A 72,089-nucleotide genomic window follows, 5' to 3' on the forward strand; every position below is an offset into this window, starting at 1 on the left:
AAAACATCATTATTCAGTGTTATTCTTCAAAAATATAGTTTCACTGGGAATAGCAGTTTTATAGTGATTTTTCCCCCACCATTTTGAACATATTATTTCAAAGTCTTCGGGGTTCTATTTTCTTTTGAGAAGTCCTTTGCCAGTCTCATTATTACCCCATGTTCGGTCATCTACATTGTTTTCTTTGGCAGTTTGCTGTGCTCCTCTTCGTCTTTGTTTTTCTACAATTTTGCACAAGGCTTTTAGATGTATCTCTCCCCCAGTCGTATCTCTTTCCTGTATTGTGTTTTCTAATTTAGATGATTTGTGTTGTTCATCAATCTTGCAATATGTTTATGTGTAACACCTTCTACATTTCCCCTTGCTTACCCATTATCCTCTTCCCCATTCCTTCATTCTGGTTCCACAACTAGAACTTACTCCATTTTGGATGTTTCAGCAGTTTTCATGTTTTTTATCCCTTTTTAATCTGCTCATTTTTACTTAACTTTGAATTTTAGTTCAGCTAATCTCTCTTTATCTGTGCTTAGTATATTTATTGTGTATACAGTATTTACTCTTTATCTTTTCCTATTTGGAGCATTATGCAGTTTTTAACTTAAAATTTTAGGTTTTAATTTCTAGAAAATATATTTATTACTTCAAATAATACACCTGTTGGTGTTTGATATGTAATTTCTTCTGTTCCTTCAATTATGTTTTTATGTTACAGCTGATAATTCCAATACACGCAGCCTTTGTGAAACTCCTCTTCAGTTTGTTTGTTCTGCTGAATTTTGCTCATGCAAGCTGATTCCCTTCTACGTTTTATAAATTTTGATTTGGAACTCATGTTCCACAAAACCTTGCATAGGGACATTATGAGATATTCATTATTTTTTTATTTACTTCAGTGACATACAGGTTTCAGAATCCATGTAGCATCACTGTCTTCCATCAATGATCACTTTTTAATTTTTCATTGTTTCTTGTCTGATTTTTAATAGCTGAATGTGGTAAATCTGTTCAGCCAAGAGGTCCCAATCAGTCCAGCCTCCATGGACCCCAGTAGCCATTTGAGATTGGTCTAAGACTCCCTCCACACTTCAAGGGGTCTTCCTTGGTGGTGTCTCTCATTTAATCTCCCACTATTTAGTTTATTCACAGCCTTTAACTCTTAACTTTTATATGAGGTATTTACAGGCCATATGTTAGGTTACGAAGATTTAGCACGACCCATCTTGAGAAATAAGAGATCTTTAGCATTCTCACACATTTTCTGATTTTCTCGCTCTCCTTGATTTTGGGTCTTGGACATATTCCACATTTTTCATATGAAAGATATCTATTACCAGATGCAAGATATCCATTTACATTTTTGTAATTCAGAATTTTAAAATTCACTTTACTAGAATTTTTTTCTATAAATTTAACCTTCTATACTAATGAAAACTTAATTTCTCACCCCAATGCCATTGTTCCTTAGGGGTGCTACATTTAGCATTCCTTGTAGGGTCTTCCCAGGTCATAAATACCTTCTCAGGTCTTAGCATGTGTCCTTCCCTGGGCATGCACATGGCATTCTAAACTTGGTAGTATACATAGGCACTTTTAAATACCCTAATTTCCAAAGAAACTACTTCCCCAGATAAATTCATCTCTCAGGCTTTACGCAAATGCCTGTATGTACGTTTCAAATGTATTCTTTTGCTTCAGACAGTTCTAAGTTTTCGTTCACCTATCATATTTTTGGGCAATGCCCACCTCTTCTCAGTGAGGAATGAGTTCTGAGTTAGGCACATCAGAGATGAGCGCCTTGTATCAATCCTTTGGGTAGCCCCCAGGGAGCTTAGAATAGATGAACCCCAAAATTTGCAAATAATGTCTGCCCTTATCCCTCTAAAACCAGGTTCCCAGCTTCCACCCTGGGAATGTGGAGTGTTATCTTCAAGATCATTGGTGAGCCGGGAACGGAGCAGGGAAAGGATAAGTAAAAATACCAAAAAACTTCCCTACCATTTTCACATTACTTTTTATTGATTTGGTGTCCACTTCATTGCTGTAAACCTGTGACTGTTTTTTGTGATTCTGACAAGGTTGGTTCTGACAGTTTCTGCCTGTTTTTCAATGTTATTTTTCAGTGTTACTGTGGAAAAGCAAGAATTTGGAGCTTCCTGCTGCACCATTTTGTAGACCTAGACTGTTTGTGTTCAAATGCAGTGAAAACAAATTGTTTATTATTTGCCAAAATCAATTAAAAATATCAGGGTCAATGGGTTTTTTCTACCTGCTATAGCAATTTTCTCACCACTTTTTTAGGCTCCACTAATGGATCGCTCACTATTTTTCTAACAGTTTTTGTTCTGCTTTTCTAGCATCTTCCAATAATTTTTTTTTTTTGTCAGTTAGCATTTCCTGCATAACAAAAAAAAAATCTCAAAATTTAGTGGCTTAAAAGAAGCAGCATTTACTTAATCCCAATGCAGTAGGATGGCAGTTTGCACTGGATCCAGGTGAATAGTTCACCTCTTCACTCAGCTGGGCTCCCTCACGTGTTGGCAGGGAGCTGCTCCACAGGTTTACAATGGCCTCAACGGGGAGAGACTGCATCAGCCCTTCTACATTTCTTCGCATCTCACAGGCTTCCCTGGGTTTGATCACATGGTTGCTGTGTTCCAAGAGCACGAGTAGAAGCTGGAATGTCGCTTTCATTCTGGGCTTATAACTCATGTACTGGCATCTCTATTTCATTCTATCAATTAATGACTAGACTGGTTTTGAGGAATGGATAAACTCCCTCTTGAGTGGGATGCACAATTGGTAGCCAATGGAAATCTACCAGATCTGTGTGGACTTCCTTCTCTTCTCTTAGTTTCTCTCCTTTGGGTAACTACCATTACCTCATTTTTAATTTTAGTGATATTTTATTTTTTCTGTTGGTAAGCTGCATTGTACCTTCTTCACTCTACTTCTAGCTTTGTTTCTTCTAGGGACTTTTTTAAGTGGCCTGATTATAGAATTAGCCTTAATCTAACATTCTCATATCCTCAATATGTCACAAATTTTAACTAATCTAATAGGGCTGACTCTTAATAGATTCTACCTAAATTTAAAAATCTATACACCCTTAAAATACTGAAAACCACAATCACATTGATCATGCTTCTTTCTGTCAAAACTTCTTTTGCTCCATTGTTTTGAATACTGATCTCATCATTGCTTTCCAATATTTTCTCTTTACTTTTACACATATTAGCAAATTACCTTATTGTGTAACTGTGGGGTTGTTGGTTTAGTAATTGTCACTGAAATTATTTATGAAATTGTGTGTGTGTGTGTGTGTGTGTGTGCGTGCTCATGTGTCTGTGTGTCTGTGTGTGCAGGCGCACATTAGGCTGCTTTCATAAATAATGGACTGAAGTAATTGAATGTGATCACTAATTGTATCAACAGTTTTTGAAGCTTTGGCAACCGCATAAAATTACTATTTACAATGTTTTATACTCAAGATAATTTTTCAAACAATGCCATTTTCTGCAAATGGCAACTATATGGACACAGAAAATATTCACGAATGCCAGTGTATACACCAGGCTTTGTTGATGCCCACAGAGGTTTGAATAAAGCTTTTAGGAAAAAAAAAATGTTGAAGCTGTGTTATTAGCCACCCTTTTGTCCTTATCCACTGCAGTAATGTTAGAACACACTATTATTCTTTTTATCATTCGTAATGCAAATTAAAAAAAAATAAGGTCTGAGTACCAGTACTATACCTCAAATCCTACCAAAAAAGTAAATGTTAGAGTATTTTTATTTGGTTGAATTGCTTGTATGAATTCACATATTTTCATGACTCTAAATATTATAAGAATCTAAAGAGCAAAATACAAATAAAATAAATTGATAATTCTTTTTTTAAATTTATGAATTCATTTCTCATAAGTTTACCTAATTTAGTCAACATACAATGGAAATCCATATATAAGAATAAAGTTGGTCTTTAGGTTAAGAAGCATATATATGTGGGTTGTTAGAGTTTAGCTTTTTAAAAAATGGCAAATGTAAAACCTAATATAAAGCCCAATAATTACTTGAATTTTTCATTAAATAATTACGTTGAAAATAATGACAAGTAATATAGAAAACTGAAGTAACACAAGCCACACAATTTCAACTACCTAAAGTTAATAATGGTTAAAATTATGTCTCCCATTACATTGTTTACGTGATTGTGATAAACATGATATAAGCATGTACATAAATATTTTATCGGTTACATAATATTCATCCCATTAATGTTCTATATTTTTAGATAACATGTAATTACTAATGACATATATTTTATAGCAATTTTAAAGGGTAATATTATTATATCTGAGCTCTGATCAGCCGTATCTTTTCTGTTACACATGGCTTTCTCTGTTTGCTCCAAAAGATTACATTAAAATAAGTCTCTGTGTCAGTGAGAGAAAGACAAATACTATAGGATTTCACTCATACATGGAATTTAAGAAATTGAACAAATGAACAAAGGAAAAAAAGAGACAAACCAAAAAACAGACTCTTAGTTATACTCTGAAAACAGAGTGACCAGAAGGGAGGTGGGTGGGGGAGATGAATGAAATAGGTGATGGGGATTAAGAGTACGCTTACCTGGGCACCTGGGTGGCTCAGTCAGTTAAGTGTCTGCCTTTAATGATCCTGGGGTCTTGGGATCAAGTTCCTTGTCGGACTTCCTGCTCTGCAGGGAGCCTGCTTCTCTCTCTGCCTCTGCCTCTCTCTCTCTCATGAATAAATAAATAAAATCTAAAAAAAAAAAAAAAAAGAGCACACTTACCTGATGAGCACCGGGTAAAGTACAGAATTGCTGAAATCACTATATTGTGCACCTGAAACTAAGTTTACACTGTACGTCAACTATACTGGAATCAAAATAAAAATAAATAAAATAAATGTCTCTGTGGATACCTGACAAAGATTTACTTCTGAACGTTTTCCAAGAAAGAATTATAAAATAAAATGATTATGATTGATCTGTATAAAAAATAAAATTACTATTATTGATGCTTACCCTCTGAAGGAATATTATGTTTTCTGAGGGGAACAGTCGAAATCTGGGGGAAAAAAAGAAGTGTGCGAGGCAAATAAATTATAACTTACCAGTGTTTTCAGCTCTGTCCTAAAGAGAGGCCACCCAGACTAACTGATGACCTATTAGTTATATCTGACAGATGGCTTCATTGCCCTATGATAACTTGATCACTGAAGCCATCTTTGTTTTGATTCCATAGTCACTTCACTATAATTTTTTTTATTGCATGGTAATTAAAATTACTCAATAACCTTGTGTAATCCATATTTACGAGGTTAGATAATTGTTGATCACAGTCAAAGGTAGACATTTAACTGGAAATCACAAAGCACTAGGTAAGTTCATTACTACTGGAGTATCATTGCTTTTAGCCCCTCTCAAATGAAAAAAAGATATACATATGTATATTACCATGTATATACACATATTGATAAATATTTCTAAATATAACCATCTGTACCTATATTAAGCATGAGTTAATACTGATGTCTCAAAACTAATCCATTTAAACATAATAATACATACTTAAATATGCTCTTAACTTGGGACATAATTATTTTATCAATGTTTTGTGTTCTAAAACATTTTTGAAACTGCCTGGGGCAAACACTGGCTACTGCCTATCCAAATGGATTCTTCTTTTTATCTCCCTCCTGCACCCCCAGCTAAAAGACTACATCATTGCATTCTAATCTTAGCAGCTAAGTATGTCCAGGTGACTTGCAGCTAGTGGGGAAGGAAAATTTTGGGGTGGGACTTAGAGGAGACTTCTGAAAATTAAGACAGTCCTCTGGGACATCTCTTTCCTTTACCTTTCCCCCTTTCCTTCAGTTGCCTGGGATTCAGACTAGATGGCTGGATCACTAACAGCCATACTAGATCATGAGGTAATCATGAAGCTAGAAACCCATGTTAGACAGTAAAACAAAAAGAGAAGCCTGGAGTTTTGATAACTCAGAGCTGCTCTACTGTCCCTGGTCTGCCTACATCCAAACATCTTTTATGTGAGGAAAGAATAAACGGCTATTATTTGGCCTGTCTGTTTTGTTCAGCCAAACTAGATGCTAACTGATACAATTTGAAAGTCTTTTAGATATAGTGTTTTTTTCTTTTTCTTTTTCTTCTTCTTCTTTTTCAGAGAGTGGGAGGAGGTGCAGAGAGGGAGAGAATCCCAAGCAGGCTCCATGCCCAATGCTGAGCCTGAAACAGGGCTCAATCTCACAACCCTGAGATGGTGACCTGAGCTGAAATCAAGAGTTAGACACTTAACTGACTGAGCCACCAGGTGTCCCTAGATATAGTTTCTTAAGCAAACTAATTTTCATGACTGCTTATTTATTGTATGCCTCCTCATACTCCAAATAAAAGACTTCCTGGGGAAGGTCATTTAGAGTGAGTCCTAAAGAGGAGTAGTGAAGGGATGGATGTTAGGACCTGTGGGGAAAAGAGAAGAGAGAAGAGGAGAGAAGCCAGGAGAGGTGAGGAGAAGAAAGGGGAGGGGAGAGAAGGTGAAAAGAGGAGGGGAGGAGAAGAAGAAAGAAAGAAGAAAGGGAACATGAGGAGCTTAGAGTGATATCTAGCCCACAGAGATAGTATTATATCATCAAGGAGGTGAGTAAATAAAAGTATATCTTGGGACAAATGTAAAAAATGATTAGATAGCTCAAGCATTGTTGGGAAAGTCTTTTTCCTCTCTTTCCAAGAGTCTGATTACATGAGTGTTAAATCTTTTGTTATATTTGCACAGGTCCCTGAAGCCATGTTATATATAAATATATTTTTTCAGTCTATTTTCTCTGTTGTTTAGATTGTGTAATTTCTATTTTTCTATTTTACCATTCACAGAGTATTTCCTCCATGCAGCTGTTGAACTCATTGACTTGCTTTTACGTTAGTAATTGCAATTTTCTGTTCTAAAATTTCCATTTATTTTTTCTTTATATCTTCTATTTCTTTGTAGAAACTATTTTTCTTTTGTTGTAGGTGTGTTCTAGTTGCTCATTGTAACAATTTACTGAAAATTAAAGCAGTTGCTAACTGATTAAAGCAGTTGCTTTAATTTTTGTCAGATAATTTTAACTCCTCTGTCACATTTGTATTGATTTTTTTCATTGTTTTCCAGGATTATTGAGGTATACTTGACACATGACATTCTGTAAGTTCAAGGTGTACAACATGATGATTTGATAATATATATATTGCAAAATGCTTACCACAATGAGGTTAATTAACCCACCCATCACCTCACATAGATAACTTTTTTTTTTTTTTTTTTTGGTGGTGGTGAAAACTTTTCAGATTTACACTCTGCAATTTTCAATATACAACACTTTAACCACAGTCACAATGCTCTACATTGGATCCCCAGAAGTTATCTAATTTAAATGGGAAGTCTGTATCCTTTGACCATCTTCACCCATTTCCCCTACCTCCCTATCCCTGGCAACCAACAATAAATTTTGTTTCAATGAGGTCAGGTTTTTTAATAATCCAGATATAAGTGGCATCATATAGTATTTGTCTTTATCTGACTTACTTCACTTAGCCTAATGCTCTCAAATTTCATCCTTGTTGCCACAAATGGCAAGATTTCCTTGTTTATGGCTGAATAATATTCCATTGTGTGTGTGTGTGTATATACAATGTATACACACATACATCATATTTTCTTTATCCATCCATCCACAATGGATACTTAGGTTGTTTTCATGTCTTAGCTACTATAAATAATGCTGCAATGACCATGGGAGTGCAGATATCTCTTTAAGAGAGTGATTTCATTTTGCAAATACACCTAGAAGTGGGATTGCTGGAACAAAGCATAGTTCTATTTTTAATTCTTTGAAGAACCTCCATATTGTTCTCCATAGTGACTGTGCCAGCTTCATTCCCACCAACAGTGGACAAAGCCTTTCCTTTTCTCCACATTCTTACCACTACTTGTTATTTATTATTTTTGATAATAGCCATTGTAATGGATATGGGGTAGTATCTCATAGTGGTTCTAATTTATACTTCCCTGATAATTAGAGATGTTTGAACACATTTTCATGTACGTGTTAGCAACATGTATACATCTTTGGAACAATGTGTATCCAGGTCCTCTGGCCATTTTTAAAATTGGAACATTTGTTTAGTGCTATTAAGTTGTATGAGTTACTTATATATTTTAGATAATAATCCCTTATCAGATAGATGATTTGCAAATATTTTCTACCATCATATAGGTTGTTTTTCATTTCGTTGGTTTCCTTTGATGTGGTTCCAGTTGTTTATTTTTGCTTTTGTTGCCTGTGCTTTATATCATATCCAAAAAAATCACTGACGAGACAATGTCAAGAAGCTTTTTCCCTATGTTTTGTTTAGGAGTTTTATGGTTTCAGGTCCAACCTTTAAACTTCAATTCACTTTGAGATATATTTGTGAGTAGTGTAAGATAGGTGCTGTTTCATTCCTTCATATATGATCATGCAGTTTTGCAATATCATTTATGGAAAACACTATCTCTTCCCCATTTAATATGCATGATTCCCTTGTCAGATATTAGCTGATCATCTCCGTGTAGGTTTATTTCTCAATTCTCAATTCAGTTCCATTGATCTTTGTGTCAGTGGTTATGTTAGTGCTGTAATGTTTTGATCACTCTAGCTTTGTAGTAGAGTTTGAAATCAGAAAATGTGATACCTCCAGCTTTTTTTTCCTGTTTGTGTTGAACTTGTTTTGTTCATACATCTTTTTTTCCTAATTTCATTTAGTTGTCTGTGTGATTTTGTAGTTCACTGAACTTCTTTAAGAGGATTAATCTAAATTCTTAGGCTGACAATTCATAGATCTCCAATTCTTTTGACTCAGTTTTAGAGTTTTATTAGTTTCCTTTGGTGGTGTCATTTTTTACCTGATTTTTCATAATCCATGTGTACTTGTATTGCTATCTATGCATTGAGTTAAGCAGTCTCCTCTTCCAGACTTTACAAGTTCACTTTGGCAGGGAAAGACTTTCACTGGTCAGCTCATCTTGGGGTACAGGACAGGTCAGCTGATAGTATCTGTGGGCAGGTGAAGCTTGCTATTGGTATCTCTAGTTGGGCAAGACTAATACTTGTGCTCTAAAGTTGGGGGGGGGGGGTACCACAGGCTGGGCTCCACAGTTGGGAGAGGCTGCTGGCTGTGTTCCGTTCAGGGGGAGCCAGTAACTGGGCTCTGAAATACCTTCTGGTCAAGAAGAGTCACAGGTTGTATTTCCTGACAGGATGGTGCCACTCGTGGAATCTATCATTGGGCAGGCCTGTGGGCAGTAGTCTGCACTTGCTCCTGATTGGATGGAGTCTCAGGTTATGCTCCCCAACTAGATGGTGCTGCTAGCTGGACTCTGTTCAGTGGGGCCACTGATCAGGCTTTACAGTGGGACAGAGTCTCAGGTCTTGCTCTGAAATCAAGTGTGGTCACAGGCTATGCCCTGAAACTGGGAAAGGCTATAGGTTGGGCTTTGCAACTGAGTCAGCCATAGCTGTGCTATGCTGTTGGGTGTGGTTGTTGGCAGGGCTCTGGGATCAGGCCTGGCCCCCAGCTTTACCCTACAGCTGTGTGGGGCTGGAGACTGTGCTTCAAATTGGACTGGCTGGCTGTCCAAGTTCCCAGATCAGCTGGGGCCACAGGCTATGCGCCACAATTGGACAGGGTCCCTGGCTGGGCTCCCTGCCTAGGTGATGCCACAGGCTGGTCAGCAATCAGGTAGGGCCATATGCCCAGGTCTGCCACTGTGGGGGAGGGTTTGTTGGCTGCTTAGGGTCACTGTTTAGGTTCATATTTTACGTGGAGCCAGAGGCTCTATTCAACTGTGGGGCAAAGCTGTTTGCTTGGCTCCCTCCCTGCGTGGGCCACAGGATATGGTCTGAGGCTGTTGGGCATGTGTGGTCACACCTCTCAACAGGGGGGACTGAACATTATGCTCAGCATTTGGGCAGGACCATGAATTGCTCCCCTGCCCAAGCAGGCCATAGGATGTGGTCTATAGCTACTGGACTTCTGTCACCTCATTCTAACTTCACTTAATTATAACGTCACATGAAAACCAGTGTAGGGCATGGATTATCTTAACTAGGTAATAAGAGTATTGTGGTCCACATTTTTCAAATCATTGGACTACTGCTTCCTTGCATCCATCATGTCTCACGATCATACTGACCTGGATTATTTTCATGGCTTGACCAATTTAGGGGTCATGGAAAAACCAATGTTTTGGTTCTCCAAAGTACCAAATCCAAGACTTTGCTATGTATTATGTTAGGCAATGACTTGCATTATTTAAAAAAAAAAAAAAAAACAACTATAAAATATTTTCAAGAAACAAAGTCATTTGCCTCAAATACAGCAAAAACAAAATAAAACAAAACACCTATTTAAAAAGTTTTCAGTGGGGCACCTGGGTGGCTCAGTCAATTAAGAATCTGCCTTTGGCTCAGGTGATGATCCCAGCGTCCTGGGATCAAGCCCCATGTGGGGCTCCTTGCTCAGCGGGGAGCCTGCTTCTCCCTCTTCCTCTGCCTGTCACTCCCTCTGCTTGTGCTTGTGCTCTCTCTCTAATAAACAAATAAAAATGTTTAAAAAAAAAAAGGTTTCAAAACATTGAGCCATGAGCCAAAGCATTACCCATTTTAAATTTCTTGGCACCATGGTATCTGTGAACATAACTTGAAGTCCTCTGATTCCATCTCCACTATCTGACTTGGTCTCTGCATTCTTAACAACTTCACTCCTAGCAAGACTCATGGATGTGAATTCTACGGCACACTGCTTGCTTATAAGGTAGAGTTTCTATCTGATGCTAATTGGATCAACTTTCTAACTATTCAACACATAGACTCATTCCCTAGACAACTGCACGTTTAGGAGACAGCGACATTTATGGTTCACTAGAATTTTGCCAAATCACTCTCACTCTGAGACATGAAAACTGGCTACCTTATTTAAGATCAATTTTTTTTTAAAGCAACAGGTTGCATTTTGTTAATTTGCCTAGTATCAAGCATTGAACGTAACATTGATCAGATATCTAGTTTACATGGGAGCATTTTAAAATAATATGCTTTCTTACATGTATATTTTACCCAGAAACACATTTCTATTTCTTAAAAAAAAAAGAGGCTGCCAGATATGATTTACATTAGAATCCCACATACCTCATAGTCTCAGTAGTTCTAGAATATGCTATTAAAACATATCTTTAAGTTTAGCAAAGCATATCTTTTAAAATGTCAAACATTTGCTAAACTTAACTGAAAATGATTTAGTAGTCCTTGGGTACTGCTTGCTTTTGGATAAAAGTTGCCCTGAAAGAAGCCAATAATAGATAGTAATATCTGAAAATGGTTTCTACCTGGAAAGTTGAAAATGAGCTAAACAGCTTTATTTTTTCTTACCATAACCTCTAGGATTCAGGTGAAATGCAAGTTCTTTTTATTGAATTCTGCCAATTGACATAATCTATGAACAGAAAGGAGACTAGGTGCAAGTTAATACTTCAAAAGAATTGTTCAAAATGCATAACTTTCCTAAGGCAATGAGATAGGGCAAACTGATCTTCAAATAACTCTTATTCAAAAATTCTCTCCCTGGTAGAATCGTTGATTAACTTTGACATGTATCAACAAAGAAACATTATAGCTTATCTCTTCACATTGTAAAAACTTTTACAAATTGGTCTCCAATAAGGACAATACAAATACACAGAAAAAGTTTTACCCACCTAGCAATGTTTCTCCAAATGTTGACTGGCTTGAGTAATTTCACGAGTATCTTGAAAGGATCTTTCCTAGTTAGGAAATAAAATTAAAAATTAAAAAAAAAAAAAAAACTCAATGTGTAATCATTTGTTTTGTGAACATTTTTTCTCATATTGACTTCTAATGTGAGCTCAGGAATATAAACTTTAGATACCACAACATTACTTTGAGATAAGAAGTGAACATACAGAATGTTTAAGTTTATTTTCTATATCCTCAACATTAAAGAATCTATGATACGCAGATAATCATATATGATTAGAAACATTTTTTTTTTGTTAAATTTTGTTACGGTATTTCTCTATTTTCTGTGTGTGAAAACATATAGATGGGCAATAAGAAAACTTCTCAAGGAAAGATGTTACTGAAAGCTCTAATATCATATACATTCTTTATTTAAAAATAGAAAGGTAAGAAAGAAGGAATTATTTCCATTCTCTCTTCATTTTCTGTTATGAGACTCTTATTTGTATTGGTCTTCTGTAAAATGAAATAGAATATAAGAAACAATGGACTATTTTTGTATTATTTGATTCTGGTGCATGACCAAACTGATTATGCCACATCACTGTAGAATTCTATCCCACCTCAGGGAACAAAAACAACATGGCGGCTGTGATCTATACCTGGACGTTTATAAATTTAAAATTTAGCTCCTTTTAAGCTCATATGTCTTTATCTATGGTCAGTTTCTCTAACTCCTAATTTTTTTTTTTTTTAAAGATTTTATTTATTTATTCGACAGAGAGAGACAGCCAGCGAGAGAGGGAACACAAGCAGGGGGAGTGGGAGAGGAAGAAGCAGGCTCATAGCGGAAGAGCCTGATGTGGGACTCGATCCCGTAATGCCGGGATCACGCCCTGAGCCGAAGGCAGACGATTAACCGCTGTGCCACCCAGGCGCCCCTCTCTAACTCCTAATTTTGAATAGAGAAATATAATCTTGTAAGTACACTGGAATTTTAAGTACTGAATTTATATTCATTTTATTACAGAAAATATATGACATTGCATAAACAATTATGAACACTATAATGAATAAGAGTATAATGAAGTTGTTAGGTGTTGGAAAAATACTTAGACTCAGTTCTACATCCCAGTGGTAGTTAGATGATTCTGGGGGCATTGCTTACCTGACAGTTTACAGATAAACAAACACCTAACACCCAAACTTAGAAGACTGTTGGTGACTAAGTAATACAAGGCCCAAATGTGCTTAATCTACTGTCTGGCACAGAGTTAGCAATAAATGTATGTTAGCTCTTTTAATAGATTCTTATGATTGAATGTGGAAAAACAATTAAGTTAGTCTTCTGTACAACTTTAACTCCATTTTTTAAGCATCTCAGTAAGTGACATAATAATTATGGCTCATTAATTTTTAGATGTTTTGGTAAATTGTAAATTCGGTGACTTCTATAGAATGAAAAATATATGTTTTGCAAATCCTACAGAGAGATTAAGTATAGCAGAATTTAATAAGGGTCAATTATGTGAATACCGAATTATACTCTGTATTTAAATTAAATAGACCATAAAGTTTTCACCAGATAAGTGTAGTGACACCTTTTCAATTTTTTTATATGCTCCCTTTGAATTCACTACCACAAGTCAGATATTTTTGACAAGGACATTTCTTCCAGTTGCTCCACCTCATCTCTAAAATTTTTCTAAGGTTAACCATAGTTCTAGGAGTTTTAGGCTAAAATTTACAGGTTTTTTCATTATCGACTAAAATACTGAACTCCCTCTTATCTCACAAATGTTCTGTTTGATTTTGGCAAATTATTTAATTTCCCTCAGACTAAAACTTGGGCCTAGAGCAAGAAGCCCTTATTTGTTCCAGTTCTAAAATTCCAGGTTTTGCTCAATAGGAAGACTCTCTCTGTTTACATATTTAAATAGGTGTGACTGTGACAATTCCAAGACCAATCTTGGCTGCGAATGACACTAGTTGGAAGGGCCTAAACTCTTTTCTGACATTATGCGTATGAGATTAGGTAGGTCATAATTACACTATTTCCCTCTAAAGAATAAAAAGTATGCCTAACATTCTTGAGCCTGAAAAATGAAATTTACGTGTTTTCTGCCCTTTCAGTAAATGCAGATTAAAACACAACCTAGCATCACATTGTTATAGTGGTGATTTTTAAATCCTTCTTAATAATAATGATAATAGAACTCCTCCTTCACTCATCCTGGGCTGTGCATTATGCATGGTGCTTTACATATGCTAGCTCAGTTAATCCCATAGGCCACACTAAGTGCTTAGCATTTGCTGAGGCTTTAAAATAACTTAAGCACAGGAAAAGTTCTTTAGAGCATTTATTTCTGACAATTACCTAAGACGTGCTATGTAACTACTACCATACATATAGTTTCTTATCCTGGTGAACAAGAGAAATGCAATGTACATGTAACATGGAATTTAAAAATTTGGTACACACACCACAGAGCGTTAACAAACCTACTGAAGATAATACATCAGGTGATTTTTGACTCTGACAAGGAATTATACATTTTGATTAATAACAAAACAAAATTATTCAAAGGAAATAAAATAGTTTAAAATGATTAAACAAACATTCGGAACACCTTTTTTAATTGTTGACTTTTTTCTGATTTTTAAAACATCATGGACGTATTCCTTGCATATTGCCAAAATCATGAAATCTCAAATTCAAAAACACACTTAGAGACTCAGAAAAAGGAAGGAAATTAGTTTAACTATTAACGGCACTTATTCACAGATGGTTATTATTTATTTATTAGTAATTTGATTATTAGCATCTTTCAGTATATATATAATATATAATGAATAATATATAATGACATATATATACAATACATCATATATAAATATATTATGTTACAAATATATATATATACTGGAACAGACTTGATGATGCAAATTTCAATTTATATTTTCCAAATGTAAATTTCCACATGTAAATTTCAATTTATATTTTGCCAAATAGCCAACCAGTTGTCCCACTGCTGTAATGTTAAAAATATTTTGTGTTCCATGATCAGCTTTGCCATTTTTATTTAACAGAAAAATGGCATTTTTAAAAACTAAGTTCTGTTTATGAATTTTATATTCTTTTATCCAGTATCTTACAAAGAACAAAAATCAAAGCAACATCTGAGAAACAGAGAAACCGAAGAAAACCAAACTGCTCAATATTCCAATTCTGTAATTTTTCTGAAAATACTTTAGAATGCCTTACTTAAAGCCCAAATATTCTTCTTTGCTTGACAATTTTATCTTTGATTCAGTTTTACTAAACATCATTCCCAGACCATGCAAAACAGGCTACTGTCTACTTAGGTACATAAGGTCAATGATAGAGCTATTTTGAAATATCAGCACATCGCCAAAGATTTCCATTTTCCTCTGGGCAGGCCGACCCACTCTGTGACTTCCACTTCCGTGGACCTGAGAGCAAGGACTGTCTCCTTCTTCAGTCTATTTTGATAATATCTGTGCTCATGAAAAATTGATAAACAAAATAATTCCAGCTTTTTCTTTTAATTCATCTTATTGCATTTAAGCAATAAAGAAATGCAATTGGGATATTACTGAGGACTTTTTGTTTATACTGCAATTTTTATAAATTCCTATTTAATTCTTTTCAATAGTTTAATTTGCCCATTTTATTGCAGAAATCACAGTAAAAATAAATGAAAGTTTGTGAAACGGTATAATTTTTCTTTAATATTATATCTTCCAAATAGATTAGCAGAAATGAAATTACTGGAAGAAGAATATGAATGTATTAAAATGCATAATATGTATTACAATTTAGCTTCCAAATGAAAATGAACACATAATGCCATCAGAATTACGGACAGTCTTATAGACAAAACTGTACTAAGTTGTGGATTCGTGTTTCATTCGTTATTCATTTACAATTCACTACTGAGCACCTGCCGTAGGCCACTCACTGTTCTGAGTTCTCTTGTGTTACTTTAACGGGCTTTTCCTACCTGTAGGTGTGTAACATCCGGGTGCGACCTTTGTTTTTGAATTTTCTGCTCAGATTGGTTGCTCAGTTTCCTACTGAATAAGTTTTGATTGTGTGAGCGTTTTATTTACATTTCCTTCTGACTGAAAAGTCATAGTTTGTTCATTAATCACCACAAAAATATATAACACAAAACATGAAAAGTCTCTAGCAGTATCCAGAAAGATCTGCAGCAACAGCTTTACTCAGATGCTTTACAATATTTTAAAACGGGTTTCACATAATGAACATACATAGGTAAGTTAATGTATAAGGTTATGTCTACTAATATATATCTGAGCACTCACTGAGGAGTGGGCGCTGCTGTATGCTTGAATATCTCATTTCATCCTTACATCCCTGTGTGGTATATAGTTTTATTTTGTCCATAAGCTATTCTTTATTCTGATCTAACTGTATATGCTCAAAAAACATTCTCACTCTTTCTTCCGCCCCCATCCCACGGACTCTCATTTAGTTTTTCTCAGAAAAGTAGTCTGGATCTTTCTCATGTTCTTCCAATCCTTTGTCATTGTACTAGTTCTACCCACTACCTCTTTCAAGACCTTATTGTTAAACTTTCAAGAATCTTCTCCCACTCCCATTGTTAGCCTGACTCAAGAAAACCCAGCACTTGCATATCAAAAAACTTAGAATTTTAGAAGTATATTTACCCTGAGGAGCACCAAAAATTTGCTTTGGGAGCCAAATACTAGAATAGCATTTGTCAAATACCAAATAGACAGATTTCCCCCCTTTGAATTTCTGCTACAAGTTATCCTAGTTAAACTTGGGTAATCTGAATGACTTTGATTCTTTTTTTTTTTTTTAAGATTTTATTTATTTATTTGGGGAAGAGAGAGAGAGAGCACGAGCAGGAGGAGCAGCAGAGGGAGAGGGAGAAGCGGACTCCCCACTGAGCATGGAGCCCACTGTGGGACTCAAAGGCAAGGACGTGTAACTTACAACCACACCAGCTCCCTTACACAAAACAGAAATCATGGATGGGAAAGAAAAACTAAATTAAAAAATATTCAATATTGTCTCTCCTTATTAAAAGTAGATAATGGCAGTGTTTCTAATTAAGTGAAAACTGTAAAATAGGTGAGATGACCTAGCAATCCATGAGAACAAAGATCAAATTCAACCCTCTGCATTCAAAGACCCTTTGCACCTTCCAAAGTTGTCTGTGAGGTCAAACTTAATACACTGTGAGCGATCTTTTAGGAGTAATGGAAATGTTCTAAATTTTGATTGCATGATGGTTGTTTGACTCTTTACATTTACTAAAAATTGTAGAATATTACCCCAAAAAGAGGGAAAAATTAAGATATGTAAATTATCTTCATTAAATCTGTTAAAGTGCAACTTAAAAGAAATGTATCTCCATATCCCAGCTTCATCACTGACTCATGACTTGCATTTACACCAAACCCCAGGGATTTCTGCTTAGATTTTAGTTTCATTCTCCTGAGCATTCATTTCAGTTCTCATCCAGCCAGACATTTCCATTAGTCAAAAATTGTGGGTTGGTTGGCCTTTCTAGTAGATTGATCTCTCTTGAATTATGCATCAGAGAATTTTCTTAATATTGCTAGAATATCTATGGTGACCTTTACTATTTTCTAGAATGGATATAGGGTATTTTTATATTTTGCATTTTTTATTATTTTAATTTTTCCGGGGGGGATTGAATTCACAGATTCAGACTAGTGTTTTGATTTGTAATCCCAATATCTTTTTAATACATATCTTGCAAAGGTCTATGCAGTATCTGTCACTGCAGTTGGTACTTGTAGTAGCTGGCTGGGGCTGCTGTAACAAAGTTGAGGACTATTTGAGTAGATAAAGCAATAGAAATTTATTTCCTCACAGTGTTGGAGGCTAGGAGCCCAAGATCAAGGTGTCAGCAGGGTTGTTTTATCCTAAGGGTCTTGAGGGAAGGATCTACTGCAGACCTTTCTCCTTAGCTTATAGATAGTGGTCTTCTCCATTTGTCTTCATATTGTCTTCATTTTGTAGGTGTTTTTTGTCCAAATGTTCTCTTTTATAAGGTCACCGGTCATATTTAATTAGGACCCACCCTAATGACCTCATTTTAACTTAATTACTTCTTTAAGGATCCATTTCTAAATACAGTCATATTCTAAGGTACTAGGGATTAGGACTTCAACATATGAATTTCTTCAGAGACACACTTTAGCTCATAACAATACTTTCAACTTAAAAAAATATATATAATCAGTGATATTATATATCAAAAATATTAGGCTGGATTATAGATGGGCCAGCAAAATAGTGAGAAAACCTACTTAATGGGAAAGTTCTAGTTCAAACCAAAATAGACTATTTTGATTATCAGTAGATGCTCCTATACCAATATCATACTTTGCTTTTATATGATCATTTTGGTAAGGGTCTTCTTCATTTAGGTATATCTTCCAAAAGAAGTATTAAATTATAAGCATTTAGGGGCCTCTGGATGGCTCATTCATTAAGCGTCTGCCTTTGGCTCAGGTCATGATCCCAGGGTCCTGGAATCGAGCCCCTCACTGGGCTCCGTGCTCAGCAAGAAGCCTGCTTCTCCCTCTCCCTCTGCCCCTGCTTGTGTTCCCTCTCTCGCTGTGTCTCTCTCTGGCCAATAAATAAAATCTTTAAATATTAAAAAAATAATAAATAAATTAATTAATTATAAGCATTTAATATATAATATGAAAAAAACAAATGTGGATTTATATTTATTTTGGTGTGTTAAGACGTTTTGGAGATATGAGGGAAAATCATATGCCAGAGAGAGAAAATCATTTAAAAGGAACTAAATATTGCAATGTACATGTGATATGCCATAACTATTTTAAGTTTTAAATCTAATGCCATGATGTTTATTGACATTGCAAGGACCAACTGTGAAAAGAGCATCATCTTGTACTCAGCTTTTGTTCCTCATTGCAGGCTGCTGCCACTGCTGTCAGATTTTCTACCTGTAACTGAGATCTATGGTGTGTAGCTCTCACTGATACCTAAGGGCATTTCCAAAGTAACCATGGAAAACACAATCACCAAAAACAACTGGCATCTCAAATGCAGGAGACTACGTCTATTATAAGGACCTGTTCTAAGTACTTACATGCCCCCTTTGATGAGCAATTTCCTCTGGTGATTTTAAAATAGATATACAACAACTTTATCAGTAAAACTGAAGAAGATAATATCATTACAGAGAGATAAAGTTAGTGGTTTTACTACCATGTCAACATTTATCAATTCATCAGGAGGTCTCTAATGGGTTTTAGAAAAGAAGCACATTTTCACTTGGTCCCATTAATTTAATATGACCAGCAACATATACTGCAAAGATAAAATGCAAATGTTCAAAAAAGGAGAAATCTGATTTTTAAATTAAAGTTCCATTTTTCCAAGGCATATTATAAAATCTAATACCTTTGGGTGTTCAGTTATACTTGGTTGCTTCAGTCACCATGAATTCAGCAGCATTATACAGAATCATAAAATAGGAAGAGGGAGCAGAATCAGTCACTGGGCTACTGGATAAGAATACAACTTTCATAGAGACTCCAGATGTGTGTGTATATATACATACACCATACATATTCTCTATATATTAATATATATATTCAATATACATAACTCATATATACCTTACATCAGGGATTACATACTCTTATGCACTGGGGCAAAAAATCTATTGTTGGGAAAGTCAATGTAAATAAAAATGTGATTAAGATAAAAGCCAAAAGGAATTCGTACTGGTGACCTTTTTCTTATCAAGAAATCAATGCAGATGGTCCCATTATTCTCAGCTGTGTGATGAACAATTGCATAAATTTATTATGCAGTTTATTCTCTTAAGATATGAGAAATACAGTACAAAGTTGATTACTGCTATCTAAATTAGCACTGTCTGTGTTTTCTTTGCTCATGATACTCCTGCTATAATACTGCAATATTAGGCATTCTCTAGAAAGCTCTTCATAATAATACCAACTTACTTCATTATTTTCCTCCCTTGGCTACTTAATGTAATTTGAACCTCATTGCCCTTAATTTACAATTATTTTTAAGCTATATTTATTTATTTGAAAAAGAAAGAGAGCAGGGGGAGGGGCAGAGGGAGAGGGAGAGAATCCCAAACAGACTCCATGCTGAGCAAAGTGCCCGATGCAGAGCTCCATCCCACGACCCTGAGGATTATGACCTGAGCCAAAACCAAGAGTCAGAGTCAGATGCTCAACCGACTGAGCCATACAGGTGCCCCATCTTAATTTATATTTCTGTTACCTTTCGGCACTAATCTACTTTTTAAAATAACATGAAGTTAGTTTAAATAACCGGTTGCAAATAGCAAAAGAAAAATGTAAAAATCAGAAGTTAAGTAGAACCCACAATCATATAGCTCCTCCTAAGTTATTCAAATATGTTTTCAAATTTACTCTTATACCTAAAAAAGTCTCCTAAAATATAGTTCTATCATATTCTATTTTCTACTACTTTTTTTTTAATAATTTTTTTTTTAAGATTTTATTTATTTATTTTGACAGAGAGAGACAGCCAGCGAGAGAGGGAACACAGCAGGGGGAGTGGGAGAAGAAGAAGCAGGCTCCCAGCGGAGGAGCCTGATGTGGGGCTCGATCCCAGGACTCCAGGATCACGCCCTGAGCCGAAGGCAGACGCTTAACCGCTGCGCCACCCAGGCACCCCTATTTTCTACTACTTAATGTAGCATTTAAGTGACATTTGCAAAGTATTTTATAAAATTAAATCTCACATATTATTTCAAAAACTCACTTAGGTTTTATTGTGTTTTTTCGCTTATAAGGATTTTAAACCTCAAAAAAGTTAAGTGAATTGCTCAATATTATATAGCTAGTAAAAACGGCAATTTGTTCCTTGGAAACACATCTCCTTCTGATACTATCCTAACTCTAACATTCATTTTGTGTACAAACACTGTGAATAGTGCATCTGTCGTCATTGGGTCTACTTTTTCCAATTATACCTCACTTTATTGCAATAAGGCTTTCATCTCTAACCTACAGTGACATTCTTCTCATGAAGATCACTAGTAATGTATTTGTTGTTATATTCAAAAGCTAATTATCTAAATAACTGTTCCTCTTTGCACATTTGACACTGGTGATAATTCCCCTTCCTTGGTCTGTGTTACTAACAACCTCCTTAATTTTTTCTTAAACCTGACCACTCTTTCTTACTCCTCTTACTGGCTTTACCTTCTGCTCTTTAAAGAATCCTTTATTATAAAGTGCAAGCTCTTATCTCTTCATTCTGCATATGCTCCTGAGAATTTTACTTTTTTCAAGGCTTCAATTTATCTATGTGCTCAGGACCCCTAATCTATGTCTAGAGTTCAGAATGCTCCCCCAAGGTCCATATTTTATATTTAAATCAGGTTTTTAAAAAAGATTAATTTATTTATTTGAGAGAGAGAGTGCAAGAGTGTGTGAGTGGGCGGTAGGGGCAGAGGGAGAGAATCCTCAGACTCCCTGCTGAGCACAGAGACCGATGTAGGGCTCAATCCCAGGACCCTGAGATCATGACCTAAGCCAAAACCAAGAGTCAGATGCTTAACCAACTAGGGCACTCAGGTGCCCCTAAATCAGATTTTAAAACAAGAATTTTTTAAGAACACTTTTCTTTTATACTGTATGATAGATAATAAACAAGTGTATAAACCATATGTGGTTATTTCAATGTCTTTTCAGAGAGAACACATATTGTAACCACAACCCAGATCAGGAAATGGATTATTATAGTACCCACAAACGCCTCAAGCCCTCTTCTAGTTAATACCTACCTCATGCACAAAGGCAATTCTTATTCTGACTTTTATTATCATATACTTCATTATAATTAATTCATTTTAATTAATTCAAGATCATTTTTATTGGAGAAGGACATACAAATTATCTCCAAGTTTGAGTCATTATTTGTATATCTACTGTGAATGTTGATTCCTATATCTTTTGGTGCAAATGTGCACACATTTCTGTTGTAATATATCTAAAAATGGAGTTGATAGGTCATTATGTGTATGTTCACAGAAGGTACCTACAAAGGCTTTTCAAAGGAGTTTCAGCAATTTACACTGTCAACACAAACAAGAGGTTTCCATTTATTCCTCACCCTTGCTAATATTTGGCACATTCTCTTCCATTTACCATTCTGGTATGTGGGAAGTGGTTTTAATTTCAATTGCATAATGAATTTTAATGTCAAACACCTTTTCAGATGTTTGCTGAATATCTGGATTTACTCCTTTGTGAAATATGTCAAGTTTAAAAAAAAATCCCTCTTAGTACTGATAAGGAAATATAGCAAGCTTGCAGGATACAAGCAATATAAAATAGTCAATTGTTTTAGTACACACCAGCAATAAATAAGTGAAATTTAAAACAAAAAACACAATTCTATTTATATTAGCACCCCCTAAAATGAAATAGGTATAAATCTAACAAAATATGTACAAGATCAATATGAGGAAAATTACGAATTCTGATGATCATAATCAAAGAAGAACTAAATAAATGGGGAGAGTCGAGGTTCATAGAGAGGGAGACTCAATATTGTCAAGATGTCAGTTCTTCCCAACTTGATCTATAGATTCACTGCAATTCTGATCAAAATCCCAGCAGAATCCTTTGTGGATATCAACAAGCTGATTCTAAAGTTTATATGGAGAGGCAAAAAACAAAAACAAAAAACAACAGTAAGAGCGAACATAATAATGAAGGAGATGAACAAAGTTGGAGGAATGCTGCTACCCAACTTCAAGACTTACTATAGAGCTCTAGTAATCAAGACAGTGTGGTATTGGTGAAGGAATGGAAAAACAGATCAATGGAGCAGGATGGAAGACTAAAGAAGAGACCCATATAAACTGATCTTTGATGAAGAAGTAAAAACAACACATTGGAGCAAGGATAGTCTCTTCAACAAATGGTGCTGGAACAATGAGACATCCATATGCAAAAAAATACTAGTCTAGACAGAGAGTGACATCCTTCACAAAAATGAGCTCAAAATGTATCACAGATTTAAATATAAAATACAAAACTCAAAACTCCTAAAAGATAACATAGGAGAAAAATCTAGATAATCTTGGGTATGGTAATGACTTTGGATAGAACACCAGAGTCATGATTCATGAAAGAAACAATTAGTAAGCTGAAATTCACTAATATTAAAAATTTCTGCTCTCTTAAAGACAATGTCAAAGAATGAGAAGACAAGGCACAGTCTGGGAATAAACATGTGCAAAAGGCAAATCTGATAAAGGACTGTTATCCAAAATATACAAAGAACGCTTAAAGCTCAACACTAAGGAAAAAATGATTAAAAAATTGGCCAAAAGGGGCACCTGGGTGGCTCAGTCATTAAGCATCTACCTTCAGCTCAGGTCGTGATCCCAGTGTCCTGGGATCGAGCCCCACATCGGGCTCCCTGCTCAGCGGGAAGCCTGCTTCTCCCTCTCCCACTCCCCCTGCTTGTGTTCCCTCTCTCACTGTGTCTCTGTCAAATAAATAAAATCTTAAAAAAAAAAAAAAATTGGCCAAAGACCTTAACAGAAACTTCATAAGGAAAATATACAAATGGCAAATAAGCATACAAAAATACGGGCATACTTCAGAGATATTGCAGGATGAGTTCCAGACCATTGCAATAAAGTGAATATCACAATAAAGTAAATCAAATGATTTTTTTGGTTTCTCAGTGCATATACAAGTTATGTTTAACAGCATCCTGTAGACTATTCAGTGTGAAAGAGCATTATGGCTAAAAAGTGTACATACCTTAAAAATACTCTATTGGTAAAAAATTGCTAACCATTACCTGAACTTTCAGTAAGTTGTAATCTTTTTGCTGCTGGGGTCTTGCCTTGACATTGATAGATGCTGACTGACCTACGTAGTGGCTGCTGGAGGTTGGGGTGGCTGTGGCAATTTCTTAAAATAAGACAAAAATGAAGTCTGCTGTATCATTTGATACTTCCTTTCACAAATGATTTCTCTGTAGCATGTGATGCTGTTTGACAGCATTTTGCCCAAACTAGAACTTTTTGCAAAATTGGAGTCAGTCCTCTTAAACCCTGCCACTGCTTTATCAACTAAGTTTATGTATTATTCTAAATCCTTTGCTGTCGTTTCCACAATCTTCATCACATCTTCACTAGGAGTAGTTTCCATATCAAGACACCACCTTCTTCCCTCTTCCATATGAAGAAACTTCACATCCATTCAAGTTTTATCATGAGATTGCAGCCATTCATCCCATCTCCAGGTTCCACTTCTAGTTCTAGTTCTCTTGCTATTTCCACCACATCTGCAATTACTTTTTCACTAATATCTTGTATCTCCCAATGTCATCCATGAGGGTTGGAATCAACTTCTTTCAAACTCCTATTCACGTTGATATTTTGACCTCTTCTCATAAATGAAGAATGTTCTTAATGGCATCTAGAATAGTGAATCCTTTCCGGAAAGTTTTCCATTTACTTTGCCCAAATCCATCAGAGGAATCACTACGCCACAACAGCTTTACAAATGTATTTCTTAAAATTTCTTAAATAATAAGATTTTAAAAAATGAAATTAGTCCTTGATCCATGGGCTGCAGAATGGATGTTGTGTTAGCAGGCATGAAAACAACATTCATCTGGTACATCTCCATCAAAGCTCTTGAGTGACCAGGTGGATTGCCAATGAGCATTAATATTTTCAAATGCATATTTTTTTTCTGACCAGTTCTCAACAATGGACTTAAATTACTCAGTAATTTAAACAGTAAATTAAACAGATGTGCTATCATCCAGGTTTTGTTCTTCCATTTATAGAGTACAGGTAGAGTAGATTTTGCAAAATTCTTAAGGGCCCTAGGATTTTTGGCATGGTAAGTAAGCACTGGCTTCAACTTCAAGTTACCAGCTGCATTAGCCCCTAATAAGAGAGTCAGTCTATCCTTTGAAGCTTTGAAACCATGCATTCAATTCCCCTCTCTAGCTATGAAAGTCCTAGATGTCATCCTCTTCTAATTGCAGGCTGTTTCATCTACACTGAAAATAGATGTTTAGTGTAGCCACCTTTATTAGCTAGATTTTCTGGATAACTTGTTTTAGCTTCTACATCAACACCTGCTGCTCTACCTTCTACTTGTATGTTATGGAGCTGGCTTCTTTCCTTAAGCCTCAAGAATCAACATTTGCTAGCTTCAAACTCTTCTTTTGTAGCTTTTTACTTCTCTCAGCCTTTGTAGAAATAAATAGAATCTTGCTCCAGATGAAGTTTTGGCATTAGGGAATGTTATGTCTGGTCTGATCTTCTATCCAGACCACTAAAAGTTTCTCCATATCAGCAGTAAGGCTGTTTTACTTTCTTATTATTTGTGTGTTCACTGGTTGGCCAACTGGCACAAGGGGCCTAGCTTTCAGCCTATCTTGGCTTTTGGCATGCCTTCCTCAGTAAACTTAATGAGTTTTAGCTTTTGACTTAAGTGAGAGATGTGTGAGTCTTCATTTCACTTAAACAGTTAGAAGTATTTCAGGGTTACTAATTGGCCTAATTTCAAATATTTCAGGAAACAAGGAGGCCTGAGGAGAGGGAATGTGAGGAACCATGTGTCAGTGGAGCCATCAGAACACATATGGCTTTTATCTATTAAGTTTGCCATCTTATATGAGCATGGTTCAATGGCTCCCCACAAACAATTACACTAGTGACACCGAAGAACACTGATCACATATCACTATAACAGATATAATAATAATGAAAAAGGATTGAAATATTGTGAGAATTACCAAAATGTGACACAGACACACAAAGAAAGCAAATGCTATTGGAAGAATGGCATAAATAGGCTTGCTTAATGCAGGGTTGCCACAAACCTTCAATTTGTAAAAAAATGCAATACCTGCAAGGGACAATAAAGCAAACACAATAAGACAAGGTGTGCCTCTTTGCTCCACATCATATGTTATCAGAGAAATGCAAATTAAAATGAGATAGCACTGTACAACTATTAGAAGGGCCCAAATCTGGGACACTGACGGCACTGGGTGCCACTGTGATGTGGAGCAACTGGAACGCTCACTCACTGCTGCTGGGAATGCAAAGTGGTACAGACACTGTGCAAGACAGTTGGACAGTTTCTTATATAACAAAAAATATTCTTACCATATAACCCAGCAATCACATTCCTTGATATTTACCTAAAGGTGTTAATACCTTATGTCTACATAGAAACCTGTGAATGGAAGTTAATAGGTGGTTTATTCATAATTGCCAACACTTGGAAGCAAACACAAACATCCTTCAGTAGGTAGATGCATTAATAAAATGAATAAAAAGACATAAAAGAAACTTAAATGCATGTTACTAAATGAAAGAAGCCATCTGAAAAGGTTATTTACTGTATTATTCTAACCACATGATATTCTGGAAAAGGCAAAACTATAGAGATGCTAAAAAAGATCAGTGCTTACCAAGAGTGTGGGAGTGTGGGGTAGAAATGAAAAGATAGAGTCTAGAGAACTTTTAGGGAGGTGAAACTACTCTGTATGATACTATAATGATGGATACGTGACATTACACCTTTATGCAAACCCATAAAATGTATACCACCAAGAATGACTGCAATGTAAATTATGAACTTTGAGTGATTATGATGTGTCAAGGTAGGTTCGTCAATTCTAACAAGCACACCACTCTGGTGAAAGATGTTGATAATACACAAGCTATGCATGTCTGGGGGCAAGTGGTATGTGGGAACTCTGTCCTTTTCAATTTTAGCTATAAGCCTAAAATTGCTCTAAAAATATAGTTTTTAAATATGAATACATAATGAATTTTTAAATGTACTATTTCTCTTGAAAATATGATTAGATAATATCTACATCCATTTCTTTAGCATCTATGAATGCATTAGGATACAATGACACAGCATGAATTTATTCCTTCCACTTGTCCAATTTCCAGATATTTCTATAAATGCATTAATCATAATAGTACTTTTATATAGAAACATTATTCACTGCTATATTATTTCTGTAAGAAGATCACTTTTAATAGTATGCTATGAAATGAATGAGTCAGGCAAAAGTTATGCTATATAAGGTTATTTTTTGTTTTTCTTGTAACAATTTATTTATATTATGCAGATTATAAGCAATGAGGTGAAACTGTTGGTAACACCTAAGTTGCTAAATTGGGTCAAAAGGAGTGAAAAGTTGTCACAGTATTTTTGGATCAAATTAAACATTGCCTGTTCTCTTGTTTTCTTTCAAGCAACCTAGAAGACCTAAAAAGACCTTCATGTGTGTTTTTCCCAAAATCCAGTTCTTGTTATTTCTTCCACAAGATAATTAGGGATGGACACCACTTTTCAGGCAGTCACGTTCCCAAGTCAATGGTTTTTTTAAAGGGATAAATAAATGCAAATTAATACGGGAACTATAAATAGTAATTAAAGAGGTATACTGACTTCCAAGAAGTTGTTAAATTCCTTTTTAACTTAACAACTTTAATACACTCTCCATAAATTCTTCCATTTCTTACTACCAAGCCAGTATATTATATTCTAAGGGTATGCCTATCCTCAGAAAAAAAACAAACAAATTATGTGTCAGGAGAAATAAATAGTGAAAATTGCTATGGGATGGGGTTTCTAAATGCATAGTCAATTCAAATAAAAATTCTTCCAAAATGTAGCACAGCAGCTACTGTTATTTCTCTCATTGACTGCCAAACTGATCATTTGGAACAGATCAAGATGGCCAAAATAGGCACTTGTGATAGGTTTTGAATTACAGTCCCTGGATATTTTCCATGCTCCAGAATTACTAGCAGTACAAACCAACATCAGGAAACAGCAATCCAATGTTTTTTTAAAAAAAAAGAATAATTAATCTTCAAAGTCAAAATTGCATTTTGTTTTATTTTCTAAGAGATGAATCACTGCTTCTGATTTTAAGCTTGAGGCTGCCTGGATTACTCAGAGACCGTGGCACTTCCTCCTCAGTTTCTAGAAGTTATTTGTCACTGCATTCACTCCAACAGTTGGGCTAAATCTCATCATGGGCCTTGTTAAAACAACAGAGAGTATAACATTCTGACCCGGAAATTTCTGGGGCAATGCTACTCTACTTCTTAACTGAAAAATATGCTGTTTTTTTATTTCATTTAAGGAAGAACTAAACAATCAGAAATCAGTGATTACAGGCAATTCATATTGATGAGCTCTCAGAAGGGGTCTTCGCATCAGCCTGTGAAGTTACAATCCTTTCATATGCCTGGATGGCAAAAAATATCACGGATTTCTGGGAGAAACTAGGAGTGGTCATTTCCTAAATGACTGGTGTTCTCCTGGATACATTTCACCCTACTTTGGTATAGAGCTTCATGTTTTATCTTCTCCATGTCATAAGAAAGTATAAGCCAACATTTAGCCTGCCCATAATTTGCGGTCAGACATATTAATTTACCCTTTTTAAGATTATCTTACATAGAAGATGAACATTTCTCTGCATTTAACTTTATTGAAGTTTTCTTAATGGAAGAAAGGAAAAAAAGGAAGAAGAAAAGAGAGATCAGATATTACTGAAGTTCTATAGGAAAGAAATGGTAAAAACTGAATTAAGATCATGTCAATAACAATGGGAAAAGAGCCAGATCTTTATAAAATTTACAAAGAAATAGTTGACATAATTAAGGCAATAACTTTAACGTAATATAAGACAGGTAACTCTCAAAATCACTTGAGATTTAGAAACCAAGAGTGAGACGACTTTAATAAAGAAGTATGAAAGGAAGCAATTTTCAGTAAAAAATGAAGAATCTCATTTTACACAAGTTGTCACATCTTAAAAATGGAGCACGGAAAATAAGAGTTTACTTTATTCTAAACTGTTCTGTCCTTGTCTTTTTCCTTTAGTGCTGATACCTAGAAATTGTTTCTAATCAGCTAGTTTTATAGACTTAACAAGAAAATAATCAAAAAGGACTATGAAAAGATTGAATAGTAAGTCGTATTTGTTTGTATATGTTTCATGAGTCTTGCCATTCTAGAAGCTCCTCATTTGTTAAGCTGCTGAATATGATATTCTTAGGAAAAAGTAGATTTTTCTCTTCTAGTAAATGAAGTTAGTAACACTCTTTATACCATTATTTTATCACTGAAATAGATTTTTATTTAGTAAATGGCAATTGGTTTTTGTTGCTGTTCTATGTTTCAATTAAAAATTGCATTTTAGGATGCCTGGGTGGCTCAGTCGGTTAAGCATCTGCCTTAGGCTCAGGTTATGATCTCAGGATCATGGAATCAAGCCAAATGTTGGACTCTCTGCTCAGCAGGGAGTCTGCTTCTCCCTCTCCCTCTCTCCCCAACCCCCGCCGGCTTGTGTGTGCACTCTCTCTCAAATAAATAAAATCTCTAAAAAAATAAAAATTTCATTTTAAATATTATTGCATGGCACTGCTCTTTATTTCATAAATTTAATACAGATATAGAATCTATGATATTATTTCTCATGATCAAATATGGCAATAAAATTAATGATGAAGGATTTTTTCAGCTTTATTGAGGTATAATTGATAAACTGCATGTTTTAAGTGTACAATGTAGGAAATTTTAAGTACATAGTACAGTATTATTAACTATAGTCATCTTGCTGTACATTAGATATCCAGAACTTATTCTTCTTATAACTGAAGGTTTGTTTGTACACTTTGATCAGCATCTCCTCCTCCATTCTACCCCATAATTCTGGTAAATAACATTCTACTGTTCCTATGAATTCAACTTTTTTAAAATTTTATATATGAATGATAATACAGTTTTGTTTTTCTCTGTCCAGCAAATTTCACATAGCATAATGTCCTTTAGTTTTACCAAATTGTTACAAATGGCAGGATTTCCTGAATCCTTGTAGTTGAATAATATTCCATATAAATATAGCTCACATATTTTTTTACCCATATCTGTCAACAGACACTGCAATGAACATGGGGGTTCAGATATCTCTTTTAAGACAGTGATTTCCATTCCTTTGGATATATACCTAGAAGTGGGATTTCTGGATCATATGGTAGCTCTATTTTTAATTATTTGAGAAATCTCCATTCCATTATCCACATGGCCACCCTAATTTACATTCCCACCAAAGGTGTGCAAGGGTTCCCTTATCCCCACATCCTTCCCAGCCTGAGTTCTCTCTTGTCTTTTTGATAGCAGACATTGTACTACATTGTGGTTTTAATTTCCATCTCCCTGGTAACTAGAAATGTTGACCACCTTTTCATTTACTTGTTGCCATTTGAATAATACAGCCTTGTAATATAGTTTGAAATCAGCAAGTGTGAAACATCCAGCATTGCTTCTTACTCAAGATTGCTTTAACTATTCCTGCGGTATGGGGCAGCTCTCTGCATATGTTCACTAGCTATCTGCAAAGGCTTGCCCTCACTGCCCTGGGATCATGCACAAAGGGTTGGAGATGTGCGTGGGTGAAATGTGCAGAGTACTGGGGGTGCCCAAGGACCAGGTGAGGGGATCTGCCAGTGAGGTAACCCCAATGACTAGCGGTATTCTTTTTTTTTTTCTTTTTCCTTAAGATTTATTTATTTTAGAGAGCCGGGGAGTGGGGTGGGAGTAGGGCCAAGGAAGAGGGAGAGAGAATCCCAAGCAGATTCTATGATGAGTGCGGAGCCCAACATGGATCTCATGACCCTGAAATCACGACATGAGCCAAAATCAAGAGTCATATGCTTAACCAACTATATCAACCCAGGCACCTCGTGGGTGTTCTTACTAATGCAATCTGTGAACATTTTAGAATTTGCATGTGCTAGATGCCCTCCAAAAGCACTGACTACTGTTCTTCCAGCCCTTCCCCATCCCCTCATCTTACAGAACCTTAATATTCTAGATGGGGTGAGAACAGAAGTAGGTCTTGTGGGTAGCTTCCTGCACAGCTGAGGAAATAGGGAGCTCACATATGTACCCTCATTTTTGCCCATGGGAGAAATGGTAGGGTGAGGTGTCCCCTGGCACTGAGCCGTGCCACCTGGGAGGACTGATGAAGGTAACGTGAAACTCTTCCTCCTACCTTCTTAAATGTGTCCAGCCTCAGATTTTTTTTCTCCAGCCATGTGTTGGAACTTCCCGACTTCCAAAAAGACACTCGTGTCAATGGTGATTGTCAAAATTGGTGTTCTTTGGGGGGAAGATAGTAGAAAACTCCTATTCTGACATTTTGCTGTTGTCACTCTCCAGTGATGAAATTATGACATCCTATGAAAAAAAAAACAACAACATTTATTTAGAATTAAATCAATGGGGAAAGAAGGACTTTACAAGTTCATGTAATAAGGCTTAGAAAAGTCCAATAAAATTCAACAGAGTGCAGTGAACTATACAATTTACCTATTTATATTCAGCGACTCCAGTGTTTTCTAAGATTTGTCTGTACATTTCTCCTCATACATTTGTAAGTAACAGATTACCATTACTGTCTAAATATTTCTACTATGTCCATCTTTTCATGGATATTTGTATTATCTTCCCAAAGTATACAATGATTTTTTGTGTAGTTCTTTTCTCTCACTCTCATGGCCTTTCTCCTTTACCCCACACCCTCTAGGTCTCATAGTCATAATCCCTGTTTATATAGATTTGGAGCATAAATCAGTTTGCATTGGAGGAGGATTAATGAATAGTGACTTCAAAGAGAAAAGAGACAATAAAAGTTTCAAATGTAAGTTCTAAAAATAGACTTCTAAAGATGGACCAAAAAAGAGAGTAGAATAGGTCTACTATTAATACTATGAGTATAGCATGGACCACAAATACAGAATGCAAGTAAAAATTTAAAGCAAAAACTACTACATTTCATCTTCCTCACCCTTATTTCTAGTATCACTATGACACTGAAGTTCTTATTTAATATTAGCTGTGTTTGAAAACTGCTACTCTGACAGAGATAGCAGTGATACATAAGATAGTTATTCAAGGCTACCCAACCACATCTGTGGCTTTAGAAGCCACAAGCAAATGAAAAACCAACATGCTGCTGGCATATTGGGAAACCATGGAACTTTGACAAAACCAACAAGTAAGAAAAAGAAAATTGGAATGTGAAGATTTTGTGCTGGCTGGGCTGCCTGAGCTCACAAAAGTTTGGCGACCCATGATGGGACCTGTTAAGAGTTTGCTTGCTCCAGCGCCTGCAGATGAGATCCTGAAAGACTGGAAGATGTTGCCAAAAAACAGTTACTGTTTTAGTCTGATGCTCCTACAAAAGTGTTTCCTCTTAGGGGGTGCACTGAAAGGACTCTGACAAGAGCAGGTTTCTGATAACTTTCAGATGACGTCGCTGACATGGGGAAGAATTTACAGAACTGTAACAGAGACACTTATGGATTCATAAAACTGCTAACAATAGATGAAGATCAACAAGAACTAATTAGATAGGGCTGAATGAATTCACGAGGATGTCTTTTTGTTTAAAACATTGCTAGTTTTTTAATGCTTTGTATTTCCAGATGTAAAGAAACTTTTTTCTCTTTTCTACAACTTGCAGTGATTTGGTAAGTTATATCTTTGTAACCAGAATTTAAACAATTACATTTTCTCCCTACCTGATCTCTACAGAATTTGCAAACTCACACTGAATATTCTTATTTCCATAGTGATACAGTTATTTGCATTAAGTTAAATAAAGATATGTTCCCTTTGTAAGAGAACACAATTGGAAGCACTGGTTATAGTACCAAGGTTTTGACTGGAATATCATATTTGTGAGTGATGTGCAAGAATCAAATATGACCAGACAGTTTTATGGAACTGAGGTTGACTCTATGGAAACAATAAAACCCCTCGGAAATACCTCCTGGTACTTTGCTTACAGTGTTCCCATCAGCCTTGCCCAGTGAGTAAGAAAGTCACTTCCTGGCGTGTACAGGATACTGAGAGTATCTTGGTGACTTCGAAAAGAGAGGAATTTATGCAAATCTATGGGCATTACAGGAGAATTCTGATGGGGAGCCCTTGTCTTGGATTCCTAGACTCAAGAGGTTTTTAAATGTCCAAATGAGATTCCTTATGAAAAGTCTCAGCAAAGCAGACTTAAAAAGAACATACATGTTTGATTCCTGTTCTTTGCTGCACTTATATAAATAATCATGCCAGGTTTAATGAAACTTACTTATTTTGTTAACAAATTATTCTTATTGTGATTATCTTTGGTAGAAAAGAGGGTGATCGCAGAGAGGAAAAAAATATGTTTCAGTAGAATATATAGTACACCTTTGTAGATATAAAGAAAAAAGTTAGTTATTCAAATCCTCACCACAAATCTGCTTCTTTTATGATGTTTCCCATTTCAGCAAATAGCAACTTGATCCTTTAAGTTACTCTGGCCAAAACTTAAGTTATTCTTGAGAAATGAGAGCGTCTCTTTCATTTAAACATTCCAATTTGTCAGAAATTATTCTTTGCTATAAGTTCTAAATGTTTCTCTTCAATTTCACTACAACCAATCACTATTTCAAAATACAAAAATGGCCAACTGCCATCAATAAAATCAATTATACAAAAATATGTACAATAAGAGGTAGACTTTGAAAGATGGATGGATGGAAGGATGGGTAGATGTATGTATGGATGGACAGATATATCACCATCTATATTGAATTAACTATCCATCCATCCATCTATCCATCTCTCCCCAGGTGATTCCAATTGACAAGAAAGGTTAAAAACCACTACATTAGATCTTTTGTACTTGACCTCTGATCTTATGTCCAAGCAATTATTCTTCCATCAACTTTTTGCTCTCACCACATTGGCCCTTCATAGATATCACGTTTTTTTGATGCTATTATCAAGGGGATTTTCTATATTTTCAGATGGTTTGTTAATATATAGAAATGCAACTTATTTTTGTATTTTGTAACTTTACTGAATTCATTTCTTAGCTCTAACATTTTTTTTTATTATGTCTTTATGGTTTACCATATAAAAAATCATGGGGTGCCTAGGTGGCTCAGTCAGTTAAGCATCTGACTCTTGGTTTTGGTTTGGGTCATGATCTCAGGGTCCTGAAATCAAGCCCCTGAGATCAGCACTTAGTGCAGAGTCTGCTTGAGATTCTCTCCCTCTCCCTCTGCCCCTCTCCCCTGCTCACACACTTTCTCTCTCCTCTCATAAATAAATAAATATTAAATAAAATCTTTTAAAAAATCATGTCATATGCAATCAAAGATAATTTTACTTCTTCCTTTCATATTTGGATGCCTTTTATTTATTTTTCTTGTCTAATGCTCTGGCTAGGATTTTCAGTATTATTATGAATAGGAGTGGCAATAGTGGGCACTCTTGTCTTGTTCCTGACTTTATAGGAAAGACTTACAACTTTTCACCATTAAGTATGATATTATTTAGCTGTGGGTTTGTCTTAAGTGTCCTTCATTATGTTGAGTTATATTCCTTCTATACCAAATACGTTGAGAGCTTTCGTCATGAAAGAATGGTGATTTTTTTCAAATGCTTTTTCGTCATCTATTGGGATGAACGTATGATTTTTATCCTTCTTTTTTATTAATGTGATGTACCATGTTTATTGCTTTGCATATGTTGAACTATCCTTGCATCCCAGGGACAAATCCTACTCGATTACAGTGTATGATCCTTTGAATGTGCTGTTGAATTCAGTTCACTAGAACAGTGTTGAGAATTTTTATATCTATATTCATCAAGAATATTGGCCTATAGTTTTCTTTTCTGATAATGTCTTTGTCTGGTTTTGGTTTATCCTTGGCAACTCAAATATAAAAATAGAGTTTTAAAGCTCATTATTCAAACACAATCTGCACGTTTCCTGGAAAGTAAAGAAGTACTGTTCCTTGATTTTAGTAATAAAAAAGCATGATTTTCAGAAAGGCACATTGTGGAACACAAAGAATCATATGTTATTATGTTATCATTGATAAGAGCAACACATCCAAACATAAATATTGCTGAAGGCATGTTTCAAAATCTATTCAGTAGAACTACATTAGAAAATGAATCACACCCTTTCTGTTGCTTTCTCACTCTCTGAGTAACAAGTGTTTCCTGGACATCTTTAAGTTCTAACTGGAAATGATAGAAGATGGCACTCTAGGAACAATGGGTTCTGTTATGATTGAATATAAAGTTTAAAGAATCTATCTCACATTCCATCTAATATCATTTATCTTATTTCCATCTTACTTTCATCTGTAAGATGGAGATTAAATTTGACTCTCTTATCTATGAAAAAGTCTATACATGTAATCCTGACAGAATATGGACTCCCTTTTAGTACAGAACATTCTATCACTTTCTATTTACCTACTTCCTCAAAATTATTAATATAGACTTAAAAAAGGGAAAATTGGAAATTAGATTTGGTTTGGGGGTATTTGATAAAAATGGGTAAATAGCAAAAAATTAATTTATGTTGTTTTCAGATAAATCAAAGGGAAAATGTAGTTTCTAAAAATGCCCATTAAGTTTTTCTTTTCTGATTTAACACACACTACATATTCGTGAAAATAGGAAAAAATATACAAGTTTCTGTTTTCAAAAACAGAAAACACAAGGTTTTTGAAATTCAAAAATGTATTAGTTATTTGTTCCACATTTATAAAAAATATATTCTAAATTTAGAATAAAAATTTTATAGTTTTAAACATACCACATTCCTCCTACTGAAAGTTCCATTAGTTCTTACGTATATATTTTGTCTTTGATTCAACTGCAGTGAATATACCACCTTTTAAGAGGCAAGTTATCTATATCATATGTTACCATGTATGAGTATAAACTCATCAAAGGAAAGTGTCATAAAATATAGATTCTATGGTTACAAATTGGATTATCATTCAGTGTTTTCACTACAGATTTCAGTGTCTTGGGAGGCATTTTGGCACCACTCAGAATTCTGATAAAAGATCAGATCAAACCTCAACAAGTAAATATAAGGGCAAATTGGTATATATTAAGTTGTGCTCTATCTCAAAGATGACATAGATTAGTGTTTATCCAAAATTTTAATCTGATTTTCCATAAAATAATAGGAAAATTAATCAATTTCCCAGAAAAGTTAAGTCAGAACCCAGAGAAGCTTACTAAAAACTAGAACATTATTGGTTGCTTTGTATTACATCTTTTAAAATGTGTGAATTTTACATTACAAATAGTGCATCTTTTAAAAGTAAAATTAATGCTCTAAGAAGATATTCTAACATTTACCTTTGTATTTGGTGCTCCCTGACACATTATCACGTAATTAAATGACACAACAACAAAACCTAGTTTGATAAGCAAGTGGATTTGCAAAAGGTTATTACATCATACCAATGTTTTACAGCAACCCTATCAAAACTACAACCTCGCTGGCAGTGTGGTAACATGAAGACAGTTGGGGATTCCTAACAAAAAGAAATACTCACGTTTCTCTTAAAATGGGTAAGGAATTTTACTAGGTACAATACCTGTATTTACCTGTTTAATCTTCAGAAAAACTCTATAACTTAGCTATGATTATTATCATTATTTTGCAGTTGGAGAAACAGAAACAATATCCTCAAATCACACAGCGAGTAAGTGCCAGAATCTGAATTCAAACCCTGGGAATTGCCCTCAAAAATCTGTGTTCTCCAATACTATGCCAGGCTGCTCCTTTGGGGGCTCTCGTATTATAACACTGATATTTTATCTTAGTCTGTTCAGAATGTTATAACAAAGTACCCTAAATTGGGTAACTTATCAACAGCAGAAATTTATTTCTCACAGCTCTGGAGGCTGAAAGTCTGTTATCAGGGTGTCAGCTTGGTTTGGTTCTGGTGAAGGCCATCTTCAGAGCTGCGGATGGCCAATTTCTCACTGCGTCCTCACATTAGTGAAAGAGGTAAGGGAGCTCTCTTAGGCCTCTTTTACAAGGACACTAATCCCCCTCAGGAGGGCTCTGCCCATGTGACCTAAGCACTTTCCAAAGGCCTCACCTCTCTAATACCATCATTTTGGGGGTTAGGATTTCACATATGAATATGGGGAGTACACAGACATTCAGATCATGGCACATTTTTAAGGAAGTTACTTAAATTTTTTTGTCATTTATCAGCTTCCTGATCTGTAAAGTAGGGCAATAATGACTATGTTTCAGTCCTATTGAGAGGATTCTTATGTGTGTGTATATCAAGACCAAGTTAGTAGATGAGTAAAGTACGTATGTGCCTTATACGTTGTGATTATTATATTTTCATCTTTGATTTACTGCTAGCATAATTTTTTTAAAATAAAGAAACGCTGAACTGCTAATTCTCATATTTAAGTTAGTACACGTTCTTACTATGCTTCTTTCTCTCAAGTTTCAAGATACCTTTATGGTTCAATTGCTTAAACCTCAAATATTCTTACTTGTCAGACTAATAAAAACATAAAATATGACATTTCTAAAAAGGCTGGAGTATGGAAATTCATACCATTATGCACAATCATTTGGTTCTCTGTCCAAAGGTTTTTAAGGATACCTTTAAAATACAAGTTCAAAAAGGTTGCCACAGCTAAAGGGTTTTGAAAAGTAGTAGCTATTCAGAAAAGTTCTCTGTTTTAAGAATTGTTTTTCAGCAAATATATCAAGAGAAGCAAATATTAAGTATAATTTTACAGATAGTACACATTTCAAAGGACAATGACATCTGTGTATAGGTCTACGAAATGAGTTGATACAGCATTTTTCTCTTCAGTCAATCCTGATTAAATAATGACTGAATATTATCATTGTCATCTTCTTTTACTATGAAAGCTGATACTATAAAATTCTATCATTTCTGGTGAAAATTGTACCTTATTATCTGCTTCACTAAATGCTATGCTTGGTAAAATGTGAAACATTTTAAATTGCCTTATTGTATATTTGCCTAAAAAACTAGAAACACACACTTTGCATGGTTATTTTGAATTGAAATAAAGAAGTTTCAAGACTGTCTCTTCATTGCTTTTCAACACAGAATTTCTTGTTCCCCTTCTCAATAGTACTAAATTTGCAAGTGTAAGGTTCAGACAGAATTAATTTCCCTCCTCCCAGCTCCAGAGTAGCCATATTGGCCATAATGATTTAATGTGTTAGACAAATAACTTAAGTTTCTGCAAACAGAAGGCATGCCATTTTATTTACTATTATTTATTAGGAATATGATGAAATATACTAGCTCTTTCCAATTGCCTTAGAAGTATAAAATTATTGGGGCGCCTGGGTGGCACAGCGGTTAAGCATCTGCCTTCGGCTCAGGGCATGATCCCAGCGTTACGGGATCGAGCCCCACATCAGGCTCCTCTGCTATGAGCCTGCTTCTTCCTCTCCCACTCCCCTGCTTGTGTTCCCTCTCTCGCTGGCTGTCTCTCTCTCTCTGTCAAATAAATAAATAAAATCTTAAAAAAAAAAAAAAGAAGTATAAAATTATGAAGCTAAGAACTATTTCATTCTTAAAACTTCCAAAGAGACCCTCCTGGAGTCAAGAATGAGGTCAATATTGCATCACAGGAAGAAAGAAAGAGAACGAAAGAAACAGAGAGAGAAAAGGCACAGATTTGAGAACAACATTCTGGTGAGTCCTTTTGCATTCTGCATCAAGCCTCAAACTGATACCTAAGCCATCTCTGGGTCCTAAATTAATGAGTTAATACAGTCTCATTTAAAACAGTGAGTTGGGGGGCGCCTGGGTGGCACAGCGGTTGGGCGTCTGCCTTCGGCTCAGGGCGTGATCCTGGCGTTATGGGATCGAGCCCCACGTCAGGCTCCTCCGCTATGAGCCTGCTTCTTCCTCTCCCACTCCCCCTGCTTGTGTTCCCTCTCTCGCTGGCTCTCTCTCTAATAAATAAATAAAAAATCTTTAAAAATAAAGAAAAATAAAAAAAATAAAAAAATAAAACAGTGAGTTGGCTTCACGTCATGTACAACTAATAGTGTACCATAAAATATCAGATACTCTTACGATATTATTTCTCCCTGTATAAAGAACCGACTTATTAGAAAGGACCTTAGACAGAGTCCTTTGTTCAGATGCTAAATATCAGAGGATTTAAGGAAATGGCTTATAAACTGAGTTACTTGACAAAAAAAATTTTTTTTCCCAAAACTAGGTTTGATGTCTTGTTTATTATAGAAATCAATAGATGAAAACAGTGAGATGCCTCATTTATAGTTTCGATTATTGTGAAAGATTCTGACAAGGCAAAATAGGAAAACATACATCTAATGGTCCCATTATATGCTTTTGTAGATATATTGTTAAAAATAATGTCTAGGCTTATAAGCATTTGTAGTGACATATATTAGTAGCACTATATATCAGTTATGAATCAAAGAGAACACTTTGCAATTTCTCCAGGGAATGCTGCAATGACTTTAAATATATCATTGCTCAAAAAGATGCTTTATTCAGACTTCCAACCCCTCCAAATATAAAGATTTTTCAATAAGTTATCCTTCACTTGCGGGTCTACCTGTACTAATCATACCTTCATATGCTCTCTTGAGAAGGTAAATCCCCAGAAATTAGCAAAAGTATGAATTTTTTCCCACAGCGAAAGGCGTGGCAAGACAATTAGGTAACAGGGACACCTGCCCACTGACCAAAACCTCGTCAAGTTAGCTTCATAATTTTCAGCCAAGCCATCAGGCCTTTAACTCTATTGCTTTCTTGTCTATAACACCAGAACAGACTGTAAGGCACTTGCAGGTTCTAAATTCTGTAAACACAGAGTATAACGAGAGTTATTGTCTTCAGCTCAGCTTTTTTTGTTTTGTTTTTGTTTTTTTTTTTTTTTTGGCTTTTTTAGTTTTTGAACTTACTGGTTTCCTAACCAGTGCAAAATCTGCCACGCTGGTTTTAAGGATTCACAGGTCTCAGGGAACCTACATTCCTCAATGGCTCCACAGAAACTACAGGGCTGTTCAGTTGTAGCATTAATCTGTGACATTCACTGGCAGAAAAACCCAGTCCTGGGAATAAAGAACATTTTGGGCACCTTCCCAACTCATTTGGACCAGGTTGCTTGGTCATAATCTTTGTGCATTTCCAAGGATCATTTTCTGTTTGAGTGAATGCCAGGTGCGGGGCATAGAAAGCAATTACTTATACCAACCGCCAAGAAGGTAAAAAACAAAAACCAAAGAAACTTTTTGACTGAGGCAAAATTGTACAGATTCTAACATGTTCAAGTTCCAAAGAAAATGGATCAATCCTTTATTTCAAAAGTTCTCATTACGTTAACTCTCCCATGTTTGCGGTTCAATATAAGAAAGGTAAAACTAAGTTTTTACTTTAAAAGATAAGAATGCTAAGTCATGGAATAGATACTTGATTAAACACAATGTACACCATCTTAATCCTCATGTGGATTCTGGAATCAAGTTTGTTAATATTTTCATCTTATCACTTAAGAATTACCGAGTATCCCATGGGGTTAGGGTCACACAGCTTGTTAGCAGAAAAACCTTAATCAAATATAATTCTACATATCCCCAAAGCTCATGTTCTCTCAGCAGCATACGGCTAGCCCAGAAAAAAAAAAAGGTGATGTTACAAATCCAATGACAGTAAGGTAAGTTCTTCCTGATATGTGCTTCACATTTTGCAATAAGGTAACACGTTGCATTGTAAATAGGACTGGGGTTTCAGTCAGAAGATTTGAGGATGCAGAACTGCAGATATTCAGAATGTTATTCCAAGGAAGGTCAATAAAATACCTCAAGTTCCATGCCATTTTACCAACTGAAATTATTGTTCATAGATTTTTTGTCACAAAAAAAATGTAGGTGTCACTTGAGTAGGAATATTAGAACAGCCTGTAAAGATGGAATACAGGAAAAATTAAATTGAGAACTGATGTGTTTGGTTTTAAGATTTTATTTATTTATTTGAGAGTGAGCAAGAGAGAAAAGAGCATAAGCGGGGGGGGGGGGGGGGGAGAGATAGGGAGGAGCAACTCCCCACTGAGCAGGTAGTCCTCAACATGGGACATGATTCCAGGACTCTGGGATCATGACCTGAGCTGCAGGCAGACATTTAACCGACTGAGCCATGCAGGTTCCCCAAGAACTGATGTTTCACAGACACCAGGTTCCTGTATGGGTGTAGGCATATGATCAAATATATATGTGGTTACACACACACACACACACACACACACACCCCAAATATCTAAATGCTTGTACTTACATATTTAGAAAAATTAAAATATTGTAAATAATAAAAGAACTAATCTATAAAATTCAAAATATATTGTCTATTGACACTACTGATGTTAATGGATTTTTTTTTTTTTTTTTTTTTGCACTGATTGTTAGGTCAAACCCTGTTCTTTGCATAAAAATATGAGCAGGAAATTTCAAATGCTAACCAAAGGAAGTGCAACATTCCTGACTGCAAGAACCATCACCTGTGCCCCTAGCTTCTCAAACAGCTTACAGAGTACCAAAGTCATTTCTTAAAATTAACTTAAAAAGTTCAATATTAATAGTTCTATTGGAGGGGAACTTATTCTATCAGTTCTAAAAATACAATCCCATATTATCTTTGTACTCTCACTTTTATCAGCCTTTTTTAAAAAGATTTTATTTATTTATTTGAGAGAGAGAGAGCACAAGCAGAAGTGGCAGAGGGAGAGGGAGAAGCAGACTCCCCCCTGAGTAGGGAGCCTGTTGCTGGGCTGGATCCCAGGACCCTTTGGCCCAAGCCAAAGGCAGACACTTAACTGAGTCACCCAGGTGCCCCTCACTTTTATCAGCCTTTATGCAGTCTGACATCTGAATCAATTTGACCTTTTGGTTTATAAACTTCTTTTGATCATCTTTATGACTGAAATATTTTTCGAAATTCATTGTGGCAATTTAGAAATTGAGCTCTGATTGCAAGAACAGGTGATGTATTTCCTTTTGATTTTATTGTGAGAAGAAAAATGACTATTTTTTGCATATGTTCAAGAAGATCCAGAAAATTATACCTAAACCATCATAATTAAAGAAAACACATCATTCAAGATATAAAATATACTTTAAAACAACTTTCTGTATAATAGTAGTGTAATTTTAAACATCAAAGGTATATAAAATGTAAGGAAGCAACTTCCTTTTCTACTTTTCCCTATCATTAATAAGTGGTGATTGATGGGCTGACATAATTGTTTAATAAATAGGTAACATCAACAAAATAACCAGGCAATAATTCCAATAGTTTTTTGGCTATATGTCAGATAGATTATTTGCATGCAAATAGTTTTCAAGGGAAAACATCTTGCAACTTTGCATCTCCCTTACTCCCCAAAACCTAACTGGAAATTTAGAAGGCAATGTTTGTGATGAAACATGTTGTATTGGAGATCAGGAGCCTTCAATTCTACTTGTGGCATTCTTTTTCACTACTTAAAGGCTTTTGGGGAAAAAATATATATAAAACTTTTCTTTGTTCCACTATAAAATACATAATCTACATGAAATCTGGTGATACCAAGTATATCTAAATAGACTGCATCATTTCCCATTATCTACTGTAAATTTTACTCAGTTAACCTTTGTTATTGGCATTATCCAATAGAGAAATAAAGAGATTAAATGATCGCCAAAAATGTTCAATGGTTTTCTAGCTCATCTGAAGTCTACTGTAAATTTTAAGGGTGAATAATTTAGCCTGTTTCAGAATTTCCCCATTAATAAAGTCTAGATGTTAAGATGGCATAAACATTCTATAGATTTCAAGGCAACTCAACGGAAACCTGGTCATGATATCTATCTGATGGCTGGGGAGGACTGGGAAATACGTGTATGTGGCCAATAGTTTACTTGGCATGAATTTATATATGTCCCATTTTGTAGTCCCAATTTTTGAGAGGCAATTAATATTACCACTCAGTGTTTAACAAATAAATTAATTGAAGCTCATATAAAATTAATCTTACATCTTCTCTTTTAGCAGGCCATTTACATCATACTTTGTTGAAAAAGTAGAAACTGTCAAATTACAGTACCTTCAATCTTTCTATCAATTTCCACATTTCTGCACCCTCTTTCTCTTTTCTCCTTTCTGGTAGAGGAAATGCCTCTCTTTCTATCAAAGACTCTTCTAGACCTGCTTCGAATGGTCTCCCCCTTCTCAGGGGCTTAGTTGGTTTTTACTTCTCTCCTCAATCATCAACACTTACATCTCCATCCTTTCCTTTCCATCAACCCATAGCCAGTGTCCAATTTCTCCTACATTTAAAAAGTCCATTTTTACTTTAAATCCTCTTCCAAAAAACACAACCTTCTTCTTCTCTTAATACCTAAAAAGTTAGAAAACATTGCCTTTATATTTAATTTTCCCTGATGCTATTTATCCAAGTTACTCTAATACAACTTCCCCTCTTATCACTTGATTCTACTCTTACCAATGTAACCAGAAATGTCTTGTAAAATCCTGGGCCTTTCTCATTTGCCCTCATTCTTGAACTTTTATTGCCATTCCAAATGCTAAAAATGTTATCTTAAAATGCTTTCTTCTCTTCTCTGACACAACTATGCCTTGATTTTTCTTTAAGCTATGTACTATATCCTTCCTTTGGTCCAAATTCTAAATATTGGAATTCCTAGACTCTTGTCATAAGCCTTCTGATTTTATCTATACTCTCTCACTTAATTATCAGATTTGTTTCCAAGGATTTAAAATCATGTAAAGTAAAAGACTTTCACATTTACATATTTAGTAATAGGCTTTCTTTCCACGTCTCAATGCAAGTCTAGGCACCTTGATTCTCCTCTCTCCCTATTATGTCTGTCTGTTGCCTCTACCTCTTCAACACTCACCTCTAACACATCAGTTCTCCTTGACCAGTCTGATCAGGTCACTCAGACTTTGCATACATTTCCCTTCCTGAAGTTGTAAACTATCAACTTATGTCATGGATGACTCTTTTTCACTTTTTCTTTCACTCACAGAAGTCCATTCATTTATTTCATTACAATATATAGTTGATTACCCTAATTTCATTATTTGTTGATTACTTGCATTTCCCATAAAATGTTATACTTCTAGAGATCAAGGACTATAAACACTTTTTTACTCTTATATACAGGAGGCTTAGCATTAAAGAATGAAAGTTAATGAATTAACCAGAATTTCCCTCCCTCCAAAGTTTACCAACACCAAAACCTGTAGGTTCTCACTCTACCAGATCATTTTCTAAACGCTAAGCACATTCGCCCCAAAGTGATGATTTTCTACACTGACCTTAAAGCAAAACTAGTCTTTAAAAAGATATGACACATAAAGAACTCACAGGCAATTTGGTGTGTAAAGTTATGGGTTGAAATGCTGTTTTGTTTCTTTTTTAAGATTTTTATTTATTTGTTTGACAGAGAGAGAGATAGAGCACGCATGTGCACGCACTGGGGGGGAAGGGGCAGAGGGAGCAGGAGAGAGACTCTCAAGCAGAATCCCCACTGAGTGGAGAGGCTGATGCCCTGATGTGGGGCTGGATCTCAGGACCCCGAAATCATTCTTGAACTTTTATTGCTATTACAAAATGTTAAGAATGTTATCATTCTTAAAACGCTTTCTTCTCTTCTTTGATACCACTATGCCTTGATTTTTCTCCCAGGCACCCCTGAAATGCTGGTTTTCATGAAATCAGAATATATGAGCAGGTAGTATACTCATCAATTGTTCTCCAGTTCAATGAAATTGTCCCCAGGTATAACCAAAGGAAGCAAATGAAATCTTGTTTCCTCTCTTGGCATAATCTAGAAAAGATTGTCCATCCTAGGAGTTTCAGCACCTACTGCCTATAGCTTCCCTTTAGCTAAATCTCCACATCTGTATCTATAATTATTCATTTACTTAGTACCCATAATTTCCCAGGTATTGCATGAAATATCAACCATATAAAGATATATAAGGGCAGTGATTCTTTAAAAAATTTCAAAGTTTAGTAAAGGAGATAAATATATAAAGAATAATAATAAGATCATCTGATTAGCAAAGAGACAATGATAGCAGAGGGCATTATTGAACCACCAAGAAGAAATGAAGAAACAATGCAATCTATGAAGGAACTATTCTCGAATCTTCCTAAATCAAGAAGGAAAATGTATCAGCAGCAACACCTCAAGCTAGGGGGCCTAGCATCAATCTCGCTTGTATCTAGGATGCTAAGGATAAGCATTCCTTCCACCTCCTGACTTGTCATCAGTTTGGACCCTCAAATATCAATGATTGCCTGAATTCTGACACTGTTCAGACAGCTTGCAACTATTGAGGTCTGCATTCCAGTTAGTTTCTGTAGTAACTCTGGCCGTTCCAAGATTCCTCCCTTTATCATGACTGAATTACAAAAATACCAAGATTTCGCAGACCAAGAATTTATTCACAAGAATGTTTTCTCCTATCTGAGCTTGTGTGTTCAGCTCTATTTGCCCACACTATCCAATTTCATCAACACTCAGTAAAAGAGAAATGCCTCTATAATTGAAATTTTGTAGCCTCTACCTTAAAGAATTTTCTTATATCTATTTAATTCTCCACTTTCTGGCCTATTCATGGCCCTGAGTCCTAAAGCTACTTTGGTTCCTTTCGGAGTCATACTTGACAAAACTTTTTTCCAGATTTGACTTTATTAAGCATTTCCATGCTTACTTTCTAGTCTCTAGGGCCATTAATTTGATTGACAGAGCATAGGTTTTTTTTTTTTTTCTCAGCTTGCTAAATGAGAACTGGAAATGTTTTGAAAATTTCTCCAACACTTTAAAAATAATTAAAGATATTTGCTACATCTTATATAGAACAGAGAAGTTCTAAAGTCATTTAAAAATGTAATCATTTTGTTTAGAAGATGAGTATCTGAAGTCCCACTTAATTTGCATTAAATTCATTATGTGATACATTGCAGTTATTTGGGATACACAAATAATATAATATTTAAATAGTTCTTTAACTGAAAAAATAGATTACAAGACCTCTTTACCTACTATGTATCCCAAGGTTGTCTTTTTCCTGAATAACAAAACTAGAAATTTTCAACTGTTTAAAACTTTGACTTTATTTTTTTTTTTTAAGATTTTTGTTTATTTGCCACAGAAAGAGAGAGCACAAGCAGAGGCAGCAGCAGGCTCCCCGCTGAGCAAGGACCGTGAGATCATGACCTGAGCCTAAGACAGATGCTTAACTGAGCCACCTAAGCGTCCCTTAAAAGTGTGACTTTAAAAAGAAATGGAGCAGTAATTATTTTCTTGAGACATTACTTTAAAACTATTATGTACCTAAATTTAATTGAACTGAATTCACCCACAAAATATATGGAGTTCTCTCTGATACACAAATTGCTGTAAGCTAGACCAGTTACCAAAACATATTTATGCTGATACAAGTAACAAGTTTTCTGATCATTATCAAGTGGATAAATTATAATATCCTGTAAAAAAAACTGTGAGTCACAATAACATCTATTCCAAAATGCAAAGTCATATTCATTGTATTAGGATTAAGAAATTTACATTTGAAGACATTTACAACTTTTTTACCTTTTCTATGCAGGATGATGACAGCTTTCCCCCCAATTCTCCCCCTTCATCATTAACCCCCACTCATCCCCACTAAACATTCACAAACTAGTTATTTTCTTCTACTTGAACTGAGATTCTCATTCAAGTCACCTACAGTAGCTGTCTGATGACTTCATAGTATCATCTAGTTCTTGTCATTGATAATAACACTAAATACATTTTTATTTTTGAGAAGAAATATGCTAATCACTAAGGAACCATGGAGGGATTGATCAGTTAAGACTATAAAGCTGATTAGTAAATATAAAATATTTTCACATATGTGTTTTCATTTATAGTCCAGAATATTTAATATAGCAATATAAATACAGCATGTCATATTTCCATGACCTGAAGGGATACTGAAGGAATATTCTTTATAGAAAAAACCATCTCAAGCCACAAACCATAAATATTAACCATTCAGGTTCTGATGTTTGTCAACATTGTGTTAATTGCTAAGGCCTGAAGTATAGGAGTTTCTATGAGTCATTTGTTTCTATGCCTCAAATTCAGATGGTGACCATAAGCTAAAGCTAAACAAATTTTCTACGGTTTGAGACGACTGCTCTCAGCTGTAATTGCAACTCTAATTCACAATAAATTACACTTGGAGTAACAGCTAAAATAAACAATATTTGCTAGATCTAGAGAAATATTTTTCTTCAAGATTTTATTTATTTATTTGAGAGAGAAAGGAAAAGAGAGAGAGAGCATGAACAAACGGGGAGGGAGAGGGACAAGCAGACTCCACGCAGAGCGCAGAGCCCCACACGGGGCTGGATCTCACAGACCCTAAGATCATGACCTGAGAGGAAACCAAGAGTGGGACGCTCAACTGAATGAGAGCCACCCAGCTGCCCCTGGAGAAATATTTTTAAATAAATTTGTTGAGCAACATCTAACGTTAAGCCTTAATTACTACTGTAAGTTGTTAATAATAACATTAACTTTTATTTATTGAAGGTACTGAGCACTAAGTTCTGTGCTAAATTCCAAACTCATTAATTACCTCTTTAATTCAAAAAACCCACAAAAAACAAAACAAACAAACAAAAAACAGTAATGGGGATACTTCTGTACTATGACCTGAGCAGTTCTCAGCTGTGGATGGTTTTGGCCCTCAGGAGACATTTCTGAAAGCGTAAGGATATTTTTGATGATCAAAGCTAGAACAGAGCCAGGGTTTAAATTCCAGTGTCTTGTAGGTAGAAGCTAAGGATACTACCAAACCTCCGACAAGGAAAGCTCTCATTCACAACAAAAAATTAGCAAGTCTAAAATGTCAACAGTGCTGAGTGTGAGAAACCTGAGCCCATGCAGAGTGGTTTAGTATAGTTACAAACCACTGAGACAAAGCCTGGACAATCATGTATAAAGAGGAAGCATTGCTAAGAACAGAGAGGAATTTTTTTAACTTCATTAAAGTGTAGAGGTGTAATTGACATATGAAATTCAACCTATTTAGAGTATACAAGGTGATGATTTGATAAATATATCCAATGTGAAGAGAGTCTCACAACTGTGTTCATAACACACCTGTCACCTCACATTTTTACCTTTTTTTTAGTGAAAAAGCTTAAGATCTACTCTTAGCAACTTTGATGTACACTGTACAGTATTATTTATCATTTATAGTCACCATGCTATACATTAGATCTTCAGACTGTAATCATCTTTTAACTGAAAATTTGTACTCTTTTAATCAACCTCTCCCCATTTCCCCCATCCCCTGGCAACCACAGTACTATTCTCTGTTTTCATAAATTTGACTTTTTTTTAGATTCACACATAAGTGATACCTTGCAATATTTATTTCTCTGGCTTATTTCACATAGCATAATACCCTTCAGATTCATCTATTTTGTACAAATGGCATGGTTTTTTTTTATTTTTTTAAGGCTGAAAAATATTCCATTGTGTATTTATATACCCCATATTTTCTTTATCTATTGATGGACACTTAGGTTGTTTCTATGCCTTGGCTATTGTGAATAATGCTGCAATGAAAACAGGAGTACAGGTAACCCTTCAAAATAATGATTTCATTTCCTTTGGATATATAACCAGTAGTAATTACTGATCCCATGCTAGTTCTATTTTTAATTTCTTTAGGGACCAGTATCCTGTTTTCCATAGTGGCTGTGCGCTACCAACAGTGCATAAAGTGAAGAGAGTGCCCTTCTCTCCACATCCTCTCCAGCACTTGTTATTTCTTGTCCTTTTGATAATAGACTTCCTAAGGTATGAAGTGATATCTCTTGGTGGTTTTGATTGGCATTTCCCTGATAGGTAGTGATATTGAGCACATTTCCATTTACCCATTGGCTATCTGTATGTCTTCTTTGGAGAAAATGTCTATTAAGGTCATTTGCCCATTTTTCAATTGGATTATTTGGGGGTTTTGTTTTGTTTCATTTTGCTACTGAGCTCTATGAGTTCCTTGTAGACTTTGGGTATGAACTTATAATTAGATGGATGGCTTGCCAATTTTTTCTCCTATTCTGTAGGCTGCTTTTTCATTTTATCATTTCCTTTGCTATGCAGAAGCTTTCTAGTTGGATGTAGGCCCACTTGCTTACTTCTGCTTTTGTAGCTTGTGCTTTTGGAGTCATATTCAAAAAAGCACTGCCAAGACCAATGTCAAGAGGCTTGCCCCCTATGCTTTCTCCTAGGAGTTTTATGGTTTCAGGACTTATGTTCAGGCCTTTAATCTCTTTGGATTTTTGTGAGGGGTGTAATATAGGAGTCCAGTTTTATTTTTGCATGTAGACATGCAATCTTCTCAACATCATTCACTGAAGAAACTATTCTTTTCCCATTTTATCTTCTCGGTCCCAGGGATGTATTTGCTTTATTATATGCTATATCACTATGAAATACCATGCACATTTAATATTTTATTCAAAATAAACTAATTTATCACTTGAACCTTCCTGTTACATAATTTTATGTGGATTAGCAGTATTTGAGTTTAGTTATAATGCAGTATTCAAAAATGGTTTCACTTTTACATGACTACTTAGGAAAAAAATGACGAATATTTGTTATAAAGTGAATAAGGGAAGACTTTTTCATGGGGTTTTTGACCCCCCTGCAAGACACATAAATAGACACATCTTTAACTACAAAAGTGTTCTATTAGAGGCACCTGGCTGGCTCAGGCAGTGGAGCATGTGACTCTTGGTCTCGCGGTTTTAGGTTCAAGCCCCATGTTGAGTGTAGAGATTACTTAAAAATAATAAAATCTTCAAAAAAAAAAAGGTATTCTTTTAAATAAATATATCAGTCAGACAGTACTTATGGACATTAACCATCTGGCCAAAACTTTGCTAGAGTATTAGGGGTACACAGAGCACCAGGGGCAACATCATTCATTGAGGACATATTCTATAATTAAAGAGAGAAACAGGGTACTCAGAACAACAGCCACAAATGCAAATGCAGTACATACACACATTAAAAGATTTCAAGTGTTAGCATTAGCAATAATTAAGTAGAAGCATTCTGTAAGCCTTTACTCAAAATCACCTAAATCTGAGACTCGCATGACATTTCTTTTTGTCTCCAAGGGCATCAAAGAGGTCACAGATGAATGGGGAAACAGACTGGCAATCAAACATGTGATCATTATAAGTACTAGATAAGTCCCTAAAGTAGTCAGCAGAATACACAATAAGAAACTCACCAATAGCTGGATTGAAAGTATAAAGACTACATCTTTATCATATTGAACAACCTCTCCAATTTACATATTCTCTCCTCTTCCGTTTCTAATATTCACTATCTCTATTTATTACAAATCCCATATCATAGCTGTATCTGTCTTTACGTCACTCAAGATTTTAAGAAATAAAGTAGCTCTTTGCACCTTAAAAATACTCTATTACAGGGGCGCCTGGGTGGCACAGCGGTTAAGCGTCTGCCTTCGGCTCAGGGCGTGATCCCGGCGTTCTGGGATCGAGCCCCACGTCAGGCTCCTCCGCTATGAGCCTGCTTCTTCCTCTCCCGCTCCCCCTGCTTGTGTTCCCTCTCTCGCTGGCTGTCTCTATCTCTGTCGAATAAATAAATAAAATCTTAAAAAAAAAAAATACTCTTATACATAGTTGTTTTTAAACATGAATCAAAGACCTCAGTGTTAAGCTCTGAGAGTAAAATTTTGAGTGTCACCCATTAAAATGTATTTATTTGGAGTTGGGATACAATTGACATTGTCGTGAAATCATATTTAGAAATAAAAATGAGTGCTCTTATTTGTTGATGTAACAAATTTCTAATGAGAAACAATTTTTTACTATTATCCCTAAAAGGGAACAGTTATCACATTAAAATAATTAAATATTTAAATCAAAAATTTAAAGACATAAAAAGCAATTAGCATGTGAACTGAAAATCATGGTTATTTTTTCTGAAAATCATGTTTTTAAGCTTATACATACACATATATAATTATAATTCAACCTACATTTACTTACTCGTGTAACCCCAATAAAGCCTGGTGTAATTGTTTCATAGTATTAGGAATTCAAGAAACATTTTTTAAATAATCTAATTTAAAAATGGGCAGAGGACAAGAATAGATTTTCCAAAGAAGATATCCAGATGGTCAACAGACACATGAAAAGATGCTCAACATCACTCATCATCAGGGAAATACAAATCAAAACTACAAGAAGATACATCACCTCATACCTGTTAGAATGGCTAAAATTAAAACTCAAGAAACAAATATTAGCAAGGATGTGGAGAAAAAGGAACCCTTGTGTACTGTTGGTGGGAATGCAAACTGGTGCAGCCACTGTGGAAAACAGCATGGAGGTTCCTCAAAAATTTCAAAACAGAACTACCCTATGATCCAGTAATTGTACTACTGGGCATTTACCCAAAGGATATGAAAACACTAATTTGAAAAAATATATGCACCTCTATGTTTACAGCAGCATTATTTACACTAGCCAAGTTACTGAAGCAGCTTAAGTGTCCACCGATAGATGAATGGATAAAGAAAGGTGGTATGTATATGTTATATACATTATATTATATTTTATATATATATATAATATACACAATGGAATATTATTCAGCCATAAAAAATGAAGTCTTGCCACTTGCAACAATGTGGATGGAGCTAGAGAATATAATGCTAAGCGTACTAAGTCGGAGAAAGACAAATATCATATGATCTTACTCATAGGTAGAATTTAAGAAACAAAACAAATGAGCAAAGGGAAAAAGAGAGAGAGAAAGAAACCAAGAAACAGACTCTTAACTACAGAGAACAAACTGATGGCTACTAGAGGGGAGATGGATAGGGGAATGAGGGAGAGAGGGGATGGGGATTAAGAGGTACACTTGTGATGACGACTGGGTAATGTATGCAAGTGCTGAATCACTGTATTGTACATATGACACTGTATGTTAACTATATTGTAATTTAAAATTTAAAAATATATGTATTTTTTAATATTTACAACTTACCTAAATAGGTAGTACAAATTAGTTTAAAAAATGAGGGTTTTTCTACGTGAAGAATATAAATCATAGCATGATTAAATACACTTAATTTTAGATTCATTTTTAATAAGGAATTAAAATGAGAATGAGGAGTTAAATTATGCTTGAAAACAACTTGGCTGCATGCTTAGACAAAGTAGTTCTAAGTGTAGGTAACCATGAAAAGTCCAGAAGCACAAATAACAGTGATGAAGGGGCACCTGGGTGGCTCAGTTGGTTAAGCATCTGCCTTCGGCTCAGGTCATGATTCCAGGGTCCCAGGATCAAGTTCCATATTGGGCTCCTTGCTCAGCGGGGAGCCTACTGCTCCCTCTCCTCCCAGCTCCTGCTCTCTCTTGCTCTATCTCTCTCTCTCTCTCAAATAAATAAATAAAATCTAAAAAAACAAAACAACAGTGACGCAAATGGTCTGAGCTGAGTGAAAGGAAAACACCGATTTATAGGTCAATCTCAATAATCTCAGCATGGATCTTCCAGGCCTAGGGATTTCTGACTTTCCATAAAAGTCCTCAAGAAAAAAAAATATATTACCTTACCTCTATTTAATTAATAAAAGTAGAGCTTAAACTCCTCCCTCTCTTCTGCCAGATTTCTGGCAAAGGAAAGTGTAGGCACTTTATCCCTTACTTCTTTGCATAAATGTGACCTGCCTGTGAGTCACCATTTACTGGAAGCTGCAAAAAATTATGTATTAAAATACAGTACAACTGTATTTCAACTGAAGCAGTGGTATCTTTTGACTCTTGCAGGCATCTTTATAAAATATCACATTAGAATTACTATCCTTCTCCTTATATTATATGGTTGTGCAGGAAGCTTAGTGACTCTCAGATTATATAGTCCTTAAAAATTCCTAGTAATATGGGTGTATCCATTTGCTATGCATTCATTACAATAATCCATTGAATAAACATGCATTGAAAAATCTAAGCACAATATTATGGATGAACAGATGAATAAGACCTTTTTCCTTCATACCGACAGCGCATTGAGATAAATGGGTAAAATGGTTATCTGTACTCAGGACACTGAGTGGACACCATTGAGGAGATAATCTTTCAGTAGATTTAGAAAAGCACAATTTCATAAAATTAGAATGTCTTCATTTAAGCTTAACTACAGATATTTTTTTTCATGTATCTTTATGTTATTGATGTTTCCCTAACTTGACTGTATTATTTAACAATGGAAGTGTTCAATTGTATGCAATATACACCTAATTTAATTGTAAGTGCATAAAACACACACTGATGTGGGATTTTTAGAGTGGGTAAATTGAACAATTTCTGAAAAAGTTAGATATCTTTTTAACTTGCTACCTAGCCATAAAATAAAGATGGAAAATAGGTATCTTAAAAAACAAAAATAGTCCTTTTTATCATAAAGTGTCTCTAATAGAAAACTGGCCCATTTCTCTAAGAATAAGAATAAATGGCTTATGATCAATCTTTCCAAAACAAAAAACAACAAAAGATATGTTCTAGCAGATATTTCTTGGTAGTATTTGGCATATTGAAATTTATCAATGGGTCAATTAAGCTAGTTTCCAAATATTTATTTAGTAAATATTTTATCTTGGAGTGTTCTCAAAAATTATTTACAAAAATATTAAGGATGTTATTAAGGATATATTAAGGATATGCTTTATACATATATTTGTGTGTGTGAATTAACTGAACACTGTCTTCCTTTCACAATTTTACTATTTATTATTTTCTCCACATTATTCCTATTTTTCTTATGCTATCACTTCCTATTGTATAACATTGCCAATTACAGAATATCTTTTGTAAATAAATCAGAGAATAAGGGAAGGAAAGGAGGAATGGAGGGAGAGAGGGAGACAGGAAGGAAATGCAGGATAAGAAATTCTTAATGGCCAGAAAACACACATTCTAGACCATCAGGAACAACATTAAATTCTTGAGACAGGATCAGTGGGTGTGTGAGACACCTGCTGGCCATACTTTCCTTTTATGCAATTAACAGAGATCTAACAGAGAGTGATACCAACTATAGAAGAGTCACAATGCTTGGGTTGTGGGGCTTTTAAGTTGCAAGGTTAGGAAAGCATGGACTGACTCCCTTCTCCAGCATAACCAGGACCAAATCATAGTAGCAACAAGATATGACAGTGTCTTGATTCCAGGCCTATCATGCCAGCTCAGCATTCATATGCACAGAGAGCTCTAGCCTCTTCCTTGTTATGATCATCCTTCTAAAGGCAGTTTTTATGCCTTGATTGGCTACTGTATGTGACTTCTCAAAATTATTTAATGTGACAGAACACTCTTTTTGTCTTGAAATACACTTTTTCTAGGTGCATCAAGATGATTTTTACTATCAGTAATGCAAACCAAATTAACAGTGGATTAAATAATTAATTCATTTACTTACTCAGATAATAAGATCTGGAGAGCTTCCAGATTCAATGATCAAGTATCTGGTGCTCTCCACATTCAACCCTTCCAAGCTACATGTGTTCTAAAATCTCCATTCACCTTTATAAGATGGCTTAGGCAAAAATAAATATCATTTGCTCCCATGATAACATCCAAAGACACAAAAAGCAAGCCTCTCTTCTTTTTTCCCCTTCAATTACATCCCAAAGAGGAAATGGTACAGTTTAAATTACTTGAAAAGGGCAAAGTTTATTATTTTGTGAAGACTGGTCTACACACTCACTTAAATTTCTACCCTGGTGTACTACTTAGCTCAATCTATACGCCATGAGAATTGTGTTCACCTCTCTAGCTTAAGACCTAAATAAGAAGTAAGAAAAATAATATCATGGCCCTTCTATTATTCTAAAATTACAAGAAATAGAACACCATCCAAAAGACAGAAGTCCCGATAAATCTTAATATATCAGTTATATTCAAAAAATAAGAATTCAAATATTAAAATTAATAAGGAAACATCTCAAATGTAAGCTAACTCACTAACAAATGGTCTACTTGCATGAAAAAAGGATCTATTAAACTTCTAGTGCCTCTCCTGGGGGGAAAAATAGATGTAAATTCCTTCAAAATTTAGGAATCTGCAGCAGAGGGCGTCTTTCTTGTCCCAAAGTCCCCTTGTTCTCTTTACTGGCCATATGTTACTTTAAGCTCCTGACATACAGTTAGCATGTGAACACACATGCTTAACATGAATGATCCAATAGAAATAAGTGACTTTTGGGCGCCTGGGTGGCTCAGATCATGATCCCAGGGTCCAGGGTCCTGGGATCAAGCCCTGCATTAGACTCCCTAATAATCAGGGAGTCTGTTTCTCTCTCTCCCTCTGCCCCTCTCTCCTGCTCATGTGCTCTCTCTCTCTCTCTCTCAAATAAGTAAATAAAATCTTTTAAAAAAGAAATGACTTTTATTCTTTATAATTCAAAGCTTTGAGCCATGGCTAAATCAGAGGGAAAAAGAAGAAACTCGAACCAGAGCCGAAAAAAATCAAGTCCAACACACTATCAAACTTTGCCTATTTTGAACAGAACTTAGCTTTATTTCTCTGCTAATATTATATTCTGCTTGCTCAACATCATGCATGATCCATTAGTCATGCATATGTTCTCGCTATTTAAGTCTAAATCGATCCTCGTGTGGCTTTATACATGACTCACGTTCTGTGTCATTACGAAATTACTATAAAATCATCCTTCGTTTATAATTTGAGAGTCTCCGACAAGTTTTCCCGGGCTCTAGAATAACAGAGGATCACAAAGAGAGGTAACAATACATATTAGCTAGCATTCCGCCACTTCCCCCGATGTTGGGAGCTGGCTGTGGGAGAGCTGCAGCTGCTGTTGAAGTTTTAAGTTCCTGGGTGAGCCCGCCTCACAGATCCTCACCTGTTTGCCAAGCTACAGCAGATGTCAGACAGGTCCCACGAGAAGAAGATTTGGCCAGTTTCTTCCACGTCTGCGCTGCCAGCCAGCTGCACGCTGTGGCTATAGGCACCCCTGTCAGTCTGTGGTGGGGAAGTGCACAGAGGCGCTGAGACATATGCAGTACTTCACTCCGAGGGGGGCAGCTGGTGCCAGCTCCTCTGTTCTCTACTCCCCGGTGAACTCTGCCGGAACATGCCTTGAATATTCCTTTGCTTGTCTACCTAAGGCCTAACACATAAAAGCTTTCCAAAGCTTTCCAGCTTTCCAAATCAGTCAGTTCTGGTATTTACTTCACTCTAGTTTCATTTGAATTTCCAAATAAGTGTTCCAGGGACACAAAGAAGGTAAGAAGACGAGGATTTCTACACTTAAGTGGGGAGAGTTCCTTGGCTGTGTTATTTCACCAGTTATGGAAGGAAATTATTCCAGAAAAGAATTTTAAAAGTTTTATCTTAGAATGCAAAGGAATAAAGGAAAAGATGGAGGAAAAATCATTAGCAAAGAGAAGGAAGAGAGGTGGCCATTCTATATTGAAGATAAACCAGTTTTTCTCCTCTTTGCCAAAACTAAAATTTTACTTCTGAAGACTGCGAAGGTAGGAAGGTTCCCTTGACTTTTAAAGGGACTCCTTTTCATGGCGATTACTTGGGGGGGGAGGGAAGGGGGAGCCTGGCTGGCTCAGTAGGTAGAGCATGCAACTCTCGATCTCAGGGATATAAATTCAAGCCACACGTGGAGTGTGCAAATTAGTTTTTTAAAAAGTTTTAAAACAGGGGAGGCCTGGGTGGCTCAGTTAGTTAAGCATCTGCCTTCGGCTCAGGTCATGATCCTGAGGTCCTGGGATCCAGTCCGGCATTAGGCTCCTTGCTCAGCAGGGAGTCTGCTACTCCCTCTGCCTGCCGCTCCCCATGCTTGTGCTCTCTCTCTCTCCAATAAATAAATAAAATCTTTAAAAAAAAAAAAAGTTTAAAAAAAAAGTGGGACTCTTTTTTTTTAGGGATATAGGAAGTCAGGATTGAGATGGGAAGAAGCAGCCATAGCAAGTCGGTCTTGAATTCTTCCTAGAGGTTACTTTAGAGAATATTAACAATCAGTACTATTGATAAGCTATTTGAATGTCGCTTACTTTCCAGGAAAGGTATTACCTCCAGGAATAGTGGTCAATACATTAAGACTCAGTTAATTAGGAAACAATATTTCCTTTTGACCTGCCTATATAATAACTTAGGTATCACATTCTATCTACAGGCAATGTTTCAAATGATAAGTATAGTATCTGCTAAAGACTGACTGTCTGTGCCTCGCACCCCCCCAAACTGATGTGCTGAAATCCTAACATCTAGTGTAATGGTATTAGGAGATGAGGCCTTTGAGAGACGATTAGATCATGAAGATAAAGCACTCATGAATCAGATGAATACTCTTGCCCCTTGTGCTATGTGAGGACACCTGCAAAGATAGCCATCTATGACCTAGAGAATGGGCCTTCACCAGACATCTCTTCTGCTACCACGTCGACTTCCCAGCCTCTAGAAATGTGAGAAATAAATGTTTGTTGTTTAACCCAGTCTATGGTATCTTGTTATAGCAGCCCAAACAGACTAAGACAGTATCTTGGGGGGGGGGGAAGCCTTGCAAAATCTATCAGAGAAATCATTAGAATATAAGCTATTGTATCAGAATTTTTTTGTGTGTTCACAATTCAGTACATAATCCAAATGTAATTTCCTTTTTCTTCATTATTTTTTTTTAAAGATTTTATCTATTTATTTCAGAGAGAGAGAGAGTAAGGGGGGGGGGAGAAAGAACCCCAAACAGACTGCCTGCTGAGCACAGAGCCTGACTTAGGGCTTGATCCCAGGACCCCAAGGTCATGACCTGAGCCAAAATCAAGAATCGCATGCTTAACCAACTGAGCCACTCAAGTGTTCCTCTTTATTTTTTTTAATATACTCCATAGATTGAAACTTTGATGAATAATTGTATTTCAGATTCATTCCTTCCTAAGGATTTAATATGAAAAAAACCTGGTAGAAATCATGACTGTTTTTTGGGTTTTTTTGTTTTTTTTTACCTAGAGCAGTAATTTTTATTTTCTTTTTTACTGTTGCCTCCTATAGAGCTGTTGAGATAATTTTTTCCTAATATTCTTCCATGAAATTTTAATATAGGTATACTAACTATGTCTTCATGTACTGCATATATATCTCTGCTGTACTAATAAAAAGAATAATAAAAAGATTAAGCTATTTAATTCAATGCATGGTTAAGAGTGACCAGAATAATATTAAGAATGACAAGATCAAATTTTCAAGTAACGTTAAAAAGGTAGTAATGTTTAACTTTATAAATGCATTTGCTGAGCAATTTTAATGTAGTTTATATACAAATATAAATTGGGATGTATGAAGTTACTTATGAACATTATGCTAATACATTATAGAAATACATAGTAGTGTAATCAAGTTCTAAAAATCAACCAATATCATTTTCCCAAGAAAAATTAAAACAAAATAATACATTTCCTAAAAATTATTTTTAACACATTTAACTTTTAACTTTTGCTTAAAATGAGAAAATAATGTATGTTAGGTAACTGCAAGATATTCATTCAGACATCATCAACATTCTTTTGTTTTCTGCACTGGCATGATTAATGCTGAGTAAAATAAATTTTGTAGAATTAAACAATAAAATATAAATGATTTGTATTTAATTCTCAAAGTCCAAGTCACCCACAAAAACAGAGAAGATGAAATACAAACAATATCCATAAAGCAGCCAAGACTAGCCCATATGAATGTGCAGACAATCTCTGGTCTATAGTTTTGTCCGATTACAGCCATATATTTGCACTAACGCATCTTTCATAATTCAGTGTCAAAGCTGCTCGTGTCAAATGCAAGAAAACCAACCAAGAGTAATTAAATTTTAAAGAATGCAATTTTTGTTGGTGCAGTTAAGCTTTAGAGGCCATAACCACGTGTAAGTTTTTGTTTTTTTTTTTTTTACTTCTTCCTCAGAACCTATTTTCATTCCCTTCAGAGTTATACTGCCCCAGAGACTTCATATCCTTGAGTCACAGATTTTTAAAACTATAAAAATTATCTAGTTCAATTACCTCACTTGTCAGAAAATGGGAATTATGCCATAAGATATTTTATCTCTTGTTTATAAAAACAGAAATTAAAACTTTCTGATAATGAGATATTGTCTTCTATAAAGATGATTGTTTTACTCTTCCATATTGGTCTACTATATATTTCATTATTTTCTCAGTGAAAACTGGTAATTTAACAAAACTAAATTAACTCACATATTGTTAGTAATTTAACTTATTTGTTAAAAAGTTAATTGTCAATAAGTTAATTTCTCAACTTCTCTGTAACAGCTCAGTATGAAATAATTGCATCTCTATTCAATTAAAGAACCACTTGAAGCTGTTTGTATTCTAGAAAAGAGGGTGCAATTCAGAATGAGAGCAGCATATGTTCCTGAATGCCAGAACAGCAATTCTCCATTTGTAAATGAATAAACATTAAAAAAAAAATAATAGCTGTTTTCTTCCCAAGCCTGAGTTAACATAAGGTTTATTATCCTCATCTTCATGTATTTCCAAACCTACCAGAAAAAGAGGGAGCTCCTCCATGTAAAACAATAAGGAAGATATCGTTTGTGTGTGTGTGTGTGTGTGTGTGTATGTATGTAACTATAGGTGTATATAAAATAAAAGCGTAAGAGAAAACTACTAGGAATAAATTAAAAATTAAATGATATTAATGGTGAAAATAATGTATCTGCCATGCAATGAGAATAGTATAACGTTTCCAACACACTATTTGGATTTTTTTCTGCATCTGCATGAATCATGAAGTGTTTACCCTAAATCATAGTAAATGTGGCCTTCATAGCATTTTTATTTGTTTGCTTTGTTTCTGTTTTTACATTTTTCTTTTAGAAAATGTAAAGGAAATACTGTGTGATGTTTCTGAAAATGATAGGGTTGAGCACTTACAATTCAGAATGCAATTCCTTGGGCTGTCTAGGGACTGTGGCTTGGGTGAAAAGACAGCACAACACAGTTATCCAGTGCTCTCAGCATGTCAACCTTCCTGTGGACTAAAATTAGTGAACAAAGAAGTAACCCCTTGGCTAATATCCTACTTAATAAGGTTTCTCAGAGATAATTGAAAAATTTTCATTAATAGTTTTTGGATATCAGACATGATATGGGTGCAAAGACACTTACCTATACTTTCTCATTTATTATCTCAACACCTATTTATTAGACACTGCAGGTAACACCCTAAAAAATGTTTAAATGTGAAAGCGTAGATAAACAAATAGGTCAGCAAATATAACATAGTTTTAAAAGTGCTAAAATATGCCATGAGTGAGATTATGAGAACACCTCCAAGAAAACGCAGTAGGATGGGTGACCTGGGAAAGTTTCCAAGAGAAGGTGAGGTCTAAGCTCAGTTTTTAAAAATGTGTAGGCATAATGTCGTTGGTTAATAAGGAAAGGGCTTTGAAAATGGGACAAAGCATCTGAAAATGTATGGAAGTTTGGAACGCCGTTACATGAATAAGAAGCTGTGAGTATTTCAGGGCAATTAGAATGTAGAGTGTAAGTGGGAAGAATGGTATAATTTGAGAGGATAGAATTAACAGTAAACAAATCATGAATAATTCTGTGACAAGACTGAAGCATATGACGATTCAGAAAAAACTCTGAGGCCTGATTAAAATATTGTACAAAGTGAAGTAGCAATTTGTATTTTGGTTTTTTGGGAGCCTATAAAGAGGATATGCATGAGAAGAGCAAAGTTGAGACGGTGAGGTTTATTTCAATTTGGGGTTTTAGTTTCTAGCAATGGCAAATGGATTTGGTCGGATGAACTTTCTCACAGAGAGCTATGGGAGTTGAGACAGATGACAGATAAATAAATACACAGATAAAAACAAATATTTGAAGGCAGTATGGGGTGACAAAAATAAGGCAGGGACTGGGAAAGAGTTAGTCTTAAAAGGTGTCCATTTGGGCTGTTTTAATAAAATACCATAGACTAGGCAGCTTATAAACAACAGAAATTTATATCGTACAGGTCTGGAGGCTGGGAAGTCGAAGATCAAGGTACTGGCAGATTTAGTGTCTGGTGAGAGCCTACTGCCTGGTTCACATGGCTGCCTTTTCTCTCTGTCCTCACATGGTGGAAAGAGTGAGAGAGCTCTCTTTCATAAGGCCTCTAATATCATCAACTCCCCAAAGCCCACCTCCAAATACCAGCACATTAGGGACTAGATTTCAACATATGAATATGGGGGAGATTGGGGCAGGGGTGGTAAGCAGCAAAACCATTCATTCTATAGCAAAAGTATAGTCTTGAAAGAACAGAACTGCAATGAGTGAGATTTGCCATTTGCCACTTTTTAATTTAGGTCATTTCTCAACCTACAAACCTTCCTGAGTTGGTGGCAAGCTGTAGTCTTACCGCCTTGAGGGGTCAGAGACACTTGTCAGAACAAGAAGAGCAAGTCGAAAGTTAGAGAAGTAATGGAAGAGAGTCACAGTTGTGGGAAACTTGAAGATATGCATATAAACTCCACCAAATATTCAGCTGATTACTAAACTATGCACATGCAGGGGGGTGTAAAAGGAACTGTGAAAAAAAAAAAAAAAAAAAAAGCAGAAAGCTAAAATCATCGAGTAGATATTTTAACTCCTAGCTACCCAAGGGAGGCATGGTCTGGCATTTGATTTCAGACCAGGTACCTATCTGCTAGAAGAAAAATAAATACTCTTCGGAAGAACATCACAGATTTCAGAACTTCTACAATACAACATCCGTCATATTCAATATACAATTACAAATTTTCTACTCTTGAAAAGAAACAGAACAATGTAATCATAATTGAGAGGAAAAACAGTCACAAGAGAATGAACCTAGGAGCGAAGACGTTGTAATTAGCAGAACAGAACTATAAAAATAGAAGTCACTTGATGTGTCAATTTGAAGATGGTAGATGATGAAGTCATTAGACTTAAAAAAAAAATGGAAATAATTCAAAGAAAAGTCAGAGGGCGAAAAAGTTTCAAGAAAAAAAGCGTCAGTGACATGCGGGAAAATATCAAGTCATCAAATATACATGTAATTGGAGTTCCAGGAAGAAAGGAGAGAGTAAATGCACAGAATAAAATATTTTCATAATCACTGGTTGAAAACATCCCCAAATTGTAAAAACCTTAAACTTAGATATTCAGCAAAATTCAGTGAGGTGAATCTCTGAAAAAGAGAGAAATACAGATGAAATCGACCTAGGCAAATCAAAATCATGCTGCCAAAATCCAAAGATGGAGACAGAACCTTGAAAGCATCCAGAGAAAATTAGCACATTACATCCAGGAAAACTAAACTATATTTGACATCTAACTACTCATCAGAAAGAATGGAGAAAAGAAGATAATGAAATTACATTTTTAAATCCAGAGAGAAATACAAACATATGCCAAAGCAAAAAATCTATATCTGGCAAAACAATTCTTGAAAATTAAAAATTAGAGTTCTACTACAGGCCATGATGATAGAATGGGGATCAGACTGCCCTCCTGCTAAACAACAAAAACAAAACACATGGAATAAAAACAAACAAACAAAAACAGCCCTCAGGCACTTGAAAACAGAGAAAAACAGTGTCCTCTAAGGAAGGAAAACAAATGAGGTAAGCCATACATTTTTTTCTGTATTACTGCCTGGAAAGAGTCTTCAGGATGCACCATAGACCAGGAAGCCTCAAGAAATCCCAAAAGTCCCCCTGAGCTGAAACAATAGAGCTGAATTCTCTTGGAGGCCACAGTAGCTAAAATGTATGGATAAAAAAAATTGGAGAAGCAGAAACTCCTATAAAAGAAGAAAACCACACCAAGAGAGAGTTCAGGAAAACTGTAAATAAATTCCCTAAAATGTTCAGTTGAGTACCTCCCACTGCATACGTGTGAAAAATTAACCAAAGTAAAGGGGGGGGGGTACAAAAACAAAAACAAAACACCAGAATGAAACAAAAGAAAAAAATCTTTGCTACTGCTCATACAGGGTGAGTACATTTCATATTCTCATCAGTAACTTAGAAAAAACCTTATATAACATGAAGAATCAAGTAGAATCAAAAGAAGGACATCATTTCAGTAGATAGGGAAAAAACAACAGTCCTAAACTACAGACTGCTCAAGTCCCGAGTAGCAAAACTTTTACGTTTTAAAGCATGTCTCAGAACAAATTGCTTTTCAGGAACTTAACCTATCCAAGATAAACTACCAGAGTATTGAAAAAATGACAAAAACATCCAGTCTATAGAACACACAAAGCTTGATTTCCAATAAAATATTATAAGATATTGAAAGAAACAGGAAAAGATAACCCATCATAAGGAAAAAAAATCAATGTAAACAGACCTAGATTAGTAAACAAGTACATTAAAATAGTATTTATAACTACATTCACACATTCAAGAAGATAGAGGAAATCATAATCCTATTTATTAGAGATATATAAGGTATAAATGGGTAAATACAGAGATAATATTTCATTTGAATTCTAAAAGTAAAAATATATAGTCTCCTAAGATGAACTATACACTAGATGGGATTAATAGCAAATAAGACCTAGCAGATAAAAGATCAGTAATCTTGATACATAGGCAGAAGCTATCAACAAGAAACAGAGAGGAAAAAGAAAAGGGGAAAGGGGTGGGGGAGAAAAAGGAACAGAGCAGCACTGGATTGTGGATCAACATCACGCAGCCAAATATATTCACGTAATTAGCATCCCAACAGAAGGAGAGAGTGGAGAAAGAAGTAATTGAAGAAATAATGGCCAAAAGTACTAAAAATTTGATGATAATTTAAACCCAAAGAGTCAGAATGTTCAATGAACCCCAAGCAAGATAAACAGTAAGTAAACAATACCAAGGACATCATAACCAAATTGCTCAAAACTCAGTATGAAGAGAAAAACCATAAAAATAGGAAATTAAAGACATTTTGTGCAGAGGAAAATAAATAAGAACTACCGCAGATTTCTCCTCGGTGCCAACAGAAGTTAAGAGGAAACTGAAACAGTGTATTTGAAGTACTGGAAAGGGGCGCCTGGGTGGCTCAGTCGTTAAGCCTCTGCCTTCGGCTCAGGTCATTATCCCAGCTCCACATCAGGCTCCCTGCTCCGCTGGGAGCCTGCTTCTCCCTCTCCCACTCCCCCTGCTTGTGTTCCCTCTCTCGCTGCCTCTCTCTGTCAAATAATAAAAAATATTTAAAAAATAAAAAAAAATAAAGTACTGGAAAGACAGAAACAAAACAAAACAAAACAAACAAAAAACCACCTTCAAGGTAGAATTTATACCCAGCAAACATATATTTTAAACACAAAGATAAAGAGATATTATCATACATACAAAAGCTGAAAAAAGTCACTAGTGACATACATCTACTAAAAACATACTGAAGTTATTTCTTGAAGCAGAAGAAAAATGACACTAGATGGAAATATGGATCTACATAAAAGAATGAAGATAACTGGAAATAGTAAATAAAGATCTTATAATTAAAAAAATTCTAAAAGATAACTGATTTTTCAGGTGCAAATAATAAAAACCTAGTGTGAGGTTTATGACATATAAAAATAAAATACATGAGAAATACTAACATGAAGATACAGAGTTGGGAAAATGAAGTATGCCACTGCAAAATTTTCATACCCTACATAATATAGGATAATGTTACCGGAAGATAGAAACTGTAATGCATTAAAACTACATACAAAAAACCCTAAATCAACTACCAAAGGAACACAACAAAGAGCTATTGTAAATAAGCCACCACAGGAAAAAAATAAATTAATTTTAACAAATCAACCTATTTAATAAATTAACTTTATCAATAAAATTAGAAATAAAATAAAAAATCTCAACTCAAAAGAAGGCAGGAAAAGAAGGAAAAAGAACAAAAACCCCAGCCATATCAAAAATCACATTAAATTTAAGTAGATAAAATACTCCAATCAAAAGGCAGAAATTTTAAAATTAGGTAGAAAAAATAAGAATCACAAAACAAAATGTGTCTATGAAAACACACATTTTAAATAAAAATACCCAAATATCTAGAAGTAAAACAACAGAAAATGATACATTATAAAAATACTAAGTGAAAGAAAGGTGGAATGACTATTAACAACAAAGTATATTTCAGAGCAAAGAATATTTCCAGGGATAAAGATCATTTTATAATGACAAAAGGATCAATTCAGCAAGAGAACATAACAATTCTAAATATTTATGCAACTAATAACATGACTTCAAAATACATTAAATAAATTAAACTCCGAGAAGAAATTGAAAAATCCATAATTATAGCTAGAGATTTCAAAACCCTTCTCCAAAAAATTGTTAGAATATACAGAAAACAATAATATGGAAAACTTGAACAATCAACCAGCTTAACCTAACTGACCTCTCTCTATAGAACACAACTGCAACAACAGAATAGACTCCATATGCATATGCACCAACAAGACCATGTTATGGTCCTAAAATCTGAATACATTTAAAATTCCAAATCATATAAGTTATGTCCCTTGACCACACTGGGCTTACTTGAAATTAAAAATAGAATTCTAGGGGCGCCTGGGTGGCGCAGTCCTTAAGCATCTGCCTTTGGCTCAGGGCATGATCCCGGCCTTCTGAGATCGAGTCCCACATCGGGCTCCTCCACTGGCAGCCTGCTTCTTCCTCTCCCACTCACCTGCTGTGTTCCCTCTCTCGCTGGCTGTCTCTCTGTCACATAAATAAATAAAATCTTTAAAAAAAAATAGAATTCTAAAAAATTCTAAATATTGAAAAATTATATATATTTACATTCTCACTAGCAATGTATGAGATTTCCAGTTGTTCTATGTATTCACTAACAGTTGGTGTTATGTGTATTTTTAATTTTTCTAAAAAAATTTTATTTATTTATTTGACAGAGAGAGCAGAGAGCACAAGCAGGGGGAGCAGTAGAGGCAGAGGGAGAAGCAGGCTCCCCACCAAGCAGGGAGCCCAATGTGGGGCTCCATCCCAGGACCCTGGGATCATGACCCGAGCCGAAGGCAAACGCTTAACCATCTGAGCCATTTGCTTAACCATCATGAGCCACCCAGGCACCCCATGTGTATTTTTAATTTTTGTGTAATTCTAAAATTGTATAGTAGTATAACATCGTTGTTTGGATTTTCATTTCCCTAATGACTAGTGCTTTTAAGCACTTTTCTGTATCTACCTTTATTTGTCATCCATGTATCTTTTTTAAGTGCCTATCCAAGTCTTGGGTCATTTTTCATTTTTTAGTGTTTTAGTGTTTTCTTAAACTTTTGTCTTTTTGTTATTGACTCAAAGGGTACAGAAGTATATATATTTACATTACTTACACATACATATACATATTTATATATAATAACCTATGTTAAAGAAGACATCAAAAGGGAAACTGAGAAGTGTTTTAGCCTAAATTATAAAGAAAACACATTTTAAAATATGTGGGATGAAACTGAAGCATTAAACAAAAATTGTATCCTTAAATAAAGGCTTAATCTAAATGATCTAAGCTTCTGCCTTAAAATTCTGGAAAGGAGGAACAAAGAACATCCAAATAAATAGAAAAATGAAAAAAAATGAAATAGAAAATTATTTTCTCCAAAAAGTTATTAAATTTAGCAGTGCCTCTATAAGATTAAGAGAGATTAGAAATTGGTACTCATCAAAAATGTACTGTGAAGAGAATTGAGAGGTATGCCAGAGATGGGAAGAACACATTTGGAAAACATTTATCTGACAAATGTCTGGTACCAGACTGAGTTGATAATAAAAAGACAAAAAAAAAATTTTTTTTAATTAAAAATGAACCAAAGACTTGAACAGGCTCTTCAAAATATAGATGAATGACAAATAAAGACATAAAAAAAGAGCTAATATTATTAGTCATTAGGGAAATGAAAATCCAAACAATGATTTATGCTACTATACGTCCTTTAGAATGGTTACAACTAAAAACGCACATGGCACCAAATGTTAGTGAACAGGTAGAACCATCGGCCCTCTTACATACTGCTAGTGAGAATGTAAAATTTACAAATGCTTGGAAACATATTTTTTTCAGTACCTTAGAAACTAAAATACACTCATACTTTAAGGACACCATGTGTAGGTAGGTATTTACGCAAGAGAAATGAAAATACTCACTTTATTCATAACAGCCCAAACTGGAAACGAAAAAAAGTCTACCTATAGGAGAACAAATATGTAAACTCTGGCATATTTACACAATAGTATACACTCAGAGATTTAAAAAAAATACTGCCACAATGAAACAACATGGACAACTTTTACAGATATTATGCTGGGTGCCAAAAAAATTAAATCGAATTAAAAAACCAGGCACAAAAAATACAGGACTCCATTTATACAAATTTGTAGAGCAGGCAAAAGATGATGGATAAATAAATGGATACGTACATACATACTCATGTACATGTTTTTATATGCATGTTTATACATGGACGTGTACATACACACTTACATACATACTTATATACGTGTCATCATAGCCTCTGAAGGGTGAAGGAAGTTGTAAGATGGAATTTTCTGGCTTAACTTCACATAGGAGAGAAAAAATAGGTTTATCCATTAATCAAAATTATAATATTAAGATTTGCGCCTTTCGAGTGGCAGAATATTAGTAGTTAATGAAGCCAGGTGATGAACCCTAGTACTGTTGACTGAAGGAGAGGAATAGATAAGAAGAAAGAATGACTAAGGAGGTGGTGACTGACTACTTAGAAGTTTGGGGCTTGAATATATGAGTAGATAATTATATCTTTTCCAAGAACAAAATTAGAAATGACTTGAGCCTTGTCAATGAATAAGAAGAAAAGCCCTGTTTTTGGACATAACAGACCTAAAGTTCTTCTTGAATATCTAGGTAGAAATGCCCTGTAACCTTTGACTATACAACTTACTGGAAATCTAAACTTAGATGTCCTGTTTGAGAGCAACACACAGACTTTGAGTTTATAATTCTGATGAGTCAGTTAGGAAGTTACAACTAATGATTTAATTATAAAAATGTTGATGTTCATCAAACAAGCATAACATTAATGTATCCACACGTGCAGAATTGTTAATACTACTTGGTGGTTGTAAAAAGCTGAAAGAATATAACTATTTAATATATACTAAAAGAAGAAAAGTTAGTTTCAATTAAAACTTGACTCCTTTTAAATTATAGGATGATTTAAAACTAAACTGAGGAATTTTAAAATAACATTTAGTTGCCTCGGGCATAATTTAGGTGAACATTATATATTTATTAATTCAGATTAATTTCATTTTTATATGAGAAATCAGATTCTGGATTATTTCAAAATCCACCATTGGTATTACACAGCTTGGATCTAGTTTTATGTTTATAATCTCAATGCTGAATTTTATAAAAACCTTTAAACACTCTATTTCCACATGTAGAAATGTCCGTTAAACTTGATATACTCTTTGTTGCATTGGAAACACACTAGAAATGCAGTGCTGTTATGCCTGATGCCTTACAATGAATTTACATTTTATTTTCAATTCCCATAGACTCAAAGTAAATATTCAATAAATCCATTTTATCTGTCTCCGGGCAAAAGTGCTTTGCAAAAAATAAGGAATTCTTTGTCCAACGTTGATGTAAGCCAAGGGCTTTTGTTATTTTACGTGCCTTCGAGGAATACTACCTGTAGGCTAACAGAAGATAGGATAAATGCTGAATAGCACCCAACAGAAGTGACACAATATTCAAAAATAGTACTCTAAATTGACAAAATAACAACATGCACAAACATGGGGTGAAGAAAAATACTAGGGAATAAAATATTTAAAAATTTCAAAGCCCATAATTCATTACAGACTGTCAAGAAACAGGAAAACATCCAAATGGAGAAGAAAACATGGGAGAAATAATGATTATTTGTCTATGGCTTTCTAGATGGTTCAGAAAAAGCTCTAGGGGCGCCTGGGTGGCACAGTGGTTAAGCATCTGCCTTCGGCTCAGGGCGTGATCCGAGCATTGTGGGATCAAGCCCCACATCAGGCTCTTCCGCTATGAGTCTGCTTCTTCCTCTCCCACTCCCCCTGCTTGTGTTCCCTCTCTCACTGGCTGTCTCTATCTCTGTCGAGTAAATAAATAAATAAATAAATAAAATCTTTTAAAAAAAAAAGAAAAGAAAAAGCTCTAGGGCAACATAATGCTTCAATATACACGAGAACAAGAGGGCATATTTTTAAAAGAATGCTAAATGAATTCTAAAATTCTGTGGAAAGACTCAGAATTTATAATCTGTGAGCTTTTCATTACTAACAAAAAAAGCATAAGGGGTAAATCAAAGTTTTTAAGAAGTTGAGGCCACTTAAAACTACAGCATAAAAAATAATTCCATTATTTTGAAAAATATAAGATGTTAGCAGAAGAATGTACAAAACTTAAATAAAAAAGAACAAAAAAATCAGTATAGTCATTGTCAATGGTGTTGAAAAAAAGGATTCAGAATAATACTCAACACCTTAGAAAATAAACTACTGCCTACCAGAAATCTAAAAACACTTTGTCCTCGCAGGTAGAATTTGTGTGAACAGCTTATAAAAAAAGACTGCTGAGTCCAAGGTAAAGGTGGATATGAAAAAAAGCCATATTGCTGATAGTCCTGAAAGAACAAATTACCTTTGAAATAGGAAATTCTTTACCAGCCAAATGGGATTTTTTTTAACTTTTTCTTCCTCTTTACAAGAAAGCGGAAAAAGAGAGAGAGAGAGAAATCAGTTAACAACCAAACCATATAGTGGTGCTGAGTACTAGATTTGTGAACTCTTAGTCATTTCTCAAACTGAAGTTGAATCAATCATCTCTTTGTTATGGAGAAAGATTTAAAGACATTTGATTAACCTTAAGAGGCTCAGCCCCATTGAAGGCCATAGACCGTCTTTGATTTGTTGAGTGTGGGGATTCTAAGAGGCTAGCATATTCTATTTCTCATTAAAAATATTAAAAGAGTAATAATTGCTTATGAGCCCGTGGACTGTCAAATATACTTATGAAAATGGTATAATTTTACTAATCAGAAAATGTAACACATTTACACTAAGGATCATCAAATTCCTTGTTATGTTGGGCTTGGCTGGATTATTTTATCCTGTAACCATAGAAATGTACTATATATGGGACAAAATTTATTGCCCAAGGATATATTTGCTTTAAAGAGAAAAGACAGTGGATAAGGTTATCAAAGTAACTATGTAAAACTGAAGTCTTTTCAATTTTTTAAATGCCTAAAGAATAAGGATTTATTATTATTTTATCAGTTTTATTAATGTATATTTATCAGTCCTTGCCCTTGGTAAAAAGTCTTAAGGAGTATCAAGGGACAGAGTCATTGCATAATATGCAAATCTCTCTAAGTTTCCAAAATGGTGACAATGTATTTAGCCGATGGAGAGATTTGTTTGGCTCAAACAACTTTATCAAATTAACAAACAACCAAAAATCTGAGCCAACATTTTATTTCAAAATCTAGACTCCCGGCTGGATTCTGCTTGTTCTCTAGCTCATTCCAGTGTGTCCACTCACTTAAGGAATGTAAGGCTCTATATTTTCATCATCTTTCACCCTGCTCTCTTTTAGAGACTTCTGAGATTTTTAAGATGATGATCCCTGATCTAAATTATAGTTCTGAATTATCATTAATAAGCTGAGCAAACATTAGCAATTCACTAAAACAATGTATTCCTCAGCTTCTTCATGTTTCACAAGAAACTGAATTATCATAAAATTTGTTGCAAGATCTCTGTTACATCTTCCGTGAAGCATTCCGTATGTATCCAGGTAGAAACTCACTTCCTTCTGTGATCCTATTACACTTGTTGCAGAGGACCTTTTGTAAGTACTGTGCCATTATTATTGATTTGACCACCTCACAGTAAGTAATAAGGAGGGAGGACAGTTTGATCTTTTTTGAGCAACGGTTCCTGGCACAGTATGTGATATATCACAGGCATCTTGATATTTTGTTCAATAACTAAATGGTTGTCTTAATCACCTTCATTCTTACAATATGTTCATCCCCTATCCTACAGAAAGCACTTGAACTAAATACTTCAAGGAGTTTGGGTAGAGAATTATTTTTGGCAACTAATTTTTATACTAAAATAATATTTCAATAAAATCTGAAATCAGAAATGTATTTAGCAATAAAAAAACCCAACTCTTTATAATATTAAAACTGATCTGAAATGGAAAAATTTCTGCAACAACACGGTAGTGGAATATAGTCACCGATTGAACAAGCTTCAGAGAAGAGAGCCAGTGTATACGAAGTGAAAAGTCACTCCCTGAATTAGGAAAAGGCAAAAGAGCAAAGAGTAGAACAGCTGTGAAGCAGGGCGCAAAATATCCTCAGAGGGTTTTGAAATAACAAGAGCAGTTCTGAATTAGGGCTTGACATGAATGGATATCCAAGCCAGTGAGTCTGTGGATAGGGTGATAAAACTTTTCTTTTTACTTAAAAGCAAAAGCCAGTTGTATTTGTTTCAACAAATTATGCAACAAGTTGGGTAAATAATAGAAAAGAAAATTAAAATAATCCATCTCTAGGATCCAATTTCCTGGACACTGTCCCTTTACCTTTGTGTTTAATGATATATACTTTATTCTATAATATATATTTTATTCCCATATCATCTAACATTGTATGGATCATTAACAGTCATAGAATGGGTTTGTCATATCTATAATACTTTCCTTGATATGGGAAATAATTCCCCAGCAAACACGGAATTAAAAAGGACAAAAGGAAAAGCACATTTTGAATCTAAATGATTTCTATTTACCAGCTCAGTTCTAAGAGTAACAAGCTAAAAGTACCATTACAGTTTTTAGTTGTTTAATTTGTTTTGTTCTGAGCAGGACTTTTTGAAAGTCTTCTCTAGGCAGCAATGTCAAGTAGATGAAAATATCCAGTCTTTGTTATATTCCTTGAAAACTGCCTAACTCTTTTTTTAAGTTTAAATTGTAAACTTTGTTAGCCAGTGAAGAATGGGTTTAATGCTCACGTGCTATTGAACACTTTATAGGTGAAAGTGATATTAGAGATAATC

General features: G+C 35.1%; 1 pseudogene; it reads right to left on the bottom strand.

Moving 5' to 3' along the window:
• Positions 1-23,717: 23,717 nt before the first annotated feature.
• Positions 23,718-43,178, bottom strand: LOC125281795 (tigger transposable element-derived protein 1-like; annotated as a pseudogene).
• Between the last annotated feature and the right edge of the window lie 28,911 nt (positions 43,179-72,089).

This window comes from Ursus arctos, unplaced genomic scaffold, assembly GCF_023065955.2.
Source record: "Ursus arctos isolate Adak ecotype North America unplaced genomic scaffold, UrsArc2.0 scaffold_10, whole genome shotgun sequence".
In the NCBI taxonomy this organism is placed as follows: domain Eukaryota; kingdom Metazoa; phylum Chordata; class Mammalia; order Carnivora; family Ursidae; genus Ursus; species Ursus arctos.